Source organism: Amphiura filiformis, chromosome 2, assembly GCF_039555335.1.
Source record: "Amphiura filiformis chromosome 2, Afil_fr2py, whole genome shotgun sequence".
In the NCBI taxonomy this organism is placed as follows: Eukaryota; Metazoa; Echinodermata; class Ophiuroidea; order Amphilepidida; family Amphiuridae; genus Amphiura; species Amphiura filiformis.
This window is the reverse complement of record NC_092629.1, coordinates 67655665-67727753: the sequence shown is the minus strand read 5'-3', so window position 1 is coordinate 67727753 and position 72089 is coordinate 67655665. Positions and strand designations below refer to the sequence as shown.

Genomic DNA, 72089 nt, shown 5'->3' with positions numbered 1-72089 from the left:
AGATAAATGAAAACTAGAGATAATTTGCGCTAACAGAGCGCTGACAATCGCAAGGCATGTAACCATTTAATGGCCGTTTGACCTGACCTTTGACCTTAATGTTTCCCGGGTCACGAGGTTTGTTGTCACCGAAATTAAGCCCCCATACCCCTTGCAGACAATGAAATTACGGTATAAGATTTGACCCCAGATAACCTTTGACCTGACCCTGCAAAGTGTTCCAACATATTTCCCCTGCTCATTAAGTTTGTTGTCACCGAGATTGAGCCTCGTACCCCTTACAGATGTCAACAAAATGCATTTCTAAAATTTGACCTTTGACCTGACCCCTACAAAATGTTCCCCTGGTCATGAGATTTCTTGTCACTGAGTTTGAGCCCCATATCCCTTACAGATGTCCAGAAAAGGAAATTGTAAGATTTGACCCAAGATAACCTTTGACCTGACCCCTGCAAAGTGTTCCAAAATATTCCCCTGGTCATTAAGTTTGTTGTCACAGAGTTTGAGTCCCGTACCCATTACAGATGTACAGAAAATGCATTTCTTAAATTTGACCTCTGCATGACCTTTGACTTGACCCCTGTAAAATGTTCCCCTGGTCATGAGATTTTTTTGTCACTGAGTTTGAGCGCCATACCCCTTACGGATGTTGAGATAATGCAATTGTAAGATTTTACCCCCTTAATGACCTTTTCAGCTATAAAAAAATACGAACACCAAGGACAGTGTAAGGAGCATTGAACTTTTGAATACTAGTATTATAGAATATACAAGAGTCGACTTGCTTTCCAAGCTACCACTACTTACCTTGGATTGTATTGATAATAAACGGCATCGTAGTTAATGTCAACTGCATGTAAATGTTTCTTTGACAGTGCATTTGGCATTAGCAATTATACAAGGTATTCACCCCTCTCACGATCACGATAAGCTGGCGTCTCAAGCTTTCTTCCATTTTTTGCAATTTTGTAGCTTTATACATTTCAGTTTTTGGAATAAAATATGAAGCTTTTGAGTGGAACGGTTACTATATAGGTTTATTTTATAGTAGATATGCAGAGTTTTCAGTATTTGCCAGTCAAATGCTATCACAAAACATCCAAAAATTATAAGGAAAAAATATTTTCTCTAGATTTTAGAGCCACTTTAATTGCGATATCTCAGTAAAGGAAGGTAGCATGAACGTCAAACAAGCACCAAAATGTGCATTTTGACCAGTGTAATAACTTTAATATAATGCGAATAACTCATTTTGGCCAAAAGTGGACGTAACCTGTTTTGCAAGTCAACTCTTCATAAAAGGAAGATGACGGTGTGCGACGGGGCCCACCACACAGTATCGACACCCTGTATTATAAAGATTTTTCCCCTGCAACTTAATACTCCGTTGGTGATCGACGGGCGATTGGTATTTCACCGAACGCAAGAAAAGGAGTCCTATCTGATATGCTAGGAATCGATCGCTAGATCGCTCAGTGCTGAAGTACAAACTCAAAATGTAGAGATGTATTCAATTCGATAAAAAGATCTTAAAATCCTGTCCATCAAAATGAATCAAAATTACACACAGGATTACTTCAATACTCTACTCTAAACACATGTCAGTAACCAAGCAGTTATCCAACTGACACAACAGCAAAATGCACTGACATGGAACAACTTCCTGGACCACATTCACAGCCCAATAATTGGCACCCAGCACAAGAAATCTGTGAGAATAAGTTAAAGACCCTTGCACAGGTGACAATTCCCAAGGAGTAAGTGGAATAGTGTGGAACAAGACCTGTTTCTTGAAGAGAGTGTGTGAAAAGCAGCAAGAAGCACCGATTCATCCTCTGTGCCAGGATCTTGTATGCATTTTCACAGATGTTTTATGCTGGGTGCCAAACATTGGGCTGTGAAATTGGTCCAGAAAGCTGTTCCGTGTCAGTGCTTTTTTGCTGCTGTGTCAGTTGGAAAACTGCTTGGTTACTGACATTTGTTTTGAGTAGAGTATTAAATCAATCCTGTGTGTAATTTTGGTTCATTTTGATTGACAGGATTTTAAGATATGACCTTGTGGTTCACAAGTTGTGAAAAATTACAAGTTTCTTTTTGAGCTCAGTTTACTATAATATATCTGCTGAATACGGCCAATTCAACATGGTTTTCACGATGTTTACGGGATTCTATTGGAGTATTAGGGAGTTGGTAGTAGAACTAGATTAGTGTTCACTTACATTGTAATCCTTGTATACTTATAAGAGATTGACAACTTTTAGATCCTTGTTATTGTTATTGCTTTTCTGTCATTAATTGCTCTGTCGGATATTTTTAATAATGTGCTTGTAATATTCGTATTGGAAAAAGTGAAACTATACAGGTTAATTTGAGTTTATTTACAGCAAAACTCCCGGGCAAAACTCTAATTATTACCGTTAACCGCTAACCGGGACATTAGCCCCTAGCCATAACCATGTACACGTTACACGGATTAAGGGTAGACTTGGTATTGTTGGTCGAAGTAGCCAAAAAAAACAACACTTTGATGCTTTGCAAATGTCATTCTACAAATCATATGTGACTGGACACCACGAATCAGCCGCAAAGTAGGCCCCGGTCAATTGTGTTTTATTTCATGTTTAGAAAATATATATATATCATAAGATTTAAAATGGTATAGCATTTGACTTCAAACGATATCCAGAAGCGGGGTTATGGTTTGTTGAACTATGTTCCTTCAACAAAATTGTACCTATTTTCGGTTCTACATGTGTCTCTTTTTCCACATTTCTGGTAATAAATATCAAACAGTCATAATTGGCGGTCATTTCAAATTATCCCGAAGTCAACGAGGTTCAGGAATGCCCTCTCATTGTTAATTGTTGGTTATACATACCTAGACAAAATACAATGCTTTGCTATCCACCACTTGAACAGGATTTAGCCAAAGCAAACAAAGACAAGAACCATTTAAGGATTCTATAGAAATAGGTAGAAGCTTTTATCCTCTTCAGCAATATGCTTATTCAGAGGATGATTTAAGGAAGCCCCATCATGCACTGTAAATGTGTTATCACTAGAGTTTCAACTGCCACTTTACTTTTCAAATCCCATTGAACTCTGTGCAAAAGATGTTGTTTTAGAATTGCCCGTGTGTCGTCATTATTTGGTCGATTTCAGATCTAAAGTGATGTATGCATGAATGATAATTCACACCTTCTGTAGATAACATAAAATGTGAAATCGACCAACTTTTTGAAGGTGTATTTATTGTAAATATATCTGTCCAAATTCAAATTTAACCATGCACGTGTGTATGCAGTGGGCGGGCAGTGGTGTCATGTTTACGCACACAGCTGTGCTAACCGCAAGACTTGCTGGGAAGTGCTTAAATCATCCTCTGATGCTTATTGATTGGTTTAAACAGTGTTTGATGAGATACTTGTCGCACCAAATTGAGGTACCTATGAATACGATCTTCACGCACATTTTAAACTGTAACTCAGAATACAATTTGCAGACTTTACGGCTCATTCGTAGTGCCCAGTCACATATACTTGCTATATGTTGTTAATGAATTCAAGAACACAAGGAACTACAAAAGTATATCTGTGATATTGATTTCTTCCATACACTCGCTATGAAATGATCAATGCAATTGTTGCCAAAGCACACCACCATTCGCAAGATGCTGTGAACTACCAAATCGCAACAGTTTCAAATAGTTGCTAACCTTCATATGGTGAATGTATGAAAGTTGATTTTATATTCAAAGAAAGTTATGGAGTGGTACACTACAGTTGATACCGTGTGATCATTTGAGCAACGGAAATCAATGGTATTGATCCAGAAAAGTCTCCTGTAATTGACATGGTCATTTAAACATGTTAAAGCATTAAATCACACGGGACAGGTATGTCGATAGACTATTTGATCCAAAATAAGCATTAAATCACAGGGGACAGCTACATCAAGAACCTACTTAATCCAAAAATACCTGCAGACGGTCATGTTCAAGTATCGGTCTTATACTCTTGTGGTTTTGATGACTACACTTATTGCTGCGGACAAGTGTGTTTACATGATGTTATCGAGTCTGCATATTATTGAAAGCATTCTACCTGGTATTATGAAGTGTCCGTCGTGATATTCGTCTTACTGGAGGGGGTACTTTCAAAAAGCGCTCATGCAAATTACGTAAGTCCATCATTTGTGTCCATTTTAGTGAAACTACGAGTCGTAAAATTGACTAAGGTTAGCGATTTCTTGAGACCAGCACTTATGTGATATTAGATTCACGATTCCCATTCATATTAAGCCAACGCACTCCGCCGAAAACCACATGTGTGTACGAATTTAAGCCAAAAATGACGTGTGTTTTGCAATACACTTTTACGATTTTGTGAGATTGCGATCACATGTAGAAGGTTTCCTTATTTATCGTTTGACCATGTTGACTTCTCCAGATCAAGAACAATTCGTAGAAAACGCTATGCTATGCTAAATTTCAAATATGCTCAGACTTTCTCAAAAACTACTTCAAAGCAATATCTGGTCATGACAATTTAGAAAGAAAAAAAAAAAGAATTTGTATTAACTGCAAAAACATTTGCAAAAAGGATAAAGACGGGTGATCAAGTTGTTTTTTTTGCCACACATGCTTGGGCTTTATCGCCAGTTTCTCCTTTCAAATAGGGCGACACGAAGGGCAACGAGCCCTTCAATCTTAGTAGTCATTATATACAGGGTGTCCCAATAAAAACAGAAACCTTAAATCGTTAGCTTTAATGAACCAAACCAATTATTTCGATCGGCTCACAAGATGTACTTTCTTTAAGAAATGTACTCGTTTTTCACTCTGTCCACCGATGAGGATTGGATACATCAAAGATTAAAACGAAACACACGGTTAAAGATATGGATAAATAGTAGCATTATGCTTTGGAACGCATTTACTATGAGCGAAGATCACCAGCTAGCCTCCAACATCTCCTCAACTGTATTACTGTTGCATTCGCAAGTATCCGGCGCACAAGGAGGGTACGCAATGCAATTAATGCAATGGGGAACAGGAGCTGAAACCTGTATTCGCCAAGGAGGCAACCAGGTAGAGGGCAGAGCAACACAGTACACTCACTTCAGAAGAACCAAGGACATACCAAACAGCCCTTTTCAGGCTACCTTTTATCCCTAAAAGAGAAAATGACATGTTGTAAACGAAAAGAATCCAAGAAAAAACAAAGTAAGAAAGTAAGAACAAAACAAAAACTCATAAATAACCAATCAAAAATAAGCTTAATTGCAAGTATAGCAAGAGAAGTCCCATCTCACCTCACCTAGGCTGTTTCATCCTCCGTAGTATGAAGCCCTCTTCAAGAATCTTCCATTTCTGTCTGTCTTGCGCATCCCTTGCCCATGTGGTGCCTCTATATGCTGTTAAGTCGTCTCGCCATCTTCGTCTTTGCCTTCCTCTTCTACGCTTTCCTGTTCTTGGTTGCCACTCGGTGACTCTTTTTGTCCATCTGTTGTCGTTTTTTATTGCCACATGTCCTGCCCATCTCCATCTCACATCCATTTAAATGCCGACAAGTTAATGACACTTAACACAATACATAGCCCATAGGCACACCGGTAGCCCATTCCATAAATTAGTTTCGTTATTTTATAGAGTTATCATTGATGAATGCTTGATATTCGTGCATGGTACGTGTACTCATTTTCAATGTTTGAAGTAGCCAAACTTCCTCCTTGGACAGAGTGAAAAACGGGTACATTTCTGTAAACCAGCATATCTTGAAAAGTTGTGAGCCGATTGAGATATTTCGTTCGGTTTATTAAAGCTAGCGAATTAAGGTTTCTTTACCTGCCAAAATATATTTGATCAACTTTTAAGAAATAAGAAAAAAGAGGGCACAATGAGGGTTCTGTTTTGTCGTTGTTGTTGGTTGTTATTGCTGGGTTTGTTTGGGTTTTTTTTTTTGGGGGCACCCTGTATATGATTGATAACAAAATCTCAACATAACAATAACGTTAGTCTACCTGAGATGAGGCAGTAGATCCGGTCAATGATCTGTTAATGCACTAAATAAACAAAGCAGAATAAGTCGGATTATAATTAAATACACAAGGATACATGCAGACGAATAACTTTAATCCTCTCATTTACATAAACACGATATGTTGTTAATTACATCCCGATGAACATAATTGAACATTGACTTGTAAATTATGTACCGTATGAATATCCTTTAAGCGTTACTTTTATGTATGCACACTTAAAGGTTATTTATCTTTAATGAGATACAATCATGCAATCATGGATGATGCATCGTCTGGGAGATTGACTTCGGGATATAGTATCTTAAAGATGCACTTGTCAAGATGGTTTGCATCGATAAAATACGTTACACATTGGGGGCGCCTACACGAGCATTTTAGTTGCAGATCGATGTATATTACATGAATTAAGCGGAACTTAATATTTCCAATTCGCTCAGAGAAGGAGATTCGGAAAGTTCGAACGGTTTACCTCTTCTCACATAATGACATTCCTCAAAACAGAATTTCCCATACATGTCGGACGGACTACGAGCAGTTACGCCTACAGATTTACGTTATATGTTCCCTTAAAATATCCAATGGAAGACGGCGGTCGCTTTTTGAAAACTAAATGATTACAAACAAAAACACACGGGTCATAAACTGCCCCATAACCACAATATTTATAATACATGTGTTTACTGGGGCTGAAGAACGTTTTGCGGACAATACCCAAAATGTGAGCTATTTTACTGCTGTAAACAAGATTTGTTTAATACACAATAGTCTTAGTGATTTTGTTACATTGCAGTATTCGATGCGAATTGTTACACAATTGCATGACCATTTCAGTGCCTAAAATGGCCTAAATAAGTCTATAGCACCCTTTCCAGCCTTCTGTACTCTTCATCTCCATAGACTTTACATGTAAAATGAAAAGGTTCATAAAAAATAACCCATTCCCACTAAGTTTTGAATTGTGAACGTCGAATTTCTGTAAAATATGGGAATGAGGGGACCGGGTTCGAGATGCAAGGTGTTTTGTGGCAAGATTATGTTTTATAGTAGAGAGAATCACATTTTGTATTTTTTTAAATTCCTTCAAAATGTTCTTCAAAGTTAATCGTCGCACCCGATACAGACAATAGTACACATTGACCAATGTGTACTACCTACAAATAGTAACCATTAGGCAATGTGCAAAATTATATGTTCATATACTGCCGTGCATGCAGTACCCATTTCCCAATTTTACTAACATGTACTACAGTGTACTTACTAGCGTGGACGAGTTAGTCACCGCCCAAGCCGATTGCAGCCTTGCAAACCAAGTTTTGCCCAACCCTATATGTAGTACTTATTTTACCCAGAATGCAACTTGTTGGCATACTATATTCCCAGTAATGATGATACTTTTCAATATTCATCATAATGACGTCATAAATATCCCAGATTCCAAAATCTGATATTAGGGGCTGTGTAATAATTATCAAGTTCGGGGGGGCGTAAATGTCCAAATACGGTGCTTGGCCCACCCTTGGCATTGATCCTCGAGCATTGATGTCACGCATTTTAAATACAACATTATAAAAAGGTCAGTGGCATAGATTTCTTTTTGACATGGGGGGAGGGGCTGGAAAAATTTCTTGAAGTATAGTGAATCCAGCAACTTTTGGCAATAAAATAACATTGTTGAACTAATGCGCGCGGAGTGCGCGAAAATGTTTGCCATATTGAAGCTTAAGTGGTGAAATATGGTGTAAAAGGGGAATACACGCGCGCGAAGCGCGTAAAAATTTGCACTTTTTTGGCTAAAATGGCCAAATATCAGGTTAATTTGGTCGGAAACCCACATACAGGCGTCAACATTGGGTGGATAAATTGTATGGGCCATCCCCCCTGACAAAATATTGGGGCGGGGGGGGGGGGGGATTTATCCCCATCACCCCGGAATCTACGCCTATGAAAAAGGCTTATAGAAAACGTGCTTAAATATGCAAATTTCCTACTCATTTATCTAGACCATTAAAAGGTTTGTTGGGATCCCAAAATATTTGGCATGTGCAAGATATTTTGGCAGGGGGCGAGAGGGAAGGCAAGCGGCAAAGTACCCCGGGCGCCACCTCTGGCCCTAGTGGAAGTAAAAACGGATACTATGGCCAGAGTGCAGAGTTCTAGTAGTCGATGATGCGCAGAATTCGGCACCCTCTACCGTCTACTCTACGCATTTACCAGGCTGATCCTGGTCAAAACCGTACAAAATAACAATTAATCATATCTCAGGTGTAAACGTACAGAAAAGGGATAAATTACACAGAAAAGCTGCTACTACCGTACTACGTACATGTACCTCTCCGCCGAAATTCCGCATTTCGTGTTCGCCAGTCAGCCGATCCCTGGAGCTGCAGCTCTGGATGGAGGTATAAGGTAGCCATCTTGTTGTTACTACGCTAGCCACTGGGTGGTTCCCGTCACATTTCCATACTATATTTTAACGGAACTCTATGCTGACGAGAATTGCATGGTAGTAGCATTAAAGAATACTACTATTCATATGCCAGTATATAGACCTTATAATTTCGCACATTGCCTAATGCTTACTATTTTTTTTCAGTACCTATTGACGAATGTGTACTGTTTAAAGAATTGCCTGATCGTCTGGACTTAAAACGCTTTGGAGATAAGCTCTTCATATAAAGATGATTTTGTTGTTACCAATCTGTGTCAATTTACAGCTTTTAGTAGCATATGTGGTATCAAAATAGAGCTAACAATGTGCAATATGCTGGACACGATTGTGTTTAATTAAATCGACAACATAATACGCTGGTTTATATTTAGGACGGGTTGCATACATGCGAGTGAAGACTTTCTTTTTGTGTTGTGTTTATCGCGGAGGTGCCCGACAACATCTATATAAGCAAAGAGCTTTTAAATAGAAATAGAGTCGCAATAGATTATATAATCTTTTGTTCGTTTGATGCCGATTAGAAGTTGCGACAGGCTATTCATAAAAGTGGTACCATTGTTTCGAATAAAGGGTTCCGCCATTAAATTGGTCACTGATCCGGCATCATATTAACGCTCTACACAACAGGCGAGTATCAATAAGTGACCACACTACAGTCATGTGTAAGGGCAGTCATGTGTAAAGTGGTACCATTGTACTCGTGTATCCCAAAATGTGTGCTTGTGTGGGTCTGAAGACTATAAGGAGGCTTTAGCTGTCGATGCAATCATCTTTACCAAGAATCTTGATTAAGAATAGGCCTATAACCATGATAACAACATATACTGTTTGAAACTAAGAACATATATTTGCGCATAGTAGTATGAGGATCATAGAAATACATGTGCGAAAATGCCCTTTAAGCCTTAATATACGATTTCCGTCAAACATGTAGTTCTATGGGAGGACGTAAAGTTGAACTTTGCTCTGTTGACCTATATGTACAAATACAAGGGGTATGTCTTAACATTACAAATATGAAAAAAAAGGGTAAAAAAAAACAATTTCATATGATAATCGTACATTATAGATTTAATACGCTAACGCTAACAGTGACGTAGCTAGGGGCAGGGGGGCAAGTGCTTTGGTCGCCACCATGGGGGGTGTCGAATTGGCCAATTCTTGAGCATCGATTCTGTGTGTGATTCTGCGCCTCCTCCAAGCACTGTATTATTAGTGGTATTTGTGCAAATTTTCTCATGCTCAAGCAACAGGGCCACAAACTTTATTGGCGTGAGACATATGCCTAGGCCTATGAGAAAACATTAAATACATCATAAGACTAATCCCCTTTCGTTACCTCCAGCCATTTAAACAGGTCTCCCAGAAAAAAAAAACAGTATCTGATGTCGGAGTACTCTCTATTATATATTAGTCTATGCTCTGTAGAAGTACACCAGGCAAAAAAAGAAACTCGTCAGTTATATTCATCCTTGCAGTTCAATAACTTGATAATTTTGGATTATTCTGAAATAAACATTTTGATAATTGGACTTTGCTTTCTCATTTGATACCCTATCGGTGACAAACGAATAAGAATTGACCAAGATATTCGCCTCCAAAGTCTCAAACCCCAAAATCAAAACCTGCATTTTCAACGATTTTCAATGGGAACTCATCGTTGTATTGCACACAAGCACCACGGGCCAATCGATAAAGCGCACAGTGTAACAGGCACAACTGAATCGTTAAAATTGTAACTTTTCATTTTGGGGTTTGAGAGTTTGGAGGCGCATATCTTGGTCAATTCTTGTTCAATGTTCACGAACAGGGTGTCAAATGAGAAAGAAAAGTCCAATTAACAAAATGTATATTTCAGAATAATCCAAAATTATCAAGTTATTGAACAGCAAGGATGAATATAACTGACGAGTTTCTTTTGTGCCTGGTGTAGAAGATTTTAAAGTAAAATAAAAAACATTTTTCACGTCCGGGTTTTTGAAAAAAAGGAGGAAGAGTGGCCTTTTTTTTTTTTTTTTAATCCCAAAATCGGTGTAAATACCCATAATTAGAGCTGTTTTCGCGTATATAATAATGCCTGGAAAAAAGGAGGATGCCTCTTTTTAGTTGTTGTTCTGAGAGATAGGCCCTCTAACTATCACAAAACCTTATAAAAGTGTTCCTTGTATATTAGCATGGAAAGCATCTCTACTTCCTAGACATATTTTTGGAAAAGTTATAACTGAATTTCAAAAAATTAAAATGAAATTGAAGGAACCTCAAAAAAGGAAGTGGGGGGGGGGGAACATTTTTATTTTACCTAATCTATATGTTTTGAATTTACCAGGTTTAATATCTGATCATCATGAAAGATTTCTTACTTCCGTGATCATGTAGTATAAGTGAAATATTCAACCCTAACTCTAAACCTACAACTATTATAACTACAACTATAAACTCAACTATAACTCTAGACTCAACTATAACCCCGACTATAACTCTCTAATTATAACTCTAAATCCAGCTATAATTCTAACTGCAACTATAAATGCAATTATAATCCAACTACAAATATAAATGATTTTAAAAATGTGATGACAACTATAACTACAACAAAACTGCAAAGTCAATGATAAAAATGCATTTACTTTAATACCTTTATTATGTAAAAAAAAAATTATTAATTAGATTTCGCAACGTACCTTTTAGTCATGAAATGTCTACAGCTTTGGAGATTTTTATCTTAGTTTTCTTAACTACGCTTTCAGACATCGTGTTTCAAGATGAGAGTATATAGATATAGATGTAAATCACGCGTCCTTGCCCATGGGAGTCCTTCAAATGTTGCAGAAACAACTTCAAATATTGCAGAAGAAGTACTAAAGCATGGAAATAAAGCATTTTATTTTGATTACAGTAGTATCAATATTTGGATATCAAATGTTTGTAGCGCGAGCTTCCGCGAGTATATTGTGTTCAAAATCTGTCGAGAATGTCTATTATTGAAACTGACTTTGACTTTATTATATTATTCACTCTACTGTACCCTTAATACTGTATACTGTCGCCATATGCTTCAACATAAAAAGACCAGATATTTTCTCAAAATATCAAGAGCTATCTTGTTTGTACTCATTTTAATGCATTTTTCATGCTGATTACAAGTAAAAATGCAATGGATGAAGGTAACTGAAACCTTGGCATTGGAGGTGTAAAGCCAAATTTGCAACGTGCGACGTTCGAGTGATGTTTAATCAATGATGTAGCGGTGTGTTTTTTTTCCATCCATGCAATAAAAAGTGTCTTAGCTCGGTTGTGTCGATAGTTCAGCTATAAAAATACGAACACCAAGGACAAGTGTAAGGATGTTCAAGTGATATTGAACTTTGGATACTAGTATTATACAACTTGTGAGTTGTATTGATAATAAACGGTATCGTAGTTAATGTCAACTGCATGTAAATGTCTCTTTGACAGTGCATTTGGCATTAGCAATTATACAAGGTATTCACCCCTCTCACGATCACGATAAGCGGGCGTCTCCAGCTTTCGTCCATTTGTGCAATTTTGCAGCTTTATACATTTCAGTTTTTGGAAAAATATATGAAGCTTTTGAGTGGAACGGTTACTATGTTTATTTTATAGTAGATATGCAGATTTTTCAGTATTAGCCAGTTAAATGCTATCACAAAACATCAAAAAATATTATAAGAAAATATATTTTCTCTAGATTTTAGAGCCACTTTAATTGACATTTTCCGGAAATTCCCGAAAACTGCGATATCTCAGTAAGGGAATGTGGTATGAAAGTCAAGCAAGCACCAAAATGTGTATTTTGACCAGCGTAATAACTTTATGCGAATAACTCATTTGGCCAAAAGTGGACGTAAGCTTTTTTGCAAGTCGACTCTTCATATAAGGATGATGACGCTGTGCGACGGGGCCCACCATCTAAGTCACGTATATTTTCCTCTACTGAGTGGCAATTCTACAACCGCTTTGGTCGGAATTCGTCTGCCGTAAGATGTGATTATCAATCAATATTCTGATGATATTTTTCGTCCATGAAGCTTTTCGTCAAACTATTGAGTAAACATTTTGTTTTATACCCAATGGGTATTGATGTGTTACCAAGGTAACGAAACATCTTATACAGCAGAGCCTATTTTCTTTTTCTGATTTAGCATGAAAATTAAGGCAAATCGAGGCCATTTTCAACAAAATCGGAGTATTTTTCAATTTCGCTCCCTGTGGAACCAGAAATTAGACATACAGGGTGTCCCTGAAAGAAAGAACTGTATCGTCGGAAGCGTTATTGTATGTGTATTTTAACGTCATAACTAAGCATAACTAAATACTTGGTGTGGTTGAGGAATACATCAGCTATCACATACTTTTTGAATTTTGACAATGACCATGCCGTTCTTAAAATATAGGAATTTTACGAAACTCCCTCATTTTCAAGCCTTTCCACGGATTCAAATATCAATCGATGATCTAGTGATCTAGTATTATAGTCAGAGAGTCCATCTTGATTTAATCATTCGTCTCAAAGCCCCCGCGCTCATTAGTAAAATCGCCTGGTTTTTTTATTTCTTTTATTTTTGGCGTTACTCCCGCAGGATTGAGTAAATTTCAATTTTTTCCGCTGTTTTTAAGTTGATGCGTTTTGTCATTTATATTGACTTCGTGGAAAAGCAGGGAGTTTCGTAAAATTCTTTTATTTCAAAAACGGAGCGGTCAATTATATTCATCAACATCATCAATTATTTACCCAGCAAACACAAAACGTTTTCGACATCATTCGCAAAAGGTTATAAAAGGTTGTCAGAAAACGTTTAAATGTCGGGTTATATAAAGGGTACATGAATGGTATAAAACGTTTTCATAACATTAAATAACATTTGTTGGTAATTTACTGCACATCAAACACAAATGTTTTACAGAAAACATTTAAATGTCGTGTTATATAAAGGGTATAAAAACGTTTTTATAACATTCCAAACACATTTTTGAAAACTTGGTACAAATCATTCTAAACAGAATGTTATTTTGGGGTTGAAAAAATATTTTGCAAAAAATGTTTGCCCAAAATATTTACAATAACGTTTTTAAAATGTTTTCACGACCTTTATATAACCCAACATTTAAATGTTATTAAAACGTTTTGTAAAAAACATTTTAAGAACATTTCTGTGTTTGCTGGGTGCAAATATTTTAACATAATGTTATTTAAGTGTTGGCCAAAAATGTTTGCAAAAATAGTTTACAATGACATTTCGAAAACATTTTAAAAATATTGTTGTAGTGTGTTTTCATGCAAAACTTTTTTAAATGATTTCATTACCTTTATATAACCCGACATTTTAATGTTATTAAAACGTTTTTACCTAAACCAAAACCCAAAATATAACTTATTTAAAACGTTTTAAAAACGTTTTTTGTGTTTGCTGGGTAGTTATGTTTGGTTCATGCGTTAAAGTACATACCCACAAAAATCAGTTCCCGACGATACAGTTCTTTCAGGGACACCCTGAATGACGTGACAATGTTACCTCTTTACTGTACGTCGCATGTCTAACTTAACTTTAAATGCTTATGTGTTACTCTAGTCATTTCAGGAATCCTTATGACTAGAGTAACACATAAGCATTTTTTCTAACCAAGTCCGAGCAATTTTGAACTTGACCCCTGTGTAAAAATGATAACGAAACTACCCACCAATTTAGGGCGCGATTGAAATGCCTCCATACCTAAATGACCAGCCCTAAGCACTATATATCTGCCAAAATACGGCTAATTCAACATGATTTTCATGATGGTTACGGGATTCTATTGGACTACGGTATTAGAATAACTGTTACAGTAGTCGAGTAGTGTTCACTTGCCTTATAATCCATTCCAATCTATAAACATTCAGTAAAACATATTGACAACTTTTAATAGATCCCTGTTATTCTTATTGCTTTTCTGTCATTAATTGCTCTGTCAGATATTTTTGACGTGTTTGTAATTGTCGTACAAAGTGAAACTATACAGGTTAATTTGAGTTTATTGACAGCAAAATTCACGGGCAAAACACTAACCGCTAACCAGGACATTAGCCCCTATATATAACCATACACACGTTACACGGCTTAAGGGTAGACTAGATATTGTTGATTTTTATTATCTAAATCAATATCTTATTAATAAATAACACTTTGATGCTTTGTAAAAGTTATTCTACAAATCATATACTTGATTGATTGAATGTTGTTATTGAGTTATGTACGTTTTACAAGTATTGTTGTTTCAACCCTACATATATCTTTACAACATAACTCAAGAACCACAGAACCTACACAAGTATATCTGTGATTTTGAATTCTTCCATGCACTCGCAATTTTTGCCAAAGCTCACCACCATTCGCAAGATGCTGTGAACTACCAGATCGCAACAGTTTCAAATAGTTGCTAACCTTATTATTGTGAATGTATGGAAGTTGATTTTATATTCAACGAAAGTTATGGAGTGGTACACTACAGTTGACACCGTGTGATCATTTGAGCAACGGCAATCAATGGTATTGATCCAGAAAAGTCTCCTGTAATTGACATGGTCATTTAAACATGTTAAAGCATTAAATCACACGGGACAGGTATGTCGATAGACTATTTGATCCAGAATAAGCATTAAATCACAGGGGACAGCTACATCAAGAACCTACTTAATCCAAAAATAGCTGCAGACGGTCATGTTCAAGTATCGGTCTTATAATACTCTTGTAGTTTTGATGACTACACTTATTGCTGCAGACAAGTGTGTTTACTTGATGTTATCGAGTCTGCATATTATTGAAAGCATTCTACCTGGCATTATTTGATTGATATTATTTTATTGCAAATTGTCCATCGTGATTTGTCTTTCAATAGTGGAGGGGGTACTTTCAAAAAGTGCTCATGCAAATTACGTAAGTCCATCATTTGTGTCCATTTTAGTGAAACTACGAGTCGTAAAATTTACTAAGGTCAACGAGTTTTTGAGACCAGCACTTAATATGTGATATTAGAATCACGATTTCCATTCATATTAAAGCCATATTATAACATTTTCATAAAAAACATAGATTAGTATTTCTTTGCCATAAAATGTTAGCTTTTTACTGTCATATATATCCCCTTTTAATTTTGAGCCGAACAACTAAGGCAAATCAAAGAAAATTGGAATTTACTACCAGCGCCGATGTCGCCAATACGTATAACTCCTTCGGTTGTGTTAATGTTATATGGTACAATCCTTTGTTGTGCAGATCACGGCCCCGCACGCCATGTACGTACTGTGTTATGAACATCGCGTATGCGTTCGACTAATATTTCTATCATAATAATAAAACGACGGTCCCTATGTTGTATTCAAAATCTCGTATTTTGACAAAACTACAGCACCTAGGGTCTTGATTTTTGCAGGGTATGTTGGTTTAATCATCTTTAATAATGTTATCAATCCATCCTGTTTTCCTTCTACTTCTCCTTCTATCGTTATCTGAACAATGCTATCTGGACGCCGCTTCCAATGACCATACAGGGATATCTTTCTTTTCTTCAGCTGACTGAGCAGACCTTGTTTCTCTGTGATGCCCACTTTCTGACGGATCCATGCAAAACCTAATTAAATGTTTTGCAAGAAACAGGTTGTTTGAAAAGAACGAAAAGCAAAATATGAAGCACATTGACAGTTAACCCACTAGTGCGCATTGTGTTGAACGATCTTTCTTTCAAACTTGGAATGAAGTGAATTGACGCATGCGTTATGTAATAAATTATTGCTCATTTCTTTGCAATCAGTCAAACGATTCCAGTAAAATTAGCGTATAAGATGCAGAATAAGATGGACCACACGCTGCTTAGATGTTTGGATTCTGTTGTCTTTTTATCGACTTACGTCCAAATTTATTCGCCCGGTATTTTGTTCTGGGACACCCTGTAGATTAGCCTGGCTATCAATAAAATATTGAAATACAAGTTAGAGCTTCTTTTTTTGCTTGGAAGAAATTACATTGTATGGGAATATACACACAGTTATGATAGCGCGACTGTTTCGAATAAGAAGCGGTGACAATCAGAATTCAAGCCGCGACATTTCTTAGGCATCGCTATTAGCTCACAGTAAACATCATTATTTTTTGTGTTTGTGTAATACAGCGTTGTAATAACGTGAAAGGTTATTTTATTTGCCATCAGTGGCAATATAAGATGCGTATTAGTGTATGAGCCAGACCCTCATATATGGCACGTTTGTTTGATGTGATCATTTATTAATATTTCTAAGAAAACATTATTATAATGTTCAATTCTAGACCTGAATAATACCAACAGCTATTACACTAATAAACTGTATATACACATAATATTTTTATCATAAATTGTCGTTTCTATATCAGATTATTCATCTTTTTCTGCTTTTTGTGGTAATTTTAATTCTATAAACTTTGCATTTTTGTGCAAATTGAGGGCGCTATTTACATATATTTTTAATTTAAATTATCCAAATAAAATGAGTTCTACCATGATACATTTCATGATAAAAAGTTTTTTGAAAATTCCCCTGTCATTTGTTAGTCTGTTTGCTGATTTTCTAATACCATTTTGTAAAGGTGCAAACAAGATTTTAGATAAATAGCGCCATCATTGTTAAACTTGTCATTAAAATGACTCAGTTTTACATACCATCAAACAACCATGATGGGGTGTTTGGTACCAGTTGGAGAGGAGGGCATGTTACCATAGGTAGTTGACATCATGGGCTACACAACAGTGGCGTACCGTGGCTGCTCCTACCCCGGGGGGCTGAAGAAAATTGAATTTTGCCGCCCCTTCCTTAACAGCCCGAAAAGGCTGACCCAATTTTTTTTTCGGTGGCTTGAAAAATTGAAGAGCAAAAAAAGGAATTCAGGCGCTAGCGCCCTAAAAGCAATGTATCCGCCCTTTTTACTTTACTAATTGTTTTTTGCCGCCCCTTCTTCTTCCACCGCCCTTATTTTTGCCGCCCCTGTCTTTGACCCCGAGGGCTGGCCCCAAAGCCCCACCCCCCAAAAAAAACGCGCATGCATAAATATGCCTGATAGCAATTGATCCGGAATAGCTTTCGGCGGGAAAAAGGTCATCGAAGTTTACACAGGGTTAAATTTCAAACTTTTTCAAATTGGTTTTAAAACCATTCAAATGTATTCCTCTAGTAATAATGATTTAGGAAATTTATGAAGGGTTTTGGTTCTATGGGGGTGAAAAAATCAACGTGCTCAGATTTTGCCAAAAAGAATTGTCAAATTGTTCGTTTTGACAAAACAATTCAAATAAGGATAGGAACATGCATCAAAATAGGTCAAAATCAAAAGGCCTCAATAGTACCTGACATATTTTGTTGTTTTACCTACGTAACGACACATCCTAGATTGAGCAATCCTATCTTTGTTTGAATTAATTATCAAAACGAACATTTAAACACCGGGCTCACCCATTATAATCGTGTGTCCTCAAGAGATGAGCAACTGATTTGATGAACAGTTAAAGGCGATGTGCGCGACGCAGAATATTTGCCATGTCATTCAATTGAGTTTGAATTTGCACCTTTCATATCTCTCTAGGTATGAGTACAGATCCTTGATCTGTTGTGTGAAAAATAAATAACAGACGCAAACAAAACTTATCCATGGAATAATTTAATTACCGGTGGAGGTTAGCAGACCCATCCAATATCTATCAATTTACCATATACCATATTTTAATTTAAAAGGAATATGATTTGCAGGTTCGTGCCGTCACCAGACGATTTTCAGAAGTCATTCTTTGGTTGTTATTTAATATTTATTTTATGTAAGCAAATGCTGTTGTTTCAAAACAAAAACAAAATATCATGCAATGCGTCATACTATTTGCATGGGTATCTAAGGCCCCTGGCTAGAGTTAGTTATATAGGTTTCTGGATCGACTAAAAGGCCAGGGTCCGGGGCCAGGGATACCAGAAGTGGTCTTTCCAGCGAACAAATTTACATAAAAAATAGGTCATGTTTATGATCTTTCTACCCCCGGGTACTGGTGTCAAAAGTTTTTCAACATAATGAACACAAAGTAACTATGTATCTACGATTATCCTAGGGGCATTTGGGCGCAAAGACGCGCAGTTTTTTTTTTATATGACGGATGAAGTTAGCACCCCACCCCATAGTTCAAGGGTTAACTTACGCAAAGCGAATGTACAAATTTATCATACAATCGTTCAAAATTTAAACTTAAAAAATACTATAAAATCATCTTTTTGGTATAAGATGTTGTTTTTCAAACCTGATATTTGGAACATTTGTAATTTTTACACATGTAATAGCCTTAATTAATGTTATCAGTCAAATACGTTATGTTTGTCCAGTCAACAACTTTGGTCAACATAATTTGGTATTAAGACATTAAGTCCCATAGAACCATCCACGTCTAAATATCCAGTGGTGCTTTTTTCATTTAACCTTGCTATTTCGGTTTCAAATGGACAGAAACCTTAATTTCCTGACAGCTATTACTGATAATTGGCACATCTGTAATGTTTACACATGTCCCAACCTTAATGGAATCAGTCAAATTTATGTTTGTCCAGTCAACAACTTTGATATAATTTGTTATTCAGACATTAAGTCCCTATGGAAGTGATCCGCGTCAAAATATCCAGCGGTGCTTTTTTCATTTAATCTTGTTATTTCGATTTCAAATGGACAGAAACCTTAATTTCCTGACAGCTATTACTGATAATATGTCAACATTTTGAGTAAATAATAACAAAATCAAAAATAGATGGAATCGTAGTACATCTATGGCTTTTAGGAACTGTACCTTAGCATACGCACTAGTCGAGAGCACTTTTTCAGAAAATATTAACTGTAGCCGTAGGCATTGTATGCATTTTCAGACCTTGTAGACAACTAGCACTTTAGGATTGAATAATCAATTCATCTCTGACTGCCAATTATTTGTGTCGACCGACGCAGATGGAGTATCATATTGCAAGACAAGTTATGAGTAATATTGATAGAAAACCGTAAGCCAGCAGAATCTGCCACCACGATGTAAAAATAAACTTACCAAACAATCAACGCATGTTCTTGGCAAACGAACCAGTGATTATAAATATGGCACTCAAATGCTTAGTCATGTTGCAAATGCCTTCACATTACAGTCGGGGTGTTCTTAATTTGGATTCTGTGGCTGGGATTAAGAATCCTGAACCAGAAAATAAACAAGCAAAATGTGTCGAACATGTGACCCATCGGGACATTGATAAATATTATGATGAAAAGGGAAGCTAAACTTGCCCAAAATGACGGAGCTTTTGGCTAGTTTTGCTACAATTAGAAATGAAAAGTCTTGCAAGATTGCCAAGAACATTAAGTGCAATATCAGATATTTATTTAGTAGGGTTGGCCACGGTCAAAAATTTTTTTCTTGCTGAGGTGAAAGGACTTTGGTTGGAGGTTACAAAAATGCATTTCGAAAATTCAGCTGAAGTCCGTTGCCGTGGCAACGGCCCGATTTGTGTTTTTTACAATTTTCGCCTATTTTGGAGCTAAAAAGTGAAAATTGCCCTTAAAAGGACCCCTTGTTGCCTTAATATACAAGTTGGTATTTAAAAATAAATTGTATCATAAAAAAGCCCAATCCTTGGTCTATTTACAAACGAAGTTGTGTTTAGAAATTCGTTTTCTAAATATCGATTTCGGGCCTGGCAACACTGCAAGTTTTTCAAATTTGAAAAATGCCATTTTTTACCGATTTTGGCGATACGAAAAATTAAGTTTCGCGCTCACCTAGGATTTTGTCGTTATGGTTATTGGCAGAACATACCTTGCCCCCAACATATATAATAAGAACAGCTTGGGGAAATTTATTTCTCTAAGGAAGGTGTTGCCAGAAAAACATACATTTTGTAAAAATTCAAAATTCTAATAAAAAGAAAATTTGCTGCATTTTGCCCTAGATTTAGCACATGTGATGTAATGAGTTGTATGTAGAGTCAGTTTATCATCATGGTCAACTATTTTGAATGTTTCGAAACAATAAATGAAGTTTAATTTTAATGCGGTGTTGCCAGATGCCCAAAATTATGGAAGCTACATTACGCAAAATATCCCAAATAGGTCTAAGTTTTCATGTATGAATCTAGTCAATCCAGTCAAATCACAGTCTATTATTATAAATCATTTGATCATAATTTTCACCTGTTTTGAATGTTTGGAAACACAAAAGTTCATCATACAGTGTTGCCAGATGCCAAAAAGTAGAAAAGGTACAATTCTGGTTTACCCTGTGCACCCTGTGTTTTTAATACCATTTTTGGTTTACCGTGCGCACTCTATTTTCATAAACAGATAAAAGGACATTTTTTTCCAATTTGCCCCGAATTTAGTACATGTGATGTAATGAATTGTATGTAGAGTCACATTATCACCATGGACAACTATTCTCTATGTTTCGAAACTTTAACTTGCAGTGTTGCCAGATGCCTAAACTATGAAAAATAGGACCAGTTTTTATGTATGATAAACAATTTCTTTGATGATGCATCTAAAATACAATTAAATTATAATAAATTATGATATGACCCCTTAAACTATTTGTTTAAACTAAAACCCTGGGGACCGTTCACAAACACAAGTTTGTTAGGGGGGGCTGATGCAAAAAGGGGGGGCTGAAAATGTTTGACCCAAGGGGGGTCTGAAAAAAAATGACCAGAAATTTTCCTGGGAAAATTGAGTTTATATGCTTTTTTATGGGGTTGACCCATAATTTTCATGTCAAAAGGGGGGGGGGGGCACTGAAATTTTTGAGGTCTGTAGGGGGGCGAACAATTTTCGCGATGAAATTTGTTTGCATCATGCCCCCCCCCCTTACAAGTGTTTGTGAACGGTCCCCTGTTTTCAGACGAAAATTTGTTGTTACAAGGAATTCAAAATAATTTTATCATCAAGGGACCCACATAGAGGAATACGACATCGATCGTGAGCCAATCTGCATTCTGTTGCCTGCAAAAGCCGAAGCTCAGAATGAAATTCTGAAACGACCATGACCAGATATTTTTCTTAATTTCTTGGTAAAATTAAAACGTATTAAAAACGCCAAATTGCAGTCACAAAATTGATAATATTAGTATATCACCAAAGCGAATGTTAACAAAGGTATGCAGAAACGAACTGCATTATCAATAACAAAGTATGTGCCCAACGATTTCTCTTTGGCATGTCGCTTTTTTGAAATATCACCACAAATGTTAAATTTTGGGAAAAACACCCCAAAATTGAGAACAAACACGAACCTTCCAAAATAAATACATAATTATTCACACTCGGCGGCCCAGCCACTACCTGCTGCTGTGATTTGGGGGTAATTCGTTGCTTCCCCTCTTCAGTTACCTGTACTTCAAGTATACCCCACGCCTGTACATCAAGAATGTCTTGTTAAACTCAAACTTATGTTCTGGGAACACTTTTTGATCAAATACCTGGTCATATAATCATGAAATGGAACACTGGTAAAGTTTTTAAAGTAATTTCTTTTCCAACTTTTCAGCAATATCTAAAATGAAAATGAAAATTGGCGATACTGAGGAGTATATTAAAGTAATGAAATTACAATTTTGTTTGTAAACATGTTTACTGGAAAGTTTATGTAAATGTTAAAGTGGTTAAGGGAACTGGAATGAGCGTTTTGAGCGTTTCGACAGCATTTTTGTGGGACATGAGAGCACCTCAGACGTATCGAATTGCATTCTGAATACGAAGCATGTCTTTCTGATATCAAATAATTTTCATTTAATGAAATTCACGATATAATACAAATTTTATGACAAATTATTAAAATTTGATATTTTTCACATTTTCGAGATATAACAGCCGTCGAAGTAAATTTTATCAATTTAATGATATAGTCTTAAGGTGTATGTAGCTGGGAGGAAAAGCCGACAGTGAAAATGTTGACCTTTCATATTGAAGCTATGGATTTTTTTCCCACAAAAAGTGTTTTGGGAAAAAAATCCATATCTTCAATACGAAAGGTCAAAATTTCAATTGATCGTCGGCTTTTCATTCCACCTACATACACTTTAAGTATAAATCATCAGATTTATAAAGTTTACTTCGAGTACTGTTAAATATCAAAAATATCAATTTTTAATGATTTGCCATAAAAGGTGTATTACATTGCGAATTTCAAAAAATCATAATTATTTGATATCAGAAGGCTATTCTTCGTATTCAGAATGCAATTCGATATGTCTAATGTGCTCTAATGTCCCACAATATACTGTCCAAACGTTCATACCCATTCCCTTAAGTAAAGTACAAGGTTTAAAAAGCTCTGAGATTGTATGGCATGTATGGTGTATTTTTTTACAAAAACCTCCAATGTCTGCTAGCATTTGGCATCTGGCAACACTATGTTAAACTAAACATTCACAACTGACAAACAGATAGGTTAACATGGTTAAAGGGGTCATATCGTAATTTATTATAAATTAATTGTATTTTAGATGCATCATCAAAGAAATTGTTTATCATACATAAAAACTTGTCATATTTTTTTTTTTATAGTTTAGGCATCTGGCAACACTGCATTTAAATTAACGTTTCGAAACATATAGAATAGTTGTCCATGATGATAATGTGACTCTACATACAATTCATTACATCACATGTACTAAATTCGGGGCAAAAAAGTCCTTTTATGAAAATATGGTGCCCAGGGTTAACCAGAATTGTATATATTGAAAACACAGGGTACATAGGGTAAACCAGAATATCTTTTCTACGTTTTGGCATCTGGCAACACTGTATGATGGAACTTTCCAAACATTCAGAACAGGTGAAATTATGATAAAATGATTTATAATAATAGACCGTGATTTAACTGGATTGACTAGATTCATACATGAAAACTTAGACCTATTTGGGCTATTTGGCGTAATGTAGCTTTCATAATTTTCGGCATCTGGCAACACCGCATTAAAATTAAACTTCATTTATTGTTTCGAAACATTCAGAATAGTTGACCATGATGATAAACTGACTCTACATACAACTCATTACATCACATGTGCTAAATCTAGGGCAAAATGCAGCAAATTTTCTTTTTATGAGAATTTTGAATTTTTACAAAATGTATGTTTTTCTGGCAACACCTTCCTTAGAGAAATAAATTTCCCCAAAGCTGTTCTTATTAGATATGTTGGGGGCAAGATATGTTCTACCAATAACCATAACGACAAAATCTTAGGTGAGCGCAAAAGTTATTTTTTCGTATCGCCAAAATCGGTAAAAAATGGCATTTTTCAAATTTGAAAAACTTGCAGTTTTAAGGACAATTTTCACTTTTTTAGCTCCAAAATAGGCGAAAATTGTAAAAAACACAAATCGGGCCGTTGCCATGGCAACGGACTTCAGCTGAATTTTCGAAATGCATTTTTGTAACCTCCAACCAAAGTCCTTTCACCTCAGCAAGAAAAAAAATTTTGACCGTGGCCAACCCTACTAAATAAATATCTGATATTAAAAATAAAACACGTGTATTCATGGACTATGCCAAAAATAAATAAAAAGCTAGTCAAACTGTCCCTAAAATCCGATCAATCAATACAAACGAACAATATATCACTAGCTCTACATAAAAAAAAACAAGGATCATCTCTCCTGTGACTTTTGTCGATTTTTACAGTTGCGTATAAACTTACAAAATGGTGCGCTTGTCGGCTGTTATATGTGTCTCTTTTTACATTTAAAACATCTCCAAATTACGTGTTAGTTTCGGAATGTCCTCTAGTTGCTGTAGGTTGAGACAAAGTTACGAACCATGTTTTCAAAAGCCAACGAGGGTCCTGCGATCATACTATATATAGCTTAGTGTCCCTTTAATAATAGAAGTTCGGGAGGGCGAGTTAGCGCAGCGGTAGTTCCATCGCTTTGCACCACGGAGCTTCCGGGTTCAAGCCCGGCGCGACCCAAGGACTCATGTGCACTTGGTTTATCCCGATTCCATGCTCACTCTCGCAGGTTTTCTCCGGGATCTCCGGTTTCCTCCTGCTTTCAAAAATCGGTGATTAGTTGCTTGATTATCAAAAAACATCCTTCACCCACTGGGATTTGGGGAGCTGCACAGATAATTGGTGGATGTTACAATCTAAGAGCGGATAGGTCTGCGCCTGAGGTTCGGTTGCAACTATCAACCTAGATGATGCGATCTGATTGTGATGATTCACCATGGCAGCACTTTGAATCCTTCAAGGTCTAGCTGAAAGAAGGCGCTATATAAATCCGAAATTTATTTTATTTTATTATTTAAGTTTTGGTTGAATAACAATCTGTTTTACCGTCATTACAAAAGAGTAGTATTAAGTAAGTAGTTTACTGCTTATCATAGATGTGCTACGAGTTGGCTAGTCTACTTCACAGCCGGTTTCTGTCGGTCCTAACACTCGTCATTCCTAACAGAGCATGCAATATGGACCAGATACTAGGAATTGGATTGCTATTAGAAAGTTTAAACCCTGATTTTTGTCGAGGTGTTATGTAGAAAGATTTGGATTGTTATACTTTATGCAAAATTCCTCACAGAATCCGAAATTTAATTTGAGAAAATAAAAGATTAGATTACCATAAAAACGAAACAGTAATCTCTGGCGGGGTTCTATATAATTGTCATAGTTGTTCAGTCTTCAATTTCAGTAAATTAAGAAAATGGCGTATATAAAATTAAAATAAAATACTTTGATTTCTTACAGTCTACAACAGATCAACTGTACCGCTATTGGGTATCACGAATCGTATTATATGATATGTAGTTAACATTCATGTATTCTATTATGCATAGGATGCTTCAGTTTGTACACAAAAGATATGTCATTGAGGACCCTCCAATTCGGCAATTCAAAAAAAAAAAAAAAATCAGGCTTCCTTAGCCTGTGCAATATATTAGCATTAAAATGAACCTTATTCGAAAGACAATTTAGAAACAATTTGATTTTAGCTATATTGCTTTGCTCATGGACCAAATTGGCTGTTGTGCTCATTTGAAGTTAGGCATGTACCATTAGATCTTTAATTGTCATTTTTTGAATTATGAGGCTGTATCCCCTATCACTGTTATGGTTTGTTTGTTTCTTGTGTTGTTGTTGTTGTTGGTGGTGGTGGTGGTGTTGTTGTTGTTGTTGTTGTTGTTGTTGTTGTTGTTGTTGTTGTTGTTGTTGTTGTTGTTGTTGTTGTTGAGAGCACAACACCGCCAATTCTCTGTTTACATTATAGCTATATTTTAATCACAAGTGGCAGTCTGGTCATTTCAAATCATCTCATTGCAATTATTTATTCTAATTGGAATGTGCATTTGTCACCGAGGGAGTCAATTCCTATAGCTCAATCAACATGGTGAAACATTATACAACCTTCAGTTGTCTGGGTCAACAATAGGATTTTGACTTTGTGAAAGGAACACTCCGCTAATCAGTGGCGTAGCCAGGATTTTGGAACCGAGGGGGCACAACTTGTAAATGTACCGACGGAAATATTTTTTACCGACGGAAGTTGTGATTTGTTTAATTTTTTGCATGGTTTGAAAAAAGTGAAGAGCAAAAAAAAAAAAAAAAAAAAAAAATATTAAGCGGTAAAAATTTAAAAAAAAACACTTTTTTTTTTTAATTAACAATTTTTCATAATTTTATTTACAATTCTCCCTTTTTCCTGTCACCCTGGGTGAAAATTAGTCTATTGTGAACGATTTTTTTTCAACAACACCTTTCGTCTACCGACGGCCTTACATGTATGTACCGACGGCCATGACGAGCGGGGGGCACCGGTAATCCCAGCATTATGCCTTATATGTTAGAAAAACAATTTATTATAAAGCACGAATCACATGGGTTTTTTTAAACAACTCATATTGACCTTAAAAACGGATAAAAGAGCCGTGTCTCAACACGCAATATTCAAAATGACGTAATGATTATTTGTGCTCAATTGTCGTCAGCCTTCATTGTGTCATTGCTACAGGCAAATTTCGGTGCCCGGGAAATTTGAATATCGCAGTGTACGGTGTACTTCGGTTATATCTATAAATGCGCTTTTATAAATGCGCACGTGACCCATGGGCGCGACATACCAAGACCAGCAAACGTGACCAAATCCTCATCATTGACCACTATACAGAAAGGGATAGGAACTCTGTAGATAAATATCATAAGTATTAATTGAATTGCAAAGTTGTTACACATTTTGCTATTCCGAATTTTTAATATGTTATCATACTATTTGAAAGTATTTGACGACGGAAAAAATATTCAACGTTTAAAATATAATCACAAAGTTGAACAAAATAGACAATTTTGCTGCACAGCAGTCTCATATTGTTCCACCTTTGCATTCAAATGTATAAAAAGAACACTCGCTATGTAGAAGGTCACTTCGTGACTTACTGTTTATAAGCTGTTCTGACAGCGCGGAGGTGGTCACGTGCGCATTTATAAAAGCGCATTTGATACTGTATTCTTTTTTCTTTATGTTTGAGTCCCCAAATATATTTAGATAGCTCTGTCTCTTTTTGGCATTTCTCTAGTATAAAAGACTTGGTATGATTGTTATACCTTTCTTTAAACGTAACACAATTAAACCATATTTGGGTAAATTTATTTTTAATAGACGCAATATCCAGCCCTGCACAATATGACACCACGTTGAATCCAATTTGACCTCAAGAAGTAAAATTACAAGCACTTGATTAGACGAAGGTCCGATTTTAAAAGTGACAAACTGTCCTATACAAGGCGGAAAGATTCCAACAAGCGCGACAAGGAGACAACAACATGGCAGAACAGAAACGGGACGATAGTTAGACACAACTTTTGGATTTCCCTTCTTATAAATGGGAATTACCTGTGCGAACTTTAACTCATTTTGAACTACCCCTGCAGTATAGTAGCGAGATTGAATATGACACAAAGTAAACTTGATATTTTAGGCAATATAAAAACTTCTTGAATATTCCTTTTCATAAATGGGAATTATCTTCACGATATTTAACTCATTTGGGACCACACCAGCAGAAATAACGAGATTGATTATGATGCGTAATGGAATTGATATATACTTTGCCAGCATTTATATCACGAATTGCCAATAGTATCGTGACCTGCACTCTAGTTTTGATTGCATTTATGTATGATTATTGTCTTCGAGATTCTCATCGCATGGGTTTTTCCAAATAAAAGAAGTAATTTGATATGCACCTAAACCATTTTATCATTCGTTAACACCATAAATTGGCTTGATGATATTCTTTCTGTCCATAATATTAATCATTCAACAAAATGGCTTCAGGAAACAACACTCGACAGATCTGGCCCTTCTTGATATTTATCATAAAAAATCGCCCTCCCCAATGTCCACCATGCTATTGATGTATCGGCGGAACTCCCTTATAGCGCTAAAAATCTGGAAGTATAATTAGTAAAATGGAGTCATCACGTAAATACAATTTGGTAAATAACAAAGTGCTTGATTATGCAGTGCTTTGAGACATACAATATAACCTCGAAAATAAATCTTTGACAAATAGGTAGCCAGCGAAGATATTTTTAGTAATGGTTCTGCAGAATGCTTTCTGATAACTTAATATAAGCCCTACTGCCCAATTTTGAAGTCATTGGAACCGGGTGAATTTGGAATTATTAGATCAAGATTGAGAAGAAACAGACCATCATCAGAAAAAAATCAAACCAACCGACATTGAGCAATTCCTGAACACGCCTATTATATATTTCTGCGAATGGTCTGTTTTGGACCGAAATTGTTTGCACCGAAATTTGTAGGGATAAATATAGTAGTTCAACAAGAAAGTCATTGCCAAACTTTATGTGACAAATCAGTCATCAGCTAAATTGATTTAAAGGGTGTTGACTCTTATTATTGTGGTTCCTTGTTATGCAAATGAGACAGTCTACGCTTCGAAGCTTTTACACCGAGATTTCGTGGCTTACTCTTTGTTATGTCCCTCCTTCACGTGACCAAAGACATTTATTTACAGGTGAATGAGCATGAAAAGAGTTTACTGACTATATGGTGCGGTCTAGATGTCATATTAGTGTACTCGGGGAATGTAGCGAATAGAAGTAGAAGTATTACTTCATTGTGTTATATTTATGCTAATGTAACTATAATTGTAATGTTTATTAATCAGACACCCGCGGTGTTGTAAAAAAATACTCATTATTTCTGTTTTACAGAATGTAGCATTCTTTAATTACCAACACTTAATGGATTCTTAACCATTTCAGTTTTGCCTTTGAGCAATGTGTTTCAATCAAGTGACACAACACCAGAACACCATAAGTTTTTTCATACTTACTACACTTTGGGCAACTGTCGTATTCCAAAACACCGGCGTACTCGGCGTGCTTTTCAAACGAAATCGATTTAGCCATAAAACAACGGACTCTGTAGACTACTCCCACGCTAAATTGTTATTCGTTTCCGTTACGTTATACACTAGCATCTCCATCATGCTCATCTGTCAGAACATTTTTTTTTCAATGATGACATGATCAATTATTTTAGCCTACGGTGCAGTGTTCAATTAATAGAAGTTAATGATCAATGTCATGGATGACATGATCTAATGTTTCAGCCTACAGTGCAGTGTTCAATTAATGGAAGTTAATGATAGAAAGTAGAAATATCACCAATTGTACTCATAGTGATCATGCGTGTGGTGTAACAGGGGGTTTTGTGTATGAAAGTTTTTTGTTAATTGAAGATTGGAATAAGCCAATGATTTCTCAAGGCCATATATTTGAAAGAACAGTTTTGTACTGATGTCTGTCAATTGCGTATTCCAAATAACATATAAGTATTAAGCAAACAGTTTTGAAACTTCAACTAAAAAAACTGGTTAAATCCATATTATAACATTTGCTGAGGAAGACGCCCTCACTGAATTTTTAAATTTTTTAAATTCCTTTTTTTTTTCACGATTACATTGTACTTTATTAAACCAATATACCCTGCAAAAATCAAGACTCTATGTGCTGTAGTTTTGTCAAAATCCGAGATTTTGAATAAAACACCGGAACCGGCGCTTTATTATTACGATGGAATTATTAGGGAGGACAGTTTTTATGGTCTACTGAGCTCAGAAATGCTTTGCTGTCTTCGATAGCGCATTGTATCGGAGAGGTACCTGGCTTTTATCAAAGCCCAAACCCATTAAAGCATGTAGAAAACTCTTTTAGGCTCCGCTCAATTGACAACTCTGCTCCGATACAACGCATTGACCAAAATATCGATCGAATCAATGTTACGACCATGCTTTAACAACCCATTGAAACCTAATTACACCACTTTATGTAAACATAAACTTACACACATTATTTACTTTCTATTGACCGCAGACACGACCCGAGACAGGCTTATTTAATGACCACTTGAGAAGTTGATGAGTGGGTCGTTATGTACTTACTGAACACAAAGGAAATTGATTTATTTTACCATCGACCGTGTTTATAATCCTGCTGCTCTGCTGAACGCTCCGATAGATATCATCAAACTCGTATACTGTTCGCTTGTTCCTATCGAACGCTCTAGCGTACATGAACCATTATCGAAGACAGCAAAGCATTGCTGAGCTAAGTAGACCATAAAACTGTCCTCCCTTAGTCGAACGCATACACGATGTTCATAACACAGTACGCACGCGGCGTGCGGGACGGTGATATGCACAACAAAGGGTCGTACCACAACATGACCGAAGGAATGGTACGTATTGTCGACATGTGCGCTGGTAGTAAATTGCAAATTTCTTTGCTTTGCCGTAGTTGTTCGGCTCAAAAATAAAAGGGAATATATCTGACAGTAAAAGCTAACATTTTATGGCAAAGAAATGCTAATCTATTTTGTTTGAAAATGTTATAATATGGCTTTAAGTAAAGTGACACGGCTAGTCTGAAAGGGGTCTGCATACACCGCACAGGCTAGATATATATTGGGGTGTGTCGGGACATGATCTCAAATAATTTTAGATAGAACTATGCTTGTCCATGATTTTTCGTTATGTGCTTATAATGTATTGAATTAGCATAACATAGCGGATTTGAGGAGACCGAATTTAAGTTTGTGAGAGGTAAAATGTTTGAACTTTGGCAACATTGTTCTGATATTATCAAATTTATTAAGGTTTGAGGTGATATTAACTGAACCTAAATACCAATAAGTGTTGGTTAGAACTGAAATGCACTTGTAATGTACCAACTGGTTGTGTAAGAGAGCGGAGTTATAACAAATTATTGCTCTTACAATTAGTACCCATATTTGAATATAGGAATGGCCCACTGAGGCCAAATGTTATAAACTTAATATAAAATAAAAAACAGCATGAGTTCATTGGCCAACAAGGAATCCGCGCAGTTGTTTTTGTACCCTAAGCTTATAACATTTGACCCCAGGGGACCATTCCAACTTTCTGAGTACGTACCACTTTTAAGAGTCACATTCTAAGCTCTTTTTTGTTTTCTAAAAAATGGTACCATTGTGAGTGTATTTCAGCTATGACGAATGCCAGTTGCTGACGAAGTTTGAGAAATATCACCTCAAATCCCAATAAATTTTATAATAACAAAACAATGTTGTATAATGTCCGAAATTGTGTCCCTATAAAGCTCAAATTAATCCTTCTTAAATCCGCCATATTAGGCAAATGCACTACATTATGAGCACTATACGTAAACTCGTGGCAAGCATATTTTCTATCAAATAATTATTTGCACCATCTCACTACAAACCCAAATTAATATTTAGACTGTGATTTATACAGACCCCTTCCAGACTAGTGTTGGCACTTCATGAAGAAATGTTCCACGGTTAATGTCAAGTATGTATGTCAGAATTCTTTGTACGTATATTCTTTATCTATATTATTTTAGAGGTTCCGCAACAAGATGGGGTTCTGACGTATTTACAATGGAACACACATGTAGGCATATGTGACGCGATCAAGCAAAATCAGTCGGAACTCGGAAATATTGATTTTGAGATATAGCCAAACAAAGGATCTATTTCTTTTTGTTTCCTCTTGTTTTTGAAACTCTTTCATTGCTCATATCTTTGAACTGGCCGTTCTATTTCAATGGGGTTTTCTGCAAAATCCAGCTTTGTAAATGCTTTTCACTTTTCTATAAGAAACTGAAAATTAAATATTTCCGAGTTCCGACTGATTTTGCTTGATCGCATCACATATAGGTCTACTTCAAGCGTTATGAACTAATGTACGCACGCAGAAGCACTGATGTCAAGATCGCCGAGATATTGAAACCATAGCATCTATTTATGCCCGGGTGTCTCGGCCGGGTGTTAGCCTGTGAGTTGATCTTCTTAACACAAAATCCCGGGATCACATCCTGGATACACCCGTGTACCCATGGGCCGGGATTACATTTGATATGCGCATTAGTTGTATAATATTTTGGAAACGATTACCTTGCAAAAGCAGCTTTCTTTGTCATCATTCTTTATGTTTACTCACATTTTATTTTTGAAAGTTCACGGTCGTAGGAATAGCTTAGAACTAAATGATAATTAAAAAACCTCTTTTTTCCAAATTGCGTGTTGCATTAAAAACCTCAAACATTGACGAAATTTTAGCCTTGCTGTATCGCTTTCGGCCTTAATTTTTTTTTAAACACACGTGTCCATCGGACCAAAATTGAAAGTCATTGGTAGTGCCTCAAAATGGAACTAATATGTTATGTTTTGATTCACTTTGAATGAAAAAATGCAAAGGTTCATCGCTTTACACTTTAGATTCAATATGACTCAAATATAACAGTATAATTGTTGGCATGTCACGTCTATTTTCACTTCACTTACTTCACTTAAAGCTTTCCTCCCATGACATAGGTAGGTCCTGGAGATAGCTGCCTAGCCACTATGCTTCGCCACTCAGCTCTGTTGTTTGCCATCCGACCGGCTTCTACTACGGATTGGATTCCCACTGCACTGCAGTTTGCTTGAATGTTGTCCATCCAGCGCATTGGGGGTCTTCCTTTTGGTCGTTTCCCTGGGATTATTCCTTCTAATACGATTTTTGGATATCTGGATGGAGGCATTCTTTTCACATGGCCATAGTAGGACAGCTGTTTTGCACGGATCTTGTTCATTACAGTGCACTGGTAATCAAGGGTGTCTCTGATTGAGGTGTTCCTAATCCTGTCCCTTCTAGTAACACACAGGATTTTTCTGAGACAAGCCATTTCAAATACCAGAAGTCGCTGCTCATCACGTTTTGTGATTGTCCAGGCTTCAGAGGCATATGTTGCTATAGAAAGCACCAGTACTTTGTACAATTCCAATTTTGTTATGGTAGATATTTCTTTGGATTTCCAGATGGGGTTGAGTTTTTGCATGATGCCCATGGCCAAGCCAATTCTCCTTTTGATGTCCTTCTCGCTGCTTGCCTTTTCAGTGATCACTCCACCTAGATAGATGAATGATTCCACCTGCTCAAGGGTGGAATTTCCAATGGATATGGTGGCTTTTGCTGTTTCTCTACCAATCACCTGGACTTCGGTTTTAGCGATGTTTATGGTCAGACCAAACCTCATGCTTTCATTGTGTACTTTGTCGACTAGAATTTGGAGGTTACTTCCAGAGACGGCCAGTAAAACAATATCATCGGCAAATCTCAGGTTGTTGATGAGCTGTCCTTGAATTGTAATTCCAATGCCGACATCTTCAATAGCTAGGCGTAGGACCAGTTCCAGCAAGATGTTAAACAGCTGGGGGGGGGAGAGAATGCAACCCTGTCTGACTCCTGTTTGAGTGGTAAACCAGTTTGTCAGCTCTTCATTCACTCTTACTGCACTTTTAGAGGTGTTATATAAGGCTTGGAGAAGTCTAACCATTTTTCTAGAGTAGCCTAGGTGGTCCATAGCCTTCCAAAGACCTTCTTGCCAAACAGTATCAAAAGCTTTTGATAGTCGATGTAGCAGCAGTATAGTGGTTTCCCTATCTCCGTGCATTTTTCAGCCAGTTGTCGTAGCGAAAACAATTGGTCCACTGTACTCCTGCCTGCTCTAAATCCTGCCTGAGATTCTGAGAGGATCTCTTCAGTTTTCTTCTGGATTCTAGATTGGATGATCGAGCAAAATACTTTCCCTACCAAGTTCAGGTCCATTTTATCCTTTTTCTTAAATATGGGGACAATGATTGCCTTCCCCCAGTCCTCAGGAATTACTTCAGACTCCCATATCTTGTTACAGAGTTTTAGAAGAGCATTACATCCAGCTTCTCCTGCTGCCTTGATTTCTTCCGCTGATATACCATCTTCTGCTGCTGCTTTATTTCCCTTGAGGCGTTTGATGGCCAGTTCCACTTCAGATTTGAGAATGTGGGGCTCTATGTCTTCTGTTGAAGTACTTGGTAGAGACTGTAAGATACTTGTATCGGATGGGATGGGTTGATTATACAGCTCTTCATAGTTTTCTTTCCATCTGTCCTTTATTTTCTTGTCGTCGGTGAGCACCTCGCCACCTTTGTCCTTTACACCTCTCATACGAGTAGATTTTGATCCAGTGATGGTCTTGATGGTAGTGTAAACCTCTTTGGTTTTCTTTGCATCATTTGCATGCTCCACATCTTTGCACAGATTTTGAAGCCATACTTCTTTTGCACTCTTTACACTTCCGTTTTATTTCTCTGTTGAGAAAGTTGTACCTTGGCTTTTTTGAGTTGTCTTTGAGTCTTTCCTGCTTCACCTTACTTCTTTCTTCCGTCAGCTTAAGAACTTCGGCAGTTAACCAAGGTTTTTGTCTCTGAGGTTTCTTTGCTCCTAGGACCTTGTCAGCTGTTTCATTAAAGCCTGACTTAATATTCTGCCATAGCTCTTCCGTCTCTATGTCTGTGTCGGGTAGTTCAATTAGTGGGTTAAATTTTCCACCAATAATTGTTACTTGGTAGTCACTGTAAGTCTGCTGTAGGTACAGTTTGCTTACATCAAATTTCTTGATCTTGCATTGTTTCCCTCTGGATCTAAGTTTCAGTTTAATGTTGGCTAAAACAAGTTGGTGGTCAGATCCGATGTCTGCGCTGGGAAAGCTGCGCGAGGAAGTCATCTGGGGATTCCCAGGTCCACTGGCGACTTGGTTTGGAGTCTTTGAAGAGAGTGTTTGTGATACACAGGCTATTCGATGAACAAAAGCTGAGCAGCTTTTCACCTCTGTCGTTTGCTTCTCCAATACCAAACTTCCCAATAACGCCATTCCATGGTTCCCAGTCGATACCAACTTTCGCGTTGAAATCACCCATGATGATAAGGATGTCTTGGGAAGGTGTTTTATTTATTTCCAATTGCAGTTGGTCATAAAAGTCTTCAAAATCTTCGTCAGGGTATGACGTTGTAGGTGCATACACCTGCATAATGGTAGCTGTTCCTATTTGAGTGCGAAGCCTTGCTGTAATTAGCCTTTCTGAAATAGGATTGTAGCCGAGGAGTGATCTCTGGGCATTCTTGTTGAGAATTAAGGCAACCCCTGCTCTGTGAGTAGATCCACTACCGGCGCTCAATATTTGGTAACCATCTTGTGTGAAATCTCCTGATTCTATCCAATGGGTTTCTGATATACCCATTATCTCCCACTTGTAGTTCTCCAATTGGTGAATAAGTAATTATAAGTTGCCAGGCTGATGAAGGGTCCTGACATTCCATGTCCCGATACCAATATAAAAGTGCCCTTCTATCATCAGGGTTATTAGCAGCATCCCGTCTAATTGGGTTTCGGAGTGGTGTTCGCCCTGCTGTAGGAGGACCATCACTCTTTCCGATTGGCTTTAGGGGTGGTGCATCATCATGCACTAGATGGTGATCCAGGCCCTGAGTTAGTCGGTGCGAATGTAAATCCGGGGCTTTAACCCGGGTGCTGTTTGTTGAACTCATCATAGTGGTTAAGTTTCAGTTATCTAAACCAAGGTAGGACGAAGGACCAGTTCTCTCACTACAGGTCACTAACTGGTGACTTTGTTAGATTTATTTCTCCTCCTAACTGTAGACAAACCTGGAGATAAGGCTCGATGATCTTGAAGATGATGTTATACAGTAAGCAAAATCTGCAACCCTCCAGACTGCTCCAACAGCCTTTCAGATCACAGACTATTGCTCCCAGAGCCCCCGTCTGTTAACTCTACCGCAAGGCAAAGCCGTAACAGGTGGTACCCGATTGACTTGCAATCTTCGTGAACGTGGGGGTTGGTAACTACAGAGAGGCGATTAGGAACAGGAGGACTGATGGAAATGCCTCTTGTGCATACAACCTTGGAGTATAGTAAGAATAGCAAAGCAAGCAAAGGGTAAGAAGCATGCAGAAGAAAGGCAAGGGCATGCAGGGAGAAAGATGGGTTAGGTAGGGAGAGCAAAGCAGGTTGGAGTTGCGCTTCATGCAGCCTTTTTAACCCTTTCTAAATAGCAGTGCATATAAATGTAGAGGAAGTGATTTTTAAAAGACTCATCAATATTTCAAAAGACATTGTTCTGTGCCACTCTGACACGACTCTCTGATATAAAACTAATTACTTGAATGTGTCACTTGCCTATGGGGCATGCTGTACGCTTAGTTGTACAGTTTACCGAAATATCTAGTAGCTTTCAAGTTCACCATCGTGCTCATCAACCAAGGGAAAAGAAGATTTTCAAACTGCTCTGCAATAGCCCAGTGATAAGATTTTTCATTTACACAATAAAGTTCAAAAGGACAGTAACTCATTGTAGTGCACATCACATAATACTAATTTTGCAATGCGAATTAATTGGATGTGTCACTTGCTTATGGGGCATGCTGTACGCTTAGTTGTATAATTTAGTTTACCGAAATATCTAGATGAAGCGACTTATTTTTTGTTGTAACCATAAATTGCAGGCTTTCAAGGTTTACTCATAGGTAGCTTTCAAAGTTCACCATCGTGCTCATCAACCAAGGGAAAAGAAGATTTTCCAACTGCTTTGCAATAGCCCAGTGATAGGATTTTTCATTTACACAATAAAGAACTCACTGTAGTGCAACTCACATAATACTACTTATATGAAGGTAAACATTTTGAAAAAGCCTCTGCAGGTCACACCTTTCTTAAATTTATTTAATTTGCTGTCCGATAACTTTTTATTCAGTGGGGTTCTGATTGGCCGTCTCACGTCATGAAAAAGATTGATCCTCGTTCGCTCTAACCAAGACTCGTAACATGGCGTGATCTACATTACACCAAATGGGGCACGCGCGTCAATCAGCACAACTATTTACATTTTGTTAAAAGTATACTGTATAACTCTTTAAATAACATATTGCCCATCTCTTCATCAAAGTAAAGTGTCTGATATTTACAGTGTCAATCCTGTGGCCTTTCAGAGAGCCAAGGTAACAGCAAAAAAAATCTAAAACCTTTCAGTTTAACCCTCTAGCAATGCGTTTCATCATTCACAACCTGAGAGAGTGTTTCATGTACACAATATTGGTAAGTTGTATTCAGAACCTCTCTCGCTCCTAAATTGTCCGAAAACGCTGATCCGTTCCTTTGTTTAGTTGTAGCTTGTGTTGTAGGAATTGTATGCCTGAGTAATGACATGAACAGGTACGAGAATTAATAGAATATCTCTTCATGACGTAAAACTTGCCCTTTCAAATCATCACCTATTAACGCCACCAATAGAACTTACATAAAGAGGCGTTTGTGTGGACTGGAGAACATGGCATGCTTTGTTTGAAACGAAGAAGGTTTAGCATTAATAAAACAGTAGGCCCTGTCTGATTATATATTATTCCCATGCTATGTCATTCTTATACCCTTGCATCTCAATCATGCTCACCTGTCACAATTTCTTCAATAATAGCATTTTTGTACATGTAACGAATAACAGCTAATGATCTTTCACTGCTGTGCAGTAATTATGGGGCAGTAATGATCAACTTCATCATCAGTCGGATGCGGAGCAGGCGACTACTTTTTCTGGCTGCAAAATCCCTACAGTATCTCCTAGGAGGTGCTTGACATACCACAAGTAGAGTGTGCGCGGCCGTCCCGACTACAAGCTTTCTCCAACTCCTGCGATCTTGGGCAAGCGAAACAATTTTGTTTGGCTGCAGCATCCCTTCAGTATCTCCCAGGAGGCACTGGGCATACTACGGTGTACAGTGTGCGCGGCGGTCCCGGTTTCCTCTTCGCATGTGGTGGAGTGGAGTGTTGGTGTAGATGGTTTCATTTGGAATCCGATCTTGATGTTTAACATGATTCTGTAGCAAGATGATGCAAAGGGATTATTCTTGATATCCGTGTCTTTGATAGTTACCCATGACTCGCACCCGTACAGAAAGACAGTAACACAAGTTGCCTCAAACATCTTGATTTTTGTTTCGATTGGCAGAGATGGGCTTCTCCAAAGGCGTTCCAGTTTCCAGAAAGCAGCCCAGGCTAGTGATTTTCTTCAATTAGGTATCCAGCACTAGAGCCCATCTTGGAACCCAAGTACTTGAAGTCTGTGACATGGTTGATCATAGATTACAAGTGCTGGTTGTGCATTACAGTTTGTAGTCATAAATTCTGTCTTAGGTGCGCTGATGACAAGGCCCGGACCTGCTGCTGCAGTTGCAGTCCTAGTAAGCTGCGACTGGACCCGGGCTATAGAATATTACATCAGGGCAATACCATCAGCAACCGACGCAACTGAACTAAGCACAGCTACCTTTCCATCCTGCATTTTAACATCAGGAGCCTCAAAAAACATACAGCCGGTGTTGCAATTTGTTTCTATGCTTGATCATCACTTTGAATTGTACGGCTTTACAGAAACGTGGTTTTCCCATGATGATGATGCAAATCTGGCTGATAAGTAATTATTCACCAGTTAAAGAAAGACTCCGGCAATCACACTATTGTGCCATATTATGTTAGAATACAAATTATCAAGTCATTCTACACTAAATAAATTTGAATAATTTACTCGGACGAAACAAACATTATAAACTTCCTGACTTTTTTACTGATATTATTGGTAACAAATCACCAATGCCCATAAAATTGCCACCAAATCAACGATTTTTTCACAAACATTGGTGCTTTTCTTGCTGATTAAATTCTACGTCAAAGTGGCGATATTTAGGTTCCTTATTAAATAGTATTTCTCTATCCCCTACCCTATCAGTGCATTGTGGGTATAGATCCAGTAATTTAACTTTGATGAATTATACACGCCCGAAAGTTCCAAGCAGGAAGCTGTACTACTACTAGTTGCTGTTGGTAACAACTTACAGATACTCCTTGATGACTAAATGCGACGATATACCTGCAACGTGAACGGTTTCTATAGAATGTAAGTGAATTACAATTGAACGAAAATCACTGTTTCTTCTGAAAATAAACACTCACTTGAAGGCGTGCTTTGAAACAAAGTCGACTTAGCGATAAAACAACATATATAGTTACTCAATAGACTATAATCCCACGCCAAGTCACTATTCGTTTCCGTTATGTTATGCACTAGCTTCTCCATCGTGCTCATCGGTCGGAACAAATTTCTTCAAAGTTGACATGATCATTTTAGCCTACAGCGCAGTGTTCAATAGGGATTAACGAACTACGTCATTAGAAATTACACCAATTATGCTCATGGTGATGTATCATGGTTATATTTGTTGGTTTTGTGTATGAAAGTTTATTGTTAATTGAATGACGTCTCCGCCATGCATTTTAAAGTATAGGCTTGTTAGAGGTTATTGACTGCGCATCAGTTGTTTTAGGATATTACAAATTCTCGCGAAGCGCGCGAAATTTTTTGTCATATTGAAGCTATAGTAAATAGTGTATTGTTATCTTCAGTAGATAGCATGCTGGAATCTTCAGCATCATTAGTAGATAGCATGATGGTATCTTCAGTACATAAACATGCACGGATAATAATGAACTTTTTAGATAAATATTATCAAAGTTTAGCAATAACTTAAATAGCAAACTATTACACATTGAGGAATCCAAATTTTTGATATGTTATGAAATACAAAATTTTGAAAGTATTTGCTTACGGTAATAAAATATTTATCGAAGGAAACGTTTGCAATAGTATCAGACAGTTGAACATAATAAACAATTTTGCCGCATCTGGTGATGTTCACCGCCTTTGCATTAAAAATGTACAGGAAGACCAATTGCCGTGCCGAAAAGTCATTTCCAGACTTCCTGTCTACAAGCTGTTATGGCAGTTAACCAATTTCATATTTATATCCTATTCTGAGTTCATACAGTATAATTTGAACTTTTGGAGAAATGCACCACAATCTTTCCTAAATCCTTTGTTGACAATGCTGTACACACACGGATTCACTGCATAATTGATGATAAAAAGATCCGAAAAAAGTAAGAAATACTTTCGACCAAGAAATCTTGATAAAGAAATCATTCCAAATGTGATTACACATATTACGCTGGCTATGAACAGCATCAAGGTAACTTTGCCAATTAGGCAATATTTTGGCTGTTTCGGTGGTTCTGTAACCAATTCAGGAATTTTTGGAGTTGCCCGATCAACATCATTTGGGGGACACGAAGCCGACATTGGACTATGTGCCCCATTACGTGTGCCTTCATTATTGACCACACTATTATCAGCTTTGTCTGAAACTACACCTGGAATTTGATGCCAGTTGACAATGTATCTCTCACCATGAAAAATTGAACTTGATGATTGTATGTCGCTGAGGCAATTACCCTTTCTATCAGTTTCAAAGTTTGCGGCATTGTTAAGATCTGTGAAATCCAGCTGTATTGAATTGGTACCCATCCCTCTCTGTTTGGAGGTAGTTTGTTCTTTTAAAATACCACTCATGTCTTGTATGTGATCATTGGATACAGTATGATCCTCACACTGCTTCACTTGTGAGCTCCGATTCTTTGGAGACCGATTTGAATCCTGATCTTGTCCGGAAGTTAGATCAGGTGATATTCTCTTTTGTAACATAACTGCGATTTTAACGTACAGACTTAACAAGATAATGGTAAACACTGTAACTGGAATAATATTAACAATTGCCACTCCCGGTGTCATTTTTTTCGTAGAAGCAATGGAAATGCAATTTATTACATCATCATCACTATTAATTACACCCATTACTGCACGAATAAAAGTAAGAATAATGGCGGTTAAAGTACAACAACCAACTAGTCTAAATGCTCTCCGTCTGCCAGCAAACTCATTGCGCTCAAAAGTTTTCACCGATTGATACCTTTCAAAAGCTGCCAACACAAGTAGGAACAATTCCCAATAGGTGGCATATAGAAACACTCCTTTTGCCAGTGCACAACACATGATGGGCATCGGTTTAATCATGTAGCTACGTTGATGAGTTACTATGTATCGATGAGGCAACTGGATGCAACCAAAGAGATCCGCTATTGCGAGCCAAAATATAGCAATCTGATTTGGTTTCATCTTAGCTGTGCAGGTGTAAAGAGTCATTAGTATTAAGATGTTCCCTGGTATACCAATGACACCAACAATACCATACCAGATAGCAGTAATGGTACTGCTATGATCCCACATGGTAGTATTCAATAAACAGTCAGATTCATTTAAACAGGCACTCATGTTGGAAACGGGATGTTTAAATTATTAATGCAACAGTATGGTACATGTTTACTGGTATTAATCAATTTCAAGATATGTGTGTACCGTGGTGATGAATTGTGCACAAAAACTTGAGAATATCAAAGGGGTACAGATGAGGGTGACAGTCCCACAATGATATGCAGAATAATGCTGAGATCCAATTTTCAAGAAAAGATCATCTTGCGCACATATCTACATTGTAATAAAAATGTACATTAAAACAGTGCATTCTACATGCATACGATCATGCCAAACAAGGCTGTAGTTAGTAATTTTAGCATACACACTTAAATTATAAGATGCAGATCATCTACAGTGTTGCCAAAACTGTTCAGTATTAAAGGCGAAGGTTGCAGGGAATATTATTGCCGGAGTTGCCCAATTTTAATCAGCTCAAAAAAAGAACACCCAATACTGGATATTTGGGCGGAACAACACTTGAATGTCAAAACCTCTCGTGCTTACTATCAATATAAATGGTTACAGAACCATATCATTGTCGTTGCAATTCAGAACTATCTGTAATAGAGGCCTTGCATGTGACGTATCATCCCGTAAATATGGCGGACTACTCAAATGCATTCAACAAAAGCATGCTTGCAATCTTCCGTGACAGTTCGTCTCACACATAACCCTGCACCACGATCAAATAGGTTGATGACAACATTTGATTGAATGGACTGCACTCCACCATAACTACGGTGAAGGACACCGGCTCAAATCCTTTGTTTGGAGCCAATCGATAATTTCATGCAGGGCCTCTATAAACAGAATGTTAATTACTTTGTCCATATTTACAACTGACGAAGCGGTGAATATTGGGAATGCAAGTTTTTATCGACTGCTCTTTGTGTTTCCCACTTCTGCAACCTTTTATTTTCGTGATCAATACAAGAATAGTTCTTGTTTATCACACATTTTCTCTCGAATGATCGAGCTCATCACCTGGGCTCATCAGGGGGTCACTGATTCAAATCTCAAATGTAAGTAGCCCCAGGGGTATGACTTGGGTTACAACAATTTCCATTTGTTGACCCTCCCCCAAAAAAAAAAACACCACACACACCACTGAGTAGCCCAATTCATTGCCTAGATCGCAGTACTGGCAACAGTAACACTGATCATCTGTTGCACAAACAGCTACTTCAACCATTTACTTTTATCTTGTAGTTCATCACATCTTATTTACGGTCAATTCTTGATCACAACACTTAACTGCAATTTTTCAAATAAAGTATAAACAGTATTATTAGCTAAATGCCTTATCAGATATTTTATCACATTTTCAACTACTTGTCTTTTATCTTGCACTACATCACCTGTTACCTTCTTTTTCCTTTTTCTTTGTTGCCATATGGTTTTATAGCCATTTCTCCCAACACTTATTGGTTATTTAAAGGAGTATTTTCGTGATCCTAACATCCTCTTTTTGTGACATTATTTTTTCAATAAATATTCACTGCTGACATCATAGACACGTTCATTTTTAGCATTAAATCACACGTGCCATCACCTGTTTAATCCAATAAACATTAAGGGGGTACTACACCCCTGGCCAATTTTGTGCCTATTTTTTTTTGCATTTTTCTCAAAAATTATAGCGCACTGGTGACAAGGTGTGATATAAAATTGGATCGATTGAGCCCATATTTATTGGTCGAGCTATGAGTTTTAAAATATTGGACGAGACGTAGTCGAGTCCAATATTTTAAAACTCATAGCGAGACCAATAAATATTGGGCGTAAAGCATCCAATTTTATCATTATTATGTTTTGGATCCAATATTTTTACACACTTGGATCCATCAAAACATAATAATGTATATTATAGGGGCAAGGACTACAACTACTGCACTGAAAATTCAGCAACTCAAGGCAAGTAGTTATTTATTTATTGATCAAATATTGGGTTTCCCTCATTTTTGACTGTAACTCCACAACGGTTGTCTGTGCTGAAATAACTTTTCCAGTGCAGAAGTACCCCATTAAATCACAGATGACATGATATAGCTATATCGAAAACCTATAAAAACAAAAAAATATCAGCATACGGTCATTTTCAAATACGTGACTTAGTGTGTTAACATAATCATGTTATCGAGTCCGCATCATAAACCAAAAGAAGTGTTTGATTGTCTTGGATTGCCTGTGCGCCCCATTTTCAGGAAAAACTCAAATACGGAAGAAAGAAGCTTGTGCGCTCAGGAAAAATATGTGAAAACTGAGTTGCATTGCAGAATGTGAAATATGTGGCTATATTTCAAAAATAGAGCGAAAACAGAGCAGAATGTGAGATATGTAGCTCCACCGTTAGGGGTTGTGCAATAATTATGAGCCCTGGGGGAGGGTAAAATTTGGGGGGGGGGAGGGGTAAGAAATCTTTGGCGAGCCGAAAGGGGGGGGGCAAACAATTTTTGGCCAGCCGAGAGGGGGGGGGCAAGCGATTTTTGGCACACGCATTCACGGGGCGCCTTTTTAATAAAACGCTCTAAAAAGGCTCAGGAAAACGTTACGGTACGGAAACGCTTAAATATGCGCTCGCAACATACACCTAGACCATTTAAAGTTTGGAATTTGGGATCCCAAAAATTTGACATGTTCAAGGGGGGGGGCAAAGAATTTTTGACAGCCCGGAGGGGGGCAAGCGATTTTTTGCGGGCCAAGAGGGGGGGGCGGCAAGCGATTTTTGGCGAGCCGTTCAGAAATTTTACCCCCCTGGGGGCTGATAATTATTGCACAGCCCCTTAGAGGGCAGCATCCTCTCTGCTTACCGCTCTGTTAAAAAACAGAGCAGATTTCTCCGTGGTACGTATTTAAAAAACAGAGCGGAATGTGAAATATAAAATATTTGGCTATATTTCAACAACAGAGTGGAATATGAAATAGAGCGACAAACAGAGCAGAATGTGAAATATGTAGCTCCACCATTAGAGGGCAGCATCCTCTCTGTTTACCGCTCTGTTTGAAAACAGAGCAGATTTATCTGTTTATATTTTTCAGAGTGGAATATAAAATTTGGTGCTATATTTAAAAACAGAGCGAAGCACAGAGCAGAAAGTGAAATATGTGGCTCCACCGTTAGAGGCCAGCATCCTCTCTGTTTACCGCTCTGTTTAAAAACAGAGAAGATTTCTCTGTGGTTATATTTAAAAAACAGAGCGAAAAACAGAGCAAATGTAAAATATGAAATCTGTTGCTATATTTCAAAAATAGAGCGAAAAACTGAGTGGAATATGAAATCTGGTGGTATATTTCAAAAACAGAGCAGAAAGTGAAATGCGGGCTCTATTTCAAAAACAGAGCGAAAATCTGAGTGGAATTGCAGAATGTGTAATATGTGGCTATATTTCAAAAATAGAGCGAAAAACAGAGCAGAATGTGAAATATGTAGCTCCACCGTGAGAGGGCAGCATCCTCTCTGTTTATATTTCAAAAACAGAGCGAAAAACAGAGCAGAATGTGAAATATGAAATCTGTTGCTATATTTCAAAAATAGAGCGAAAAACAGAGTGGAATATGAAATCTGGTGGTATATTTCAAAAACAGAGCGAAAATCTTGAGTGGAATTGCAGAATGTGTAATATGTGGCTATATTTCAAAAATAGAGCGAAAAACAGAGCAGAATGTGAAATATTTAGCTCCGCCATTTAGAGGACAGCATCCTCTCTGTTTACCGCTCTGTTTAAAAACAGAGCAGATTTCTCTGTGGTTATATTTCAAAAACAGAGCGAAAAACAGAGCAGAAAGTGAAATGCGGGCTCTATTTCAAAAACAGAGCGAAAATCTGAGTGGAATTGCAGATGTGAAATATGTGGCTTTATTTCAAAAATAGAGCGAAAAACAGAGCAGAATGTGAAATATGTAGCTCCACCGTTAGAGGGCAACATCCTCTCTGTTTACCGCTCTGTTTGAAAGCAGAGCAGATTTTTCTTATCCTAAATCGTGCCATAGATGTAATAGAGCAATAGATAACAATAACAATAGGTCCGATTTTCAGGTGCAATCAATTGTCTCCATTAATTCCCTGTTTTGGGGCAAGCTTACGGCATGGGTTCTTGGGGTTTTTTTTTGGGGGGGATGGGTTGCGTTTATATCTATATTTAGGGTACGATTGGTGACTGGGTTAGGCTTATTGTAAGGCTATGATCAGAATAAAGACAAGAACATATTATTTGATTTCTTTTGATTTTTCGGTTTTCTGCATTTTTTCCAGTTTCCGTATTGAGTTTCAACCGAAAGAAAGTCAGTACAATCAGTGCATGTTTAACACTCGTTTTACTAGAGTTGGTATACGCTCAAGAAAGAAGCGCGAGTCTATACTTTTTACCCATTTTAGTGGAAAAAGATGACTCATGGCCGTACCGCATTGTAAGTGATTATTGATCTGAAACTCAGAATAACGATTTCCATTCATATTTAGCCCAAAACAATTTCAAATAGAGCGGTTTATCGAATTTGAATTCATTTATTTGCTACTTTTATTTTTACACTCTCTTCAGCCTTTAAGTTGAAGTGGTTTTTGATTGGGCAGTCCTCATTTACTTCGTCTGCCCTCTTCACCAATTATTTGTCCTGGTTGCAGGTGTGCTTAATTAGGCTTAATTGTTACTATATGTAATCCCTGTCAATCATCTTTGCTTCTTTTCATTTTGCATGATCTGTTCTAGTCATTCATCTTCAAACATCTTACTTTGTTAACTTGTGTGGGTCTGTCTCTCTGTTGATTTTTCCCCACCCACCCTTGTCCAACTTGTGGTCAAGTTTTGTTTACCATGTATGTCTTACCATTAATGTGTTGTCCGTGATTATTAGAGTGTAGTGTTTAGTGTAGTGTAGTTAGTTGGAGTCTTTATTCTCATTTTGTCCATATCATGAACAACAATGATAATAAAAGTCTACTTAATCCAAATACTGTGTCTCTTTCTTTTATTGAAGACTGTATGAATTAAAAACTTATTTAAGATTCCGCAATAATAAAGCATTCCTGCTCTAGAGAATAGGACTCGGGTGGTATTGTTCAGATTATGGATTAGAAAATCCACTGGAGAGACAAAATGCTTCATATAGGCATAGAAAGTCTTTTTAAGCTTCTCAATGACTATTTCTATGCCAAAATTTGAATATTTAACAGAAATAACCAACGGCTAGATTAGTCTAGCAGTTAAATGAAGAACTGAATTTTTGTTCACAACACATAAAGTTGATCACCTGAAATGTTCAACCTTCTTCAGCAGACTGATCCAGTTCGTTGATCAATTTGACTCTTGACTTGTGACGTCAGAACTGGATCGTGGGCTTGCTAGGTTGTAGCGTCCCCTGTCCTTATTCAAAGAAGGTTGGTTGGCCCTGATGTTAATGGCCCCTTTGACTCCACTTTCGAAGTACCGTGGTTCTCTTTCGGTCCACGTGATGTCCTGGGGACTCTATGTGTATGTGCTGAGATACCTCGGACGAGGTGGAGCTAGGCCGCCTATGCTCAAGGAAACGTGATTTTAGAGACCAGCCTGTCTCTCCTATGTATGATTCCGAGCAGGGCCCCGGGTGGTCTGACCCTGGCAAGGAATCAGATATACGGGACACGTGACGTCCGTTTTGTCATTAAGCGCAACTAACACACACCGACATCGCCTGGCTAATAATTATTTGGTGCAGCAGAGGCACTAAAATGAATACACGGGATCGATACACGTGAATTGCTATGCACGATTTTGATATCACACGAAAATCTTCGGATACCGGGTTAGAAAAGGATGAATATCTCCCGTAAATGATTTCGTCTCAAAAACCAGATCTGGTCTCATACACTTGAAAATACGTGTTGAACAGATATGATAGTCGTTAGTTTGCGCTTTGAGAAACGGCCGTGAGTCTTGAACTCAAAATCTGACCAAAATCGCTAATTTTATAATGCGTTGGTCCTGTATAGTGTATGGAAACAGGCTATAATCCAGTATGACCATTGACCGCGATGTCGTATACAAGCTTGATCACACAGCGAAAAATCAATTACCCCGGCTATTGTCAGTAGCCTTAGTCAGGTCACTTGGCTAATTATATGCGTCTGATAAGGTCGGAATAAAATGACCTTTCGTGGCTGTGGATCCGACCTACCATGGCGATTTCTACCATGGAGAGATCAATTCTTTACAAAAATATCTCGTGTTCATAATTATTCCACTAGGTCTAGTGCTTCAAATTTCCATGTCCCGAGAGTAGGATCTTACACCAAAAAGTCTTTTTTCTATCAATCCACACTTGATTGGAATAATTTACCATCCCAAATCAAAGCTATTATTGACAAAAATACTTTTAAATATGCCATAAAAAAACACCTTGCCAGAAGTGCGTTAACCCAAGAGTCAGCTGCATTTGTGTAACCTGTTCCTTTCTGTCCTTTTGCTTGTTTTGTCCTCCGTCCCAGGCACCGTCTTGTCTTTATGTTGGACCCCATTGGAAATAAGTTTACACATTTGCAGCTAGACTTTATGGGTTATCCTGGCATTTCGGCTTTTTGGTGTCTTTGCTTGTATCCATGTATTTCATATATATGCTAAATTTGTGATAATTTGTGATTGATTATATTTATTGTTCTTGTCGATTTTGCCGAATAAATATGAATGAATGAATGAATGATCGGGGCGATGACACTGTGTAACAGTTGACGTAGTGTGCGCGTTGGCTTAAAACACACTATTATGCCGTATGAGCTGTAAATACGTTTTAACATAAGGGATAAAAACGTGTCCTTTGTTAGTGTTCGTACTGTCCTTTGTCGGTTTACTTTGTAAACCTTAGGTTTGTTGAGCCTGTTAAATGCCCACTTGGTGTAACCACACTTAGATAGGGCTTCAGTGATGTGCAACTTCTCTTCGTCACAGTCTACCGGATCGGTAATAACTGACTTTGCGCGATGAAAAACCGTGTGTATCACTCCTAGTTTGTGTTGTAAAGGGTGATTCGAAGAAAAGTTCAAGTACTGGTCTGTATGCGTGGGTTTGCGATAGATCTTGATATCGAGTGAGCTGTCCGGTTTTATGACTGTTAGAGTGTCCAAGAAGTCCAGAGTCCTGTTATCTTCTCCCTCTGTGGTGAATTTGATATCCGGATCGAGCGAATTTAAGTGATCAGTGAATTCCTGGGCGTAGCGTTTCTTTAATTTGGTGTGTGTGTCGTCAACATATCTGAACCACCACAATTGAGGATGAGGAGCAGTGGAGATGGCTAATTGTTCCAAATGTTCCAAATTATACACAATTGGACTAACAGGGCTCCCCATTGCCGCTCCGTGTATTTGTAAATAAAACACTCCATTGTAAACAATATATGTACACCGTAAACAAACTTCAAGAAGTTTTACCACTTGGCCCGTTGACAGATTTGTTCTTTCAACTAGCGTAGTGTCACTGATCAGATCATCACGAATAATATCGAGGGCTTTATCTATAGGCACTGAAGTGAAAAGGGCAGTGACGTCATAGGATCTAAGTTCGTCGTCTTCTCTACCCTTTCGTCCTTTATACGATCGAAAAGTCTTGCGAGTTGGCAATATGATGGGTAGTTTTACCAACCAATGGTGACAGAATGTCAGCGATAAATTTGGCACTGTCTGGTAGTTGATAACTGTTTGAGGTGTTCGTGAGACAAATTGAATAATGGAATATTTTATAGGGCGATCAATAAGGAAAACTCCCAAAATGCTGATTTTGGTATCAGGTGAAAGCTTTTTTTCTCATTAACATATTGAAATGAGGCGTTCCCAATCGGTACAGTTCCGAAGAAATCGTCAAAAAAATGTCGAATTAGTCTCAACTAAGGTACCACGTTTTCGACTAATTCAGCAGTTTTGTGATGATATTTTCGGAAATCCGCGATTTGAAACTCCTATTTCAGTATGTTAATGTGAAAAATAGGATCTTGCATTTAATATCTATTTATTACATGATCATGATGATTGTCATTAATAAAAACACTGTAGTCTAACAGTTTTACGCTGTATCAAAATAAATGTCAGTAATTCCATAAATAATTAGTCGCAAAATGTATAAGGAATATTTACATGATATTTTTGCATGAATGCTTGAAAGGGACGACATTTTATGTTATACATAAGTTTTTGATTTTCCAAATATATCAGGTCACCTTCTTTTAATAAGTTGATAGGTAATGTGATATCCCATGTATTTAGATTGCTGTTTTAGTAGATTAATGATAACAGGCTTTTGTTTTTAGTTGTACCAATATTGGTTTTGAAAATTTCTTGTTATTTTTTTCTATAATTGGTGAATTTTTTAATGCGAAACGCAGGCGGTAGATAAAATTAATAAATGTGTATTTGTGAGATTTACATGACTCAACGTGACAATCTACGTTTCTGTTGCTAATATTTTGGAATGGGCAGTTGTATTGGTGCGAAAGGCATTTTGACTTCGTCATGACTTGATACCTCGCTGTGTCGTTAATAAAAAAAAATACGACAAGTTCACCGGAGTATATTTTATTATTTTTTTTAGAAAAATGCGCCAATGCAAAGTAATCAATAGTCGAGTCGGGTCATTCAACTGTTTTTTCGTACTTGATTTTAGGAATCCGGTACTTTATGTCCATAGTTTTCGTATCCTATTGTTTCTATTTTTCTAATTTCGTTCTTAGTATATGGAAGTATGTCAAAGTAATGACTAGCTTGTTAGAGTCATAAATGAATGAATAAATAAATAAATATATCATGTATCTGAATTCTTTGCATGTATATTATTTTATTATGGAAAGATGTCAAAATAATTATGAAAGTCATTTTGTTATTTTAAGTGAATAGTCCTGATTTTTTTTAAATTTGAAGATGTACAATGTGCACTATAACTATTACTAAATATGAAACATTTTTTCTCTTATTCATGGGGGTTAAGCAAAAATAGCAAATGTAATTTTAAAATTAACTTTTCAGCATTGTGGAAAGTAAATTGTTGTAGTGATTCTTTTGACAATTAAGGGATCTAAAATGAGCGTTTATTGAGTTTCGACAGTATTTTTTGTGAGACATGAAACCACCTCAGACCTATCGAATTGCATTCTGAATACGAAGCATGTCTTTCTGATATCAAATAATTTTCATTTTTTGAAAATCACAATATAATACAAATGTTATGACAAATTATAAAAATTTGATATTTTTCACATTTTTGATATATAACAGTCCTCGAAGTAAATTATATAAATCTAATGACATATTCTTAAAGTGTATGTAGCAGGAGGAAAAAGCCGACGGTCAATTGAAAATTTTGACCTTTCATATTGAAGATATGGATTTTTTCCCAAAAAGACCTTTTTTTTTTTGTGTGTGTTTTGGGAAAAAAATCTATATCTTCAATACGAAAGGTCAAAATTTTCAATTGATCGTCGGCTTTTCATCCCACCTACATACACTTTAAGTATAAATCATCAGATTTATAAAGTTTACTTCAAGTACTGTTAAATATCGAAAATATCAATTTTTAATGATTTGCCATAAAATGTGTATTAAATTGAGAATTTCAAAAAATCAAAACTATTTGATATCAGAATGACATTCTTCGTATTCAGAATGCAATTCGATATGTCTGATGTGCTCTAATGTCCCACAATAAATACTGTCCAAACGTTCATACCCCAGCCCTTAAGTACACACAAAATGACGTGTACTTTGTTTATATTCATTTGTGTAATTGCACTATCTTCCAATAGAGGTTATCCACTTTACTCATGCGTGACTTCTAACAAAAGGCGCTGGTTCCCGTAGTATTCCTCATTCAAAGTAATTCAATGCACGACCTCGGAGTTACCTGCATGACTTTGGCGGGCTATTTTGAAATAGTCATGGTTGCACATGCAGGTACTTCTTTTGAAAGTCCTAAACAAGGTATAGGAGTCGCTGGTAGGATATGCAGCTTATAGAACACGGATAACCTCTATTAAATTTAAAAGTGTGTCCAAGCAAACAAACAACAATGCAAACAAAAAATATTGCAAAAGGTCAGAAAATGGATAAAGAAAGCGCAATTATTTATAGTGTGCTATAGGCACAGGTACAACACCTAATACGATGATCCACACGCCTCAACACACTGTACGTGTTGCTGCTGACCACTGAGGCCCCGTATCATTCCATACACCATTTAACAACAACTAAAGCTCTTTGCTGCTTAGATGCGCACACCATAGACATTTATCTTCGCATCCATGATCAGCTCGCCGAGTTTCCTACGGGTTACAATGAGACAATTAGCAGTAAGTCTCATGTCCAGGGAAATTTCGAGCTTAATTTCGCACAAGAGCGTACTAAACAACCGCCAGGGGTATACCGAAACGTTTTGATATCACTTTGACAGTTTTCCTGCAAAGCATTCTAACATAATGTTATTTCAGTGTATTTTACATGACAATTTTTGCAAAATATATTGTTTTTCATACAAAATGTTTTCCTGACCTTTATTATTATTAGACAATATTAAGCACACAAAAGAGCCATAATTATATGTGTGTTTTCTGGGATGATATGACTGAATACATAAATACAGTTAACTGCAGCAGTGTAATAGTTTTAACTGCACCTACAACTTTTTAACAAGACTAATAACTTGCTCTAAACTCAATGCCTTACACGGGTAGGTTACGTAAAGCGGAATATAACAGTGTAATAGTTTTATCTGCACCTACAACCTTTTCAACAAGACTAATAACTTGATAACTTGCTCTAACTCAACACTGGTAGGTTTCATATTAAGCAGAATATGGTACTAATGTTGAAATATGCACTGTAACAATAATTAAATGGGAACAATGGTAGGGGGTTCTACCACTACAATGCTGGACCCTGGAGCTTGAGACAGCTTTAACGATTCCTTTAAAAATAAAACAAACACAAATTGAAGAAAACCAAATATAAATTATAAAACATAACATGTTCAAATCAGCTACTTAAAGGAGGATTTCGTGATCCTAGGAACCTCTTTTTACGATATTTTTCAGTAAATATCCTCAAAAAAAGCTTACTCCCAAAAATTTCAGTTGATTCCGATTTTGCGTTTGCAAATTGCTCCATAGTCAACTGTTGTAATTTCGTTCTGGTACACCAGCACGAAATTCAAATTTGACGATATTTTACTAAACGAATAAATATGCAAAAAATTGTTGGTACATAAACATTATGTAGCCAGAGGTTTCCAGTGGTATAAAAATCTCAACTTTTTATCACGAAATGCCCTTTTAATCAGCATATTAATCTCCAGATATTGGTACAAATGAAAAACCTAACCAATGAATATTTCACAAACACATCTCTTCTATCCGCGGAGTTTTACAGAAATGAATAATGATTGACTTACTGTGGAGGTCTTCCAAACTATATAGGAAATATTCATGTTTTTTTTTATAGATTTTCCAGTTTTAAGAATCATAGATAGCGACTCAAAATGGAATTAATTTTTTACGTTTTGATTCACTCTAAAGATAAAATACAAAATGTATGCGCCTTGTAGTTAAGATTGCTTATGCTGTAACAATAGAAATGTCGAAATTTCCTTCTCACAAGAATATTTTAACCCTTTCTCAATATGATTCCATTATAAATGTAAAGAAAGTGAAGTAAGCATAAAAAATTTCAAATTCAAAAGACATTTTTTCCGTACGTCTCTGATATGACTCTCGGCAAAACTAATTGAATGTGTCACTTGCCTGAGATGGCATGTAAAAGCTGTACCCTTTAGTTGAATAGTATTTTTAACCAAAATATCTACATGAAGCGACTGTCTTTCCATTGTCGCCATAGACTTATCAGGCTTTTAGATTTTTCTCAAAGTTACCTAAGTTCACGGTCGTGCTCATCATACGATGCAAAGAATTGAATATTTCATTTACACATTAAAGTTCTATACGACAGTAACTGACGTGCAAGTCACATAATACTAATGTTGCTATATGAAGACTTTCTTTAATTTATTTAATTTACTGTCTTATAACTCTACTTTAAGTGGAGTTCTTGTTGGCCGACTCACGTCATGAAAAAGCATAGACCTTGTTCGCTAAAAAAATAATCGCTAACCGAGCCGCGTAGCTTGACGTAATCCATGTTTTACGGGCTAAACCAAAGAGTTTTTAATATAAATAGAGTGGCAATATATTATGTAATGTGTTTTTTTTTCGTTTGATGCCGATTAGAGTTTTCGACAGGCTATTTATAAAAGTGGTACCATTGTTTTGAACAAAGGGGTTCCGCCATTAAATTGATCACTGATCCGGCATCATATTAACGCTCTACACAACAGGCGAGTATCAATAAGTGACCACAGTACAGTCATGTGTAAGGGCAGTCATGTGTAAAGTGGTACCATTGTTCTCACCTATCCAAAATGTGTGCTTATGTGGCTCTGAAGTCTATAAAGGAGGTTTTAGCTGTCGATGCAATCATATTCACCACCCACCTGACTTTAGGCGCTTCATTTAAATAAATCGAATGCTCTCGCTGATCGATTACACATCAGAATGTATTAAGGGTGCCATGTCCACATATCTATATTACTCTATAATGGTAACGCTATACGTATATGTAAGTATAAGTATAAGTATAGGCCTATAAAAGTTGTTCCATTTAATTTTATTTTAAGAAGGAGATTGGTATAGAAATAGTGGCGTACCCAAAGAGGGGAGGGGGTTGTGGGGGGGCAGATTCACCCCTGTTAGAAGTCTTGCGAGGGGATGAGGGAGGAAGAGGGTAAGAGGGGATGTAGGGAATGAGAGAGGGCTTGAGGAAGGGAGAAAGAGGAAGAAATGAAGAGATATAATAAAGACAAGTAGATAAATAGAAATATAAGGAGAATGATAGGAATGAGAGAGGGAGGGTTAGAGGGGACAAGTAGAGCGAGGGAGTGATAAAGTGTAGGCCTAGGAAAGAATAAGTACAGAGAATGGAAAAAAGGGAATGATGAATACATTTAATAATTATTATTAGGCCTATAGAATAGAATAGAATAACTAAACACATAACAACACTGGGCATTCATTCGATGATGTCAATGCCTTTACTCGCTACGTAATTAAAACGCCCAGTCAGATGTATTTCACACCTGCCAAACACAAGTTACCCAATTTCGAAAACTAGACGTACACACTTTCATGCATATTGATTGGCAACATTTTCCAATATGTCAGCGCTCTAATCGGAAACAATAGAATAATAGACCCTGCAGAGCGTTGGGCTAAACCACCAAATAGAGCGCGCGTATCAATCAGTGCAAGTAAGTGTTGTTCATCTGCCATTTACACGTTGTATGTCACAGCATACCAAAAACCCAGACAAACCCTCTAAAACGCATGTTTTTGGTCCTTATCCCCCAAAATTGGCCAAATATTTAAATTCGACTTTTATTGCTAGTTAGGACTAACTAAAGAATAAGGATTTAGCTATGTTTCATTCGGGAGTAGAGAGTGTTTCATGTAGGGTAGGGGCAATATGTATTCAGCACCTTTCTCGTTGATATTGTTAGAAAACGCTGATCCGTTCATTTCAATAGTTTTAGCTTGTTTTCTAGGAATTTAATGCCTGACTAATGAAAGGGCATAAAGAGTTAATAGAAGATCTCTCCATGACGTATCAAATTGTCCTTTGATATCATCACCAATTAACGTCATCAATGGATCCTACATAAAGGGGCGTTTGTGTGGACCGGAGAACATGGCATTCTTTGCTTGAAACGAAGATCAAGATTTAGCATTAATAAAACAGTAGGCATAGTCTGACTATACTCCCACGCTACGTTATTCTGCGTTTCTTCGTTTTCGTTCAGAAAGCAGTGCTAAACAAAAACGGTAACGCTTTGCCCAATTAAGTGTTGTATTAAGGGCGTACTACACCCATATATTGGTTTGATTGGTCTAAAAAAATATTTTTTCATATATAGCTAGGCGATATATCCACGAATCATGTGAAATAAAAAAAATATGAAAAAACATCGTGAAAGAGTGTCCTTTTTCACCCATTTGTCTTAAAGTTGGCTGGTTGGTAAGGACGCTTATACGATCCACGTAGTCTTCTTCACAACCGGGTTCTGCCGTTTCTAACATTCATCGATATTCACATACAGTACGTATTAGACTCGCTACCGGTCCAAAATACGACCTGCCTACTAGGGCTGACACGTCAATTTGTATTACCAATAGGAAATACACAGGTCAGACATTTAAGAATAATTCTTTAAGATTTGGTAAAAAAGTTGGTAGCCGCCTCATTATGCTACCTAATCAAAAATTTTGTTGAAATAAAATTAAGGATCGAATGCGTTTTAGTGTCAAAAAAGGCAAAATTACCGTCAAACTTTTGCCGAATTCTGCACCCTTGCGAAACCCTCGGGCGGGTGCACAGTTAAATCGGGAATAAAAATATCCGACCTTTGCGATCAAAAACAACAAATTACAACATTGGACCATTTTTGGACATACTGTAGGCAAAACAACACTGTTGCCAAATAATATAGAATAGAACATTTGACATCAACTTGACAAGCTAATGAAGAAAATGTGCTCCATAAACATTAAGTAAGTGCGCAAAACAATTCCTATTCAAATGCGTGTATAAAACTGAACAGGGCCGGACGGCTACAAGACTACCGCAGAAGTTCAAAGTTCTCGTGTTGCCAGATTCAAACATGAGCATGTATGCCTAGCACCTTCTCTTGGTAAAATCCCTGATAAAATCAAGAAATGTATGTTGTGCCTCTTCCCCTCCCCGTGAAGTGGCGTCATGGGGGGATCATGGGCGTAGCTAGGAATTTTTAAGGGGGGGCAAAGGAGTGAAAGGGGAAACCCTCATTCAAGGGGGAATTTGTGACGAAACAAAATAGGCTCAAAAGTACAAAAAGACCCTAGTAAAATTCTTCAGGGCGACCGCATCCAAGGTGGGGGGGGGTGGACTTCCCACAGGGGTGGGGTAGCTTCCCCCATTGCCCCCTTATGTATGGGCCTACGGCACTGGACGTATGAGAAATTTGCTCAATTCCGCAATTTAAGACATTTTAACAATTCCGCAATTTAAGACATTTTAACAATTCCGCAATTTTAGACATTTTAAATGGTAGGCCCTAATAAAGTAAGTAGAGAACGTGAACATATTAAATAATAGTAGACCTATTATACCCCGGGTATATTAATACTTGGCTTTTGCAATAATATACTCGCATTTCAAACTTATGCATTGCATTACTCCAAAGGAAGCAAACTACACAGCTCACTGCACACGGTGTTTACTGTTTGGGTGCAACGTGGTTAAGATATAGGGATATGAATTTAGTACGAAATATTCCTTCATATCAGGACATAAATACACATTTAGAATTTAGTTAGAGGGTGTATATGCTTATTTGACACAACAGCTTTCGAATCATGTAAAAATCGCCACTAAAATCGATGTAGAAATTGCCTATAACGGCGAAAGTGCATAGACCGTACCGGTAACTACGTGTAGTTTCCACAGGACTTCTATGGGCAAAATACACCTTATTTTCCAACCTATCTTGTTTACACATTAACTGTCAATCATTTTTAGTTAGAGGCAAAAATACCAAGATGAATATGTATATTTTACATTCAACAAAAAAATAATTATGAATATTTATGAAATTTTGCCTTTCTGGGCACTTAAAAATCATGCTCACTGCCTCGCCCCGCCTTCGCCATGGGCCGCCCAATGTAGCGCGCAGTGTATACAATTGAATACAAATACCATACGGGTGCTGGCCTTGGGCATATAGCGAGTAACTGTGGCAACTCTCTGATGCATGGATGAACACATCATCTTGCTCATAACAATAGCTTACAATAGCTTCAAGGATGTAACCAGTGTAGTAAAAACATGCAATGTTTCCTATGGCATAAGTTTCTTATGGCCTACGTGCCAAAACTTGCGGCTTGCCCCTTCTCGGCCTGCTGCCTAAAACTGAATACCGGCTGCCATGTAGGTGAAGGGGGATAATGTTTTGGTATGTCGATAGAGGGGTTGGCATGTCAAAGTGGGGAGGGCAAAGATTTGTTGGCATGGGGAAAGCAATTCACCGCCCCAGATGGCGAGTTGCGATAATATAAACTGAATCAGCGGTGTAAAGCACGAGTATAGGCCTACAATTCCGCAATTTAATAATTAGGCGTACATAACACGGAAAAATAAAAGTTAGCCCGGGGTCATAACACTACTAAAATATTCAATAAGCATGATAAGGGGCTCTCTGGGGGATTTCCAAATGGTGTAGGCCTACCAACTGAAATGTCTTACCTCTTGCATTCCCCTTCCCTTCCCCGGCCATAATCGCCTTTGTTGTCCCTGTTTGTTGTTATAGTATTAGTGGTTTATTAGCCAAACACCGAGTACTAAAGACAAAATCTCATCCCGAGAAAAAAATCATCAGACATTTTACACGAATCTGATTACTAGCTAAGCCTATGATAGGCCACCTACATCAATTGGCCTACTGCTGATAGGATCCTATGTGCCAAATATTACATTTCAAAAATACCAAATGACAATTTAAATGACTTACCGGGGTATCCTTCACTTTTAGACATTATAATTAATTTTAATTTTTCACACTTTGCTGGGATTACTGGATAGGCCTTTAAAATTGTATATATGGGAATGTCTAAATGCGAGCGTAGGGCCTACGTAGCGTGCCGGATAACATGCAGGAAATTTTTCATGATTTTTACTGCGTAGGCCTAATACTGTAGGCATAGGCCTACCCGTGACGTGACTTCCAAAAGTGCGTGTTATTCAAAAATCAGTCGTGTCCCATTTAATGTGCACCAAATATCGCTTTCCCCCCTTCGATCTTTTTTCATACTCCATGGCTCCGTATTGGGATTGCCCCATACGCCAGCCAAAAAATTAAAAAATACCTAAATATATACATGCATAAAACACGGCAACTGGTTATAACCAGCCCGGAGACAGCTCGTTATAAAAGTAATTATAACGCACGGGTGATGTAGTCAAAATTCGCGTGTCAAAATTCGGATACCGTGGCGAGTGCAGAATTCTATGGAATATATTTGCTTTTTTTTTGCCTTGGATAGCGACAATGATAGGTAAGACAAAAAAAATATGAATCCACTTAAAATATTATATCACTGTATCAATTTTGGAGTTCCTAGTTGAAATGGATTAGAAAATAACGACAAAATAGTTACCAAAATTAGCAAATCTAAGCTTACGAGTCTTATTGAATATGGTGGGTATAGGTGACGAGAAATGCAATTTTTTTCAACATTGCTGTAGTATGGTTGTGGTAACCTGTTACCTATGGCTTAAGTAAGTTTCAGTGAAATAATGTCGCTAGTTAAAAATACAAAATATAGCTCAACATTGAAAATATAAGCATTTTAACCAGTTCCTTTTTGATAGATGTGGAGCTCTGAAAATCACCAAGTTCATGAAGCCATCAGGAACCACTTATTCCCATTTTACATATCAACATTATTTCTCTAATGCGTTGGCAACACGTATCCAAAATTTTAACGAAATCCGTTGATAGCAAGCTTTCCAAAATGAAGTGAATTTAAAGCATGAGTGATGTACCTCCTTTTGGCTTCTATCTTCAAAAGCATGTAAGCTACATTCATACCGATGCCACCAATATAACGAGAAGATTTGCCCCTTCATTTTGCATACCACTTTGTCCATTTTTTTTTTCTCATTTCTTCACAAAATGCAAAAACCGCAAAAAAATGCAATGGGTGTAGTACCCCCTTAAGTGCCTGTACGGACAGGAACCTGCAACATTGATGAAATTTTATCCGTTTCTCAATAAATGTAGAGAACGTGTTTGACATGAATCTTTAATGCTATTGAATTTGCCACTTGCATATAAGGCGCGTAAAAGGCTGTATCCTTAGTTGTATAGTATTTTGGACCCATCGAAATTAGATGACGCGACTTTCTTTGCTTTATAACCATAGAGTTTCAGGCTTTCTGAGTTTACTCAAAGCTAACTTTCAAAGTTTACGATAGTGATCATCAGCCGATGCAAAAATAGATTCTCCTACTGCTCTACAGTGGTTGCATTTTTCTTTACACTTAAGTAACTTACTACAGTGCAAGTTCAATGGCATTTTCTTCAATTTTGGACCTCGGGGCATGAGACGGTTTTCTTTCACGGTGCTTGAAAAGAAAAATAGAAGAAACAAAACAAACCAAAAAACAAAAGGAAAAAAACAAACAATACAACATAATTAAATAATGCAAAGCAAGTATTTCATTCGCATATCTTGCGCTGCAAGCATAATCAGGTTGGGAAACTCTATCCCCGCCACACCTACCAAGTTACATTACTGTACCCTGTATTGAGTGAAAAGAAAGACCTAACCAGTAACCATACATATAAATTATGCCACCAGCTGCTGAATTTGCGTATTTTGCGCTGCTGCAAATCTAATCAGGCTGAGAACATCTGGCCCTGTTACCCTACCAAGTTACATTACTATAGAACTCCAGATATTGGGACATATAAAACTAGGGTTGGACGAATCTGAACTTTTTTTACAAAACTAATTTAAAACAAATTGTTTTTATGGCCAAATTTCGCGTAGAATACAAATCCGTCAAAATGTTTGACCTCTGATAATGTTTGACCCCTGTACTATTCAAAAATTCAAAATGGCTGCCAAAATAGCATCTTTTTGTGTGTTTGTGGCATATTTTAATAGATACATAGCTTCAATGTGTCTTTTTATATGTTTTGGGGGTTGAGGAACACTAATTTGACACTTTTGAGATGATTATCTGTACCCTGTACAAGTTTAGTTGCCAAAAAATTCAAAATGGCCGCCAAAATGACGTCATTTTGCTTGTAATAGCACGTTTTAATAGACATATGGCTTCAAATAAGTCTTTTTGATGTTTTTGGATTTGGGAGCCCAACTTTGACACTTATAAGATGATTTGGAGTACCCTGTACGAGTTATCAGTTGCCAGAAATTCAAAATGGCCGCCAAAATGATGTCATTTTGCTTGTAATAGAATATTTTGACAAATACATGGTTACAAGTATGTCTTTATTTATGTTTTGATGTAGAGGAATACAAAATAGACACTTTTAACATAATTAGCAGTACCATATACAAATTATGTGTCGTCAGCAATGAATATCATCCAATTTTGTTGAGGAAAACTGCTGAAATCTAAGGTGTTATTGCATTTGTAATTTCTCGTAACTGTGAGTGACCTGCATTTTGTATTACACTAGGATATTTTTCAACAAAGCATCAATATCTGCTGACAAGGTTGATTCTAGTTTCACAGCATTTTGAATGGACTGTCTCAGTTCTTCGCACAAAAAATCCACCACTTGCTACAATGCGAACGTCCAATTTAGCAAAAAAATGCTACTTCACATCCTAGATTTTTCAGAGGAACGAATTCCATCTTAGCTTCATCAATTTCTACAGCTTTTAAAGAATGCTATTTCAGATAACTGTCTCTCCAACATATCAATCACCTCATTAAGTACTGCTCCATAAAGTCTGCTTGACTGCTTGATCTGCAACCATGGAATCATCTCTGGTTTGTTTCAGTTCAGGTAACTTTTGTTCAAAAAATGAACGTATCCCATTCTGTCCACTTTTGCCAACATGGCATCTATTTCAAGGAGATCCATCTGTGGGAAAATGAAAGCACCATCCAGTCGAGAATAGATCTCGGAACAACACAGGAACCAATCGTTCTGCATTACGTGGACACTGCCAAAAGTAACTTATTTTAAGTTGATATCAACGAAAGCATAAAAGACGTCTATGATATAAACTGCTGATGACACAAGAACTCCTTTGCAATTTCAGCAATTCTACCAATCTATTTGCAGTGAACCCTTTGAAGCCAGTGTGGCCGATACCTTGTGTCTCCATCCATGAAGTATATTCATTGTAGATGAATATGCAGTGAGCTGCATGACTTGGGAGATAGTAGCTTCGAAATCGCAATAAGGGTCAATGTATAGACATTGTAGATGTGGCTTCTGAACTCCCAATTTTCTGTTCAATATTTCTGAAGGCTTCATGTCAGTTCAAACCCATTCTCGTAAAAACATAGTCACAACGAATCGGCTGGTTCACTTAACAATGCTGATAAATGCCGAAAATGGAAATGGGCAAGAAGTTCTGACAGTGTTTAAGATGTTAAGGAGACAGGGTCCAATTACCTGCAGACAGGCCTTATATTAGGTATGCCTGGACCAGGAGCTAAATGAGCTCCTGGTCGCAAAGATGGCTCTTGATAGTTTGTAGTGTAAAATATTGGATACACCAGGAGCTAAAACTGGGTAACCATGGAGTAAAAAAAGCCTGGGTGCCTGGTTAATATAAGCCTTGCCTGCAGACAGTTAAAATATCAAAGCGACTAACCCTAGCAGAACTGAAAAGGAAGAAACTTTCTAGAACCATGAAACTTCTAGATGCATGTAAGGGCCATCAAGGCCCTGTGACACAGGATTCTATCAATATCATTGCACACTTAACTGTAAAAAGTATTACTTAGCAATTTGGCTACCTCAGAGGTTCAAGTAGCCCCAGATATTCACCAAATGCCTGGGCACCTTGGGGGAAAATGCCAATGCATTGAAAGATGGTGAAATTTATGTGCAAAGAACTGAGATAATCCATTCAAAATGCTATGAAACCAGAATCAAACTTGTCAGCATATATTGATGCTTTGTTGAAAAATATCCTAGTGTAAAATACAAAATGCAGGTCGCTCACAGTTCCTAAAAATTACAAATGCAATGACATACTATGTAAATACATGTAAACTATAATCCTGTTTAGAGAAGTAAATTTCAGCAGTTTTCTTCAACAAAAGTGGATGATATTCAATGTTAGCGACTCACAATCCGTATATGTTACTGCTAATTAAGACTAATTAAGTTAGTCGCTAATTTGTGTTCCCCAACATCAAAACATAGATAAAGACATTATTTGTAGCCACGTTTCTGTGAAAATATGCTATTTACAAACAAATGACGTCATTTTGGCAGCCATTTTGAATTTCTGGCAACTGATGACTCGTACAGGTTACTCCAAATCTTGTTATAAGTGTCAAAGTTGTGATCCCAAATCCAAAAACATATAAAAAGACTTATATGAAGCCATGTATCTATTAAAATATGCTATTACAAGCAAAATGACATCATTTTGGTGGCCATTTTGAATTTTTTGGCTACTGAACTTGTACAAGGTACAGATAATCATCTCAAAAGTGTCAAATATGTGTTTCTCAACCCCCAAAACATACAAAAAGACACTGAAGCTCTTTATCTATTAAAATATGCCATAAACAAGCAAAAATATGTCATTTTGGCAGCCATTTTGAATTTTTGAATAGTACAGGGGTCAAACGTCATCGAAGGTCAAAAATTTTGGCAGATTCGTGTTCTACGGCAAATCTAAACTGAATTCAGTTCGATTCCAATTCAATTTTTCAATTTTAAAATCATTTCAATTCAATTCCAATCCAATGCAGTGAAATTAACAGCTAATCAATTTCAATTCAATTCTGAGCATTCATTTCAATTCCAATTCAATTCCAATTCCAATTTAGTTTCAGTTTGTGTTAATTGACCAAAGGCACAATGCAAAAACTGTGTCTAGAGATTGAACACTTTTTTGTCGTCGATTTGTAAATACATGCAAAATCTAAACACAAATGTCAAGCTTCAAAACATCAAATTACTAGACATGTTCACAAATCGAGGACAAGATGGTGTCTAGAATGGTGTTTAATATCTAGACACTGTTTTTGCAGTGCATGTCTTAAATTTTGCTACCAATTTTATAACACTTGAGTCAGCAACACAAAGTCAAAATCAAGTACACTATTTGTCACAAAAGCATTTCAACAGAAGATACTTTATTGTTATGTTAAAGACCCATTCAGTGATCCCAGCGCAAGTGTAAAAAAATTAAAATTGTTTATAAATTGCTTAAAAGTGAAGGATAAGCCATTCAAATTGTCATTTGGTATTTTTGAAATGACACATTTGGCAAAAAACAAAGAAAACAGCAGTACTGATGAAGTTGAAGCGCCATTCAAATACACATAGCTAATTTAGATACTGTCAGTATCTAAATTACAGATTCGTGTAAAATGTCTTATTTTGTCTTAAATACGTACGGCTTTCGGCTGAACCACTCGCAGGCTATGTTAGCACATCTATGACAATGACAATGGTACCAAAATCTGAATTTTGATGATTTTTACGATCGTCCGGATGAGCAAATCACTGAATGGGCCTTTAACTCACTTTTCACATTCAAACAATGCGAGTGATCCTTGACCTCTGGGTCCTATTTTATGAAACTTTGGAACTTCTTAGTTCTTAGGTGACTGACTTCCTAATATTTGTCTTAACTTCTTGTCCACCATGCACATTATTTTCTAAACTTAAGGTGTGTGGTACCATCGATAATGGGACCCTGTCCCCACACTGACCTCAAAGATGTCAAAAATCAAGGTTTTGATACTATTAGATAGCCCCTACTTGTCTCCTGCTCCTAAGATTTTACACCCAAAATTCTTGTACTTTTGAAAAAGTGTGAAAAAAGCTGTCAAAGATATTTAAGCATTTAATTATTTACTTTTAATGGTTTTCTCACAATTTGTTCAAATGTACAATGACTTTTGTGCATAAAAATTAGGAGCTTGAGAAAAATAGGGGCTTTATGATTAGTGCCAAAAGTTTTTAATGTGTGTCTCTTCACTCTCTTGTGTGAATAGATCTGAAGTGTATCAGAATTCAGAACGGGGGAAGGGCACTTTTTACAGGTGGAATGATCTGGAATCACAGACATCTGCTTGTGAATTGAAATGCTGAATTGAAATCAAAGCTGAATTTCATTTCAATTCCACTTCATTCTCCATCACTCAACATGATTTCAATTCCAATCCAATTCAATTCTTCATTGCTCACGATGATTTCAATTCCAATCCAATTCAATTCATGCCTAAGCCCACTCATTTCGATTCCAATTCAATTCCAATGCATTGAAATTAAAATTACCCAAAATTCATTTCAATTCAATTCGATTTCAATGCATTGAATTAACATTAATTTAGATGCCAAATGATCAAAAACTCAACATAGGTTGACCTGAGACTTTTCTTGTTTTAACGCACTGAACCGTAAACACCTTAAAATGGCAGTGCGCCCTCGAAGCTGAAAGTTTGAATGTGGTAGGGCGTATATTTACTAAACACCGAAGCCGGCCGTGCGTATGCATTTTGGTACTATTACAACAAAAATGTCTTATAATTGAGAGAAAATATACCATTTTGAAGTATCAAACCCTAAAAAGTACTTTTTGGCTATATAACTTTTCAATTTCAAACATTTTAATGCAGTCTTTTCAGATGCCATGCAAACTCGTCGTATTTCCATGTATCGCCCAGGCCTATTATTGGTATGTAACCACTATGGCTTAAAGATACTAGTTTTGAGGCTAACTCACCCGTGGGGCTCCATAGTTGGATCAGGCTCCCCTAGTCGAAATTTGATAGAGATTTGATACATATCAAAACTCTATCAAACGGAATTCTACAGAATTGGGACATCATTTGATAGACTGTTTGATAGAGTATTTGATAGGATCTATCAAAACTCTAGCAAAAACAAGGAAAGTCCATATTTGATAGAAATTTGATATAAATCTATCAAACTCTATCAAATGTGTCCAAATTTGATAGAATTTGATAGAATATAATAAATTGATGCATGTGATTTTCAGCTGATCTCTATCTAAAGTCTATGAAATGTTTAGGTGGATTGTCACACTCCTATCAAAACCATATCAAATATAATATATTTCTGTCATGCATCTCTATCAAATGTCTATCAATTTTTCAGCTTGCAGCTGCCAAATTGTTAGCTGGCTATATCGAACCTCCCTACTATCAAAAGTCTATCAAACACTCCCACTCTTTTATATATCAAAAGTATATCAAACTTTTAGCTGGCTGACGAACCTCTCACCTATCAAAGTCTATCAAACACCTCCACTGGATAACGATCCTCTCCCCTATCAAAAGTCTATCAAACACTTGCAATCTTCTATATATCAAAATTCTATCAATTTTTTAGCTGGCTGACAAACCTCTCACCTATCAAAAGTCTATCAAACACCTCCACTGGATAACGATCCTCTCCCCTATCAAAAGTCTATCAAAAACCTGCAATCTTCTATATATCAAAAATCTATCAAATTTTTAGCTGGCTGACGAACCTCTCACCTATCAAAAGTCTATCAAACACCTCCACTGGATAACGATCCTCTCCCCTATCAAAAGTCTATCAAACACTTGCAATCTTCTATATCAAAAGTCTATCAAATTTTTAGCTGGCTGACGAACCTTTCACCTATCAAAAGTCTATCAAACACCTCCACTGGATAACGATCCTCTCCCCTATCAAAAGTCTATCAAACACTTGCAATATTCTATATCAAAAGTCTATCAAATTTTTAGCCGGCTGACAAACCTATCAAAAGTCTATCAAACACCTCCACTGGATAACGATCCTCTCCCCTATCAAAAGTCTATCAAACACTTGCAATCTTCTATATCAAAAGTCTATCAAATTTTTAGCTGGCTATCGAACCTCGCCTGTATCATAGAAAAAGATTTTGGGGTATTCGGGTTTTGCTTTGAATGCATCCAAAACTTCAGTTGGGTGATATATAGGCTTGCTATATAGACACGCTTTATTGCGCGACGCATGCACTGCGTGCAGGTAACAATGCCAAAGCGTATTATTACACAGGCTGTTTCTGCGCATGGTCTGCAAGCAGAGGATGATTTAAGCACTTCCCAGCAAGTCTTGTGGTTAGCACAGCTGTGTGAGTGAACATGACACCACTGCCCGCCCACTGCATACACACGTGCATGGTGAAATTTGAATTTTGACAGATATATTTACAATAAAAACACCTTCTAAAGGTTGGTCGATTTCACATTTTATGTTATCTACAGTAGGTGTGAATTATCCTTCATGCATACATAATGACACACGGGCAATTCTAAAACAACATCTTTTGCACAGAGTTCAATGGGATTTGAAAAGTAAAGTGGCAGTTGAAACTCTAGTGATAACACTTTTACAGTGCATGATGGGGCTTCCTTAAATCATCCTCTGGTCTGCAAGGACCCAAATACCCCAAATTTCTCTTATGGATCCACAGTTGGTATGATTCCAAGTCTTTTGATTCTTGAACCTATGTCCCAGTATCAAAAGCAATATTATTGATTCACGCGAAGGGGTGCTGAACAAAATATGTGAAGCTTTTCTCAATTGCTTGTTGCATTAGGTGTCTGGAACCTCCAACATTGATGCTGTGTCGCTTTCAGTCTTATCACTTGTAGATGTTTTAGCAGATGTACATCCTACCAAAATGAAATATTTGATTTTTTTTTTCTTCGATTTTACGAGTGCCATGTTTAGGATAGTGCCTCAAAACTAAGTGGTCACGTTTTGATTCACTTTCAAAGAGAAAATGCCAAGGTTCATCGCCTTGTATTTTAGATTGAATATGATGAAATCAGAGGTTGTTCAATGTTATCCCAGCATGCAAGTATTGCATTATGCGCAATGTAATAAAGGAGCCATTTCACATTCAAATTTATGTACAAAATAAGAACCAGTATATAGTTTTGATGGAATATTCATCGAGACCTTTATGTTTAGAATTAATTATTGGGTAGGGATAATGTTTGTGGATACAAAGTTAAAAGTTTCCTGTTTTAAAAACAATGTTAGACATAGGACCTACGGGTATGCTCTCCCAGAAAGACCCCTCCTTTTTTTTGATTCCTCAGCTCCAAAAGACCCGTGACCAAAATAGAGCTTTTATAGCATACGTAAACACGGACACTTGACAATTTCAGCTCTAAAAGACCTACATTGCTCGATCATTCTTCACATTTCTGGGTTTTTTTTCAGGCGTTATTCAACTGACTTAACCTTTACTTTTAGACATTATAAACAATTTTGATTTTTCACACTTTGCTGGGATCACTGGATAGGCCTTTAAAATTGTCTAGATGGAATGTCTAAATGCGAGCGTAGGGCCTACGTTATATGCGTGCCGGATAACGTGCAGGAAATTTTTCATATTTTGACTGCGTTTCTAACTTTCTTTAGGCATAGGCCTACCCGTGACGTGCCTCCAAAGCATCATTGTGCGTGCTATTTAAAATTCAGTCTTGTCCCATTTAATGTGCGCCAAATATCGCTTCCCAGCAAACACAAGACGTTTTCGACATCATTCGCAAAAGGTTATAAAAGGTTGTCAGAAAACGTTCAAATGTCGGGTTATCTAAAGGGTATAATTAAGAGTATAAAACGTTTTCATAACCTTAAAAAACATTTTTTTATAATCTACTGCTCAGCAAACAAAATTTTTTTACAGGAAACGTTTAAGGTCCGGTTATATAAAGGGTATAAAAACGTTTTAATAACATTCCAAAAACATTCTTGAAAACTTGATACAAAACATTCTAAACAGAATGTTGTTTTGGGGTTGAACAAATATTTTGCGAAAAATGTTTGCCCAAAATATTTTCAATAACGTTTCAAAAACGTTTTCATGACCTTTATATAACCCGACATTTAAATGTTATTAAAAGGTTTTCAAAAAAAAAAACATTTTAAGAACATTTCTGTGTTTGCTGGGTTCAAACATTTTAACATAATGTTATTTAAGTATTGACACAATATTTAGCAAAAATGTTTGCAAAAATAGTTTACAATAACATTTTTTGAAAACATTTAAAAATATTGTTGTAGTGTGTTTTCATACAAAACGTTTTAAAACGTTATTATGACCTTTATATAACCCGACATTTTAATGTTATTAAAACGTTTTTACCTAAACCAAAAGCCAAAATATAACTCATTTAAAACGTTTTTAAAACGTTTTTGTGTTTGCTGAGTTTCCCCCTTTGATCTGCCAATTTTTCCCAAATTCCCTGCACCCTCCCGTCTTGGCTTGTCCAAAATTAGTTTTTTCCTACTCCATGGCTCCGTATATATTGCCTCATACGCCGGAATTTGAGCTTTAAAATACCTAAATATATACATGTAATAAAACTCGGCAACTCGTTATAACGCAATGGATTGTGGGTGACGTCGTTAAAATGGCCGTATGTCAAAATTCGGATACCGTGGCGACGTGCAGAATTCTATGGAATATATTTGATTTTTTTTTGCCTTGGGCAGCGACAATCATAGGTAAGACACAAATTATATTAATCTGCTTAAAATATGATATCACTGTATCAATTTTGGAGTTCATAGTTGAAATGGATTAGAAACAAAGCTAAAATAGTTACCAAAATCGGCAAATTTTAAGCTTAACGGCCTTATACGAAATATAGTGGTATGGTGACGAGAAATGCATTTTTTTCAACATTGCTGTAGTATGGTTGTGGTAACCTTTTACCTATGGCTTAATAAAGTTTCAGTGAAATAATGTCGCTAGTTAAAAATACAAAATATAGCTCAACATTGAAAATAGAAGCATTTTAACCAGTTCGTTTTTGATCGATGTGGAGCACTGAAAATCACCAAGTTCATGAAGCCATCAGGAACCACTTATTCCCATTTTACATATCAACATTATTTCTCTAATGCGTTAGCAACACGTATCCAAAATTTTAACGAAATCCGTTGATAGTAAGCTTTCCAAAATGAAGTGAATTTAAAACATCAGTGATGTACCACCTTTTGGCTTCTAGATTTAAAAGTATATATATATATATATATATAATCTACGCTGATACCGATGCCACCAATATAACGAGAAGATTTGCCCCATCATTTTGCATACCTCTTTGTCCAATTTTTTTTCGCATTTCTTCACAAAATGCAAAAAACCCGCAAAAAATGTGATGTGTGTAGTACCCCCTTAAGTATCATTAATAATACATAGGTTGTCAAATTGTGCATGTTTTGGCATACTGTCGTATGAGTTTGCAGATTAATTATTTTAGTGGATGAATAAAGTTGGTATTATGTTCAGAACAGAGACAGATGTATTATTGATTATATTCTTTGATAACAATAAAACAAATTTTACTAAGGTGCTCTCCATGCAGTGGGTCTTCAAAAATTGGAAAAAAATTAAATACGATTTCCTCAAAACTGCATTTTTCGTCATACGACAGTATGTCAAAACACCGACAGAGTGTGTCACTTGCCTGGAGAAGGCATGTATAAAAAATATGTACATGAAGTGGCTCTTTATTTATTGTCGTCATAGACTTTCAAGCTTTTAGAATTTTCTCAGCGTATAATTTTCAAAGTTCATGGTCGTGCTCACGATGTAAACGTAGATGATCCTACTCAGTTGAAATTTTCATTTACACATTAAAGTTCAATATGACTGTAAGTGAGGCGCAAATTAGAATTGATTTGCAGCAAGTTTTGAACAAAATGTTTTTTGAATATTATTAAAACGTTTGATATTCTTCACGTACCATTTAACCCGACATTTAACCATTACGTTTGGGTTTTGGAAAGAACCTTCTGTTAAATCATGCATGACTCAAGTACAAATCTCTACATCCCTTTCTTCTTGTCTATTGATATTTTGAATAGTGTTTATCTTTCCCTAATAGATAGCACCCGGATCGATTCTTCCTGCATATCAATATGCTTCATTTACATTACATTACAGAGATCGGACACTAATCCCTACCATAACAAACCATGTAAAGGTGATATAACAGGTCTTAGTATATTACAGGATTAGATTAGTAAACTATGATCTATTTGCAAGTATTATAATATATTGATTGAGCAGGAAAGATGTGATACTATTTTTTTGTATAGTAGTCTAGTTGCCGGCGTGCGATATTTTTTTTTCTAGTCAACATTTGCATCACATAATACATTTACATGATATAGGCCTATGAGGCTGGATTGAGCTGTGATTGAGCAAAAGAAAAACAAATTTATTCCAATTAAAATTCTACCAGGGTTCGAACCCACAACCTTTTGATTAACAGTCGAGATCGAATACCACTACGCTGTGAGTGCTTCTGCCAGAAATGCGTTTGTTCATCATACTTATTGATTACGGAATAAATCGCAAACACACGATATATGAAGAGCTTTGTTTCAAAACCCCTTACATCCACTTGCCTAATTTTGAGAACACATCAAAAAATCATCAAAAAAATCACTGATATAAGGTGTTTTTCAACAAAAGCAGTTTTTGGCAGGATGCTCATCTTACCCAAGCATCCCGCCAAAAACTGCTTTTGTTGCAAACCCCATACATCAGTGATTTTTTGATGATTTTTAATGTGTTCTCAAAATGGGCAAGTGGATGTAAGGGGTTTTGAAACAAAGCTCTTCATATATTACTTGTCTATTACTAATAAATACGTATATGGTCAATTCCAGCGAAAGCGGGACAAAATTCTCTCTATGTTAACTTTCCACTTTAAAATGTCATTAATAAAGGAAATCACATTATTGATGGAGCTTATCATGTCACGTCCAATGTGCTCTCTTTGTGCATTTAGGCCTTTACTAGCAAGTCATACCAGGGGACAAGTTATGATGGCTTAAATGAATTGGCGTTACCCACGAATTCAAAGATAAAGCACCATATATGCCATTGAATGTCCGTCAATCAAAATGAAATTATTACCGTTAGAAAGGCGTTTGCATGATCTCTCATTATATGTAAAACGATTGAATTCCAAGTTTGTGGACTCTAGAGGCCATTAAGTCAATTTGGCTAATAATGTTGTTACCCGCGTATCAAAAATAAAATGATCGTTCTGTTCTGAATAATGTCAAGTGAATATGCCATAAATGACTATATCATGAAACGAAGTTTCGTTCTATAATTCCGAGGTCCAAGTGATTATTTTATGCAAATACGTTTTACCCATAAAATTCCATAAAATCAAATTTGACGTTACCCACGTATCAACTGTTACCCACGAGTCCAGCAAATATAATTGCCATAACTTAAATTAACATTTAATGACTTTGGACACTGAATTTAGTTTGACAAGCGCTTAAAATTGTAAATCGTAAAAATACGTTCACCGCTTTAAAAAAGAATCTCCGACGGTTTAAACTTTTGTTACCCACGAATCCCGAATAGATGCTAACCTTGAAAAACAAGGAGATTGTTTATTTTAAGTTTAAATCACCACATATTCAAGCCATGGGTATGCTATAATTTTTACAGTACTTACAGTTTATGCACCTAAGAAACGCAAACCCCAAACGGTACTATAGTACTTATAGCTTTACCCACGAATTCGGCGTTACCCACGAATCCAAGGATTTACTCGTAAATTATATGTTTCTTATGCATCTTAACATTTTGAAAACATGCGAAATAGGTTCCAAAACAGTCCTGTTTAATAGCGTCCTCTTGAAGGTATACTGAAGCTGTATCATGAAGTTTTGATTGATTATCCTAAATTACCATTTTTGGGTAAATGCAATTGGTTAGAGAAACGGAATCATTGAAACACAATGGAGGAATAACCGCATGATGGTTTCCAACCTTCTGTAATATTTTCTATTTTGCCGCTTACCAATACATACTTTCAAATATGTGTTACCCACGAACATTTTGGTTACCCACGAATCCCTACTTAAATTATAGTTAACAATGTATTGATAGTGTTTTAGTTGATAGGAACTGTCAAACACGAGTTAATAGAATATTGCTGCATGAAAATATGGAATGATTTTACTAAAATAATAATATAAAACTGTTTGCTCTGTCTATTTGAATTTGGCAACTTCATTATTCTCAAAAAATTTGTACCCAAAATGCCATAATGATCCATTCTAAATAGTCCATGCAGTTTGTATTTTGATTAAAATTCATTTTAGTGCCATTGCAGCCT

The 72089-nt window shown here is 36.8% G+C and overlaps 2 protein-coding genes across 2 annotated transcripts; both read right to left on the bottom strand.

The window, feature by feature from the left end:
• Positions 1-33433: 33433 nt before the first annotated feature.
• Positions 33434-34069, bottom strand: LOC140142366 (uncharacterized). The gene has a single exon (XM_072164337.1). It carries the CDS (start codon positions 34067-34069, stop codon positions 33434-33436), a length of 636 nt encoding a protein of 211 aa, XP_072020438.1.
• A 64-nt stretch (positions 34070-34133) lies between these two features.
• LOC140142357 (craniofacial development protein 2-like) lies at positions 34134-35142 on the bottom strand. Its single transcript, XM_072164328.1, has 2 exons — positions 34731-35142; positions 34134-34696 (listed from the first exon to the last, which is right to left on the bottom strand). Exons 1-2 carry the CDS (start codon positions 35140-35142, stop codon positions 34134-34136), a joined length of 975 nt encoding a protein of 324 aa, XP_072020429.1.
• Between the last annotated feature and the right edge of the window lie 36947 nt (positions 35143-72089).

What these genes read in the sequence shown, in the direction of transcription:
- LOC140142366 (XM_072164337.1), bottom strand. Translation starts at nt 34,069, where the DNA reads ATGAGAGGTGTAAAGGACAAAGGTGGCGAGGTGCTCACCGACGACAAG.
- LOC140142357 (XM_072164328.1), bottom strand. Translation starts at nt 35,142, where the DNA reads ATGGGTATATCAGAAACCCATTGGATAGAATCAGGAGATTTCACACAA. An exon ending in TGGAGAAGCAAACGACAGAG is followed by an intron (nt 34,697 to 34,730) that starts GTGAAAAGCTGC and finishes TTCATCGAATAG; the next exon opens with CCTGTGTATCACAAACACTC.